General features: G+C 40.4%; 3 protein-coding genes across 4 annotated transcripts; 2 read left to right on the top strand and 1 right to left on the bottom strand.

The window, feature by feature from the left end:
• Nucleotides 1-19,836: 19,836 nt before the first annotated feature.
• LOC132868474 (tripartite motif-containing protein 16-like protein) lies at nucleotides 19,837-34,467 on the top strand. The gene is made up of 6 exons (XM_060901381.1): nucleotides 19,837-20,409; nucleotides 24,217-24,312; nucleotides 29,320-29,553; nucleotides 31,839-32,010; nucleotides 33,403-33,498; nucleotides 33,764-34,467. Exons 1-6 carry the CDS (start codon nucleotides 19,957-19,959, stop codon nucleotides 34,315-34,317), a joined length of 1,605 nt encoding a protein of 534 aa, XP_060757364.1. The 5' UTR covers nucleotides 19,837-19,956; the 3' UTR covers nucleotides 34,318-34,467.
• A 141-nt stretch (nucleotides 34,468-34,608) lies between these two features.
• Nucleotides 34,609-36,045, bottom strand: amn (amnion associated transmembrane protein). Its single transcript, XM_060901382.1, has one exon. It carries the CDS (start codon nucleotides 36,043-36,045, stop codon nucleotides 34,609-34,611), a length of 1,437 nt encoding a protein of 478 aa, XP_060757365.1.
• Nucleotides 36,046-56,068: 20,023 nt separating this feature from the next.
• zgc:112148 (uncharacterized protein LOC550424 homolog) lies at nucleotides 56,069-68,817 on the top strand. 2 transcript variants are annotated; one of them, XM_060901379.1, is made up of 7 exons: nucleotides 56,069-56,176; nucleotides 56,600-56,670; nucleotides 56,907-57,051; nucleotides 62,557-62,646; nucleotides 62,814-62,939; nucleotides 68,132-68,260; nucleotides 68,362-68,817. In XM_060901379.1, exons 1-7 carry the CDS (start codon nucleotides 56,084-56,086, stop codon nucleotides 68,386-68,388), a joined length of 681 nt encoding a protein of 226 aa, XP_060757362.1. In that variant the 5' UTR covers nucleotides 56,069-56,083; the 3' UTR covers nucleotides 68,389-68,817. The 2 variants fall into 2 exon arrangements, with proteins under 2 accessions (XP_060757362.1, XP_060757363.1); XM_060901380.1 differs by lacking the exon at nucleotides 56,069-56,176 and adding an exon at nucleotides 56,188-56,352.
• Nucleotides 68,818-72,089: the final 3,272 nt, after the last annotated feature.

Below are 72,089 nucleotides of genomic sequence, written 5' to 3'. Positions count from 1 at the left end.
TCTTTGTAGACATGTCCCAGTGCCTAGCAGAGGGGTCAGAGCAGAGAAGTTGTGCTGCGCCACCTGGACCTGATGGTATGTATGCCCAGCATCCTGTTGAAGTTGTTTGGAAGAAAGCACTCTGCAGAAGTGGTGGTTTTAAAGATCACTGTAAATCTGACCATCACAGAAGTGCCATGTTTGCATGGACACAGCAGAAACTAGCCGTTGAAAAGAAAACGTCCATGATCACATCAATGAACAAAGAAAGGGAAAAAATAGCTGAGAACCAGATTTATATCAAAACCATTGCTGAGGTACTGCTCCTAACTGCTGTTCAAAATATGTCTCAGCGTGGGCACAGGGAGTCTGAAGGCTCAGACAATCCAGGCAACTTCCTAGCCATCCTCAATACTATTGCACAACATGACCCACTGATTGAAAAGCGCATGAAGGCACGTGGCAATGCGAAATACACCAGCAAAAACATACAAAACGAAATTCTGGAGACTCTTGCAGAGATGGTTCAACAGGAAATAATTAATGAAGTAAAGCAAAGTGAGGTATTGTGGATGAAACAAAAGACCTCCAGAAGAACGAACAAATGTCTTTTGTCGTAAGGGATTTCTACAATGGTGCCATTCATGAGAGTTTTCTTGATTTTGTGAAGGCTGATCAGCTTGATGCCACAGGTCTAAGTAGTTTGATCATAAAATGCTTTGAAAAGCATGGGCTGGAGTATCGTAGCAACCTCGTTGGTCAGGGCTATGACGGAGCCGCTGTTATGAGTGGAAAGCACTCTGGCGTTTGCACACGAATTCAGGAGGTGGCAAAATATGCATTTTACATACATTGTAAGGCTCACTGCTTAAATCTTGTGACTGTGGATACTGGATAGTGTGAAATCGGTGACTGAGGCAGGTTGTTTTTTTTTCACTCATGCAAAAATTACACAATTTCTTATCAGGATCTTATGTGCACACAAAATGGCAGGATGTTCAAAGAGAGATGTATGGTGGTCAGCCCCATGAGATGCCTTCATTAAGTGACACCAGGTGGGCTTGCAGGTACTCAGCTTGTCGTAATATGCTGGATAGACTTCCTGCTGTGTACCGTGTTCTTCAACAGATTGGGCAGGAAAAGGATGGTGATCGGGCAACCGATGCTCGTGGTATATTGGCACAACTTGGTGTGGGATTCATTGGTGTTTTGGTAACATTCTATAAAGTGTTAGGACAGTCCAAATTTCTGTCAGACATGTTGCAGTCTCCCTCACTGGATCTAGCAGCAGCGGTCACTCTTGTGGAATCACTGCTTTGCACTTTACAGCAATACAGGAGTGAGGCTTGTTTTGAGGATCTGTGGAAAGAAGTTGAGGAAACTGCTGTAAAATGTGACCTTCGTTTGGAAACAACTGAGAAGAGGCAGCCAAAGATGAATACCAGATTGTGTGATTACATTTTAATGGCACCATCAGGTGAGCGTAGAGTACATAAAGATGACAAGGAAAGCTTTAAGAGACATGTGTACTACCCAGTGCTTGATTCAATGATTGGTGAGTTGCAGAGACGGTTTTCTGAACCCAACTGCCAAATTATGAAGGGAATCCAAGCACTCAGCCCACAAAGTGCTTCCTTTTTAGAGAAAGAGACACTTTTTGCTTTTGCTAAGATTTTTGATTCGAATCTTGAGGACTTGGCCAATGAGGTCTATCAGATTAAGAGAGTGCTGGATAGAAAGAAAAAGAATGGAATGGAAAAATTGACCACCCTCACAGACTTTGTTGGTTTTCTAGAGCCTTTCAAAGAGGTGTTCCATGAACTTTTCAGGCTGGGGAAGATTGCTGTAGTAACACCCGTAAGTAGTGCTTCTTGTGAAAGAAGCTTTTCAGTGCTAGCACTTATTAAGAACCACTTAAGGACAACCATGCGTGATGCCCGTCTGAGTCATTTGGGTGTGCTAAGCGTCGAATCTCGATGGGCCAAGTCATTGGATTTGGATGAATTTGTCAGGCATTTTAGCTCAAAGCATGGCAATTGGAGAATTCTTCTTTTCTGAAGTGTGTGTGTGAGAGAGAAAGAATGAGTGTGTGTGTGTGTGTGAGAGAGAGAGAGAGAGAGAGAGAGAGAGAGAGAGAGAGAGAGAATGAGATGTTGTTGCATCTACAGTTAAAAGCTGTTGCTCCTCTGTTATCCTATGTGCTCCTATCCTATATGTTGTTGATTATGTTTTATGTGCCCTTTATGCACACAGAATGAATAAAAAAAGAATTATTACAAACGTTACTGACTCATAATGTTTTATTTAAGTTTGAAAAAGGGTACTGAATTATTCATTTGTGTGCTTGGATAGTAGCGTAGAAGATCTCATCTCCTCATCTCATTATCTCTAGCCGCTTTATCCTTCTACAGGGTCGCAGGCAAGCTGGAGCCTATCCCAGCTGACTACAGGCGAAAGGCGGGGTACACCCTGGACAAGTCACCAGGTCATCACAGGGCTGACACATAGACACAGACAACCATTCACACTCACATTCACACCTACGGTCAATTTAGAGTCACCAGTTAACCTAACCTGCATGTCTTTGGACTGTGGGGGAAACCGGAGCACCCAGAGGAAACCCACGCGGACACGGGGAGAACATGCAAACTCCACACTGAAAGGCCCTCGCCGGCCACGGGGCTCGAACCCAGGACCTTCTTGCTGTGAGGCGACAGCGCTAACCACTACACCACCGTGCCGCCCTAGCGTAGAAGATGATGTTCTTTATTGTCAGTATACAAGTACAGTGAGATGCCGTTTGGAAGAGCCCACAGATGCCAAGAAGCAGTATACTGTAGAAGAGTAAGCTTTAAAAATAAGCAATATAGGTATGATGTATAACAGTATGCAATCCACTAAACAAAATGTACAAATCAGGTTGGTAGCCTATTTACAATAAGGCTATGATGGGTAAATAAATTTAGTAAGACTATGATGGGTAATAAATGGGTGCAAGAATGAGTCACATGACACAGCCTTGTGGCACAGAGTCCACAGTAATTTCACACTCCAATTCCACAGACCAGAGTCCTGTTGCATAGTCCAGAAGATGCTCAATGGCAGGGAACCAAGTATTCAGGGACGTGACCTAGTGTATAAGTTGATAGACACTCCAGCCATAGATATAGAACACTGGATGTCACGTTCAGCCTTTTGGCATGGCAAGTCTCAGGCTCTGCCATCTTGGTACATATTTCCTGTTTTTCACACTGTCAGCAAAGATGTTTTACCGCCACCTGCTGGATAATGTGCATATTGCCTTGTCGCCAATTGATGTTCATTCAAGCAGCGTTATCACTGGATAAAGATGGTGGCGATACTGTTGGCCCCTGAAGGTTACGTATGGCCCCATAGTGGCCTCTGTTTCAGAAAAATCCTAGAACCGCCACTGAGAATCTTCAAGCAAGTCCAGTTGCTCTCTTCTACCAACCACAGATTACTATGTACCTGGATGACTGAGAATCTTCACAGACATGTTTCTACGCACTTTGGGATGAGATCCCTTCGACTGGTGTGGAAGTATGAGAGGACTTCCAGAAAACTGGCAGACATTTTAGCCAGAGAGGATCGTTCATTTTTGTCAACCTGGAACGGCCATCTCTGAACAGAGGTGGGTGTCTAAGGCATCTTTTATCAGCCACCTACAATGCAGCCATCAGAATTCTGATTCTATGATGATCCATGAGAGGATAAATACCTGATACTCCCTATTAGTCAGACAGAACTGAGGAACCCTTTCGGATGAGAGGTGAAACGTTTTCAAGAATCTTCAAGCAAGTCCAGTTGCTCTCTTCTACCAACCACAGACAACTCCAAAAAGAATTTAATGACTAATGACCAGCTAATGACTTTTACAAATTCTTACAACTAAGAGATTATTTACAAAAACACCAGGAATGGGAGAACATTTGTAAGACACCATCTAAATTAGAGGAAGTGTTGTGGTCATTTTCAGAGGACAAGTCAAAAAAAGGGGTTATATCAAAAATCTATAAAGCACTACAACACGAATCTAATGATAACTTTGGCATCAAAGAAAAATAGGAGCTGGAACCCAACGTCATAATATCAGATGAAGAATGGGAGGAAACATTTAAAGAGGGACACAAACTAACTAACAGCCCAACATGGAGGGAATTTGATTGGAAAGTAAAAATGCGCTACTTCAACACCCTGTTTATTACATCAAAATATAGCAATACAACTTATTTATGCTGGAGGGCGTGCGGAGCGGTGGGTGACACCACCCATATATTCTGGGATTGCCCAAAAATAAAAGATTTCTGGGAGAATATTCAGAAGGAAATTAAACAGATTATGGGTATTAATTTTCCTATGGAACCAGCACTGTACATTTTGGGTATAATTCCTGACAGTATGACAAACAAGAGCTCTAAATATTTACTAAGAATCCTGCTGCTGATCGCAAAAAAGACAATAACAGCTTCCTGGTTGAAACCACAGCCTCCAAGTATAACACAATGGAGAGACAGGGTAAAAAATGTGTTTATCATGGAGAAAATTACAGCAAGACTACAGTTGAAAACAGACTTATTTGATAAAAGATTGTCATTATTAAAACAAGCAATGCCAGAACTCTAATCTCCTCCACTTTTTTTTCTCTCTTCTTCTCTTTGGAGCGTGTCTTTTTTCTCAGTTGTAAAAGATTCGTACTTTGTACTGTTGTTTTTCTCGCTTGTAAAGTACATGTACTCTGTACTGTTGATTTTCTCACTTGTAAAGTACACGTACTCTGCGGTCTTTTTTTTCTCTCCTCTTTGGAGTGTGCCTTTCTCCTCACTTGTAAAAGATTTGTACTTTGTACTGTTGATTTTCTCGCTTGTATAGTGCATGTACACTACCGTTCAAAAGTTTGGGGTCACCCAGACAATTTTGTGTTTTCCATGAAAAGTCACACTTTTATTTACCACCATAAGTTGTAAAATGAATAGAAAATATAGTCAAGACATTTTTCTGGCCATTTTGAGCATTTACTCGACCCCACAAATGTGATGCTCCAGAAACTCAATCTGCTGAAAGGAAGGTCAGTTTTATAGCTTCTCTAAAGAGCTCAACTGTTTTCAGCTGTGCTAACATGATTGTACAAGGGTTTTCTAATCATCCATTAGCCTTCTGAGGCAATGAGCAAACACATTGTACCATTAGAACACTGGAGTGAGAGTTGCTGGAAATGGGCCTCTATACGCCTATGGAGATATTGCACCAAAAACCAGACATTTGCAGCTAGAATAGTCATTTACCACATTAGCAATGTATAGAGTGGATTTCTGCTTAGTTTAAAGTGATCTTCATTGAAAAGAACAGTGCTTTTCTTTCAAAAATAAGGAAATTTCAAAGTGACTCCAAACTTTTGAACGGTAGTGTACTTTGTACTGGTTTTTTTTTCTTCCCACGTGTAGAGTGCGTGTACTCTGTACTGTTGAGTTTCTCACTTGTAAAGTGCACATACTCTGTGCGGGGTTTTTTATTTATTTTTTGTATTTTTTAAATTTTTTTCCACTGGTTTTTATTTTTATTTTTTTATTTTTATTTATTTTTTTTATTTTCTTACTTGAAAAGTACTCGTACTAAAGAGAATGTTGATCAAGGCTAACGGAATGGAGGTGAGATTTGGTCGAGGGGAAATATGACGTACAAGTACAAGAATATGGACTGATATTTACAAAGATATATTCAACATCAAGGGAAGGGGAAAAAGGAAAAAAAGAGAAATTTTTAATTTCTAGAATTACAAGCAAGTGTAACTGTATATAATATACATCTCCCCTGTGGTTGTTAAGTTTATGGTCGTATGTATGTAGTTGTCAAAAAATAAGTTAAAAAAAAAGTAACTAAGTAAATTACACAGGGAAAATAATAATAATGATATTCGGCTTGAATACACTAGCATTGGCCTGCGCTAACACTACACCAGCTGAAAGATAACTGGACTGCTACGCTAACAGCACTGGGTCGCAGGTAAGCTAGCATTGGCCTTCGCTAATGCTACTGCTACACCAGCTGGAAGGTAACTGGACTGCCGCACTAACAGCACCTAGTCATGGGTAAGCTAGCGTTGACCTTTGAGAATGCTGATATGAAGAGACTGTGTATGCATAATAATAAAATTGGCTGGCTTTTTTTTGTGGTCTATCAGATATATTCCATTCAGTTAGCATGATACTGAACTCGTCTTTGACTCGTTTAATATCATGTTAACTGAATGGAATATATCTGATAGACCGCTCAAAGGCCAGGTAATATTATTTAATTATGTCATGGTTTGGTTGTCAATGTCCCAGATGTAGCACATATGAAAAATATGAGTAGTATTTCCCAGGAGAACACGTGTGTGTGTGTGTGTGTATATATATATATATATATATATATATATATATATATATATATATATATATATATATATATATACAGTGGTGCTGGAAAGTTTGTGAACCCTTTAGATTCTTCTATATTTCTACATAAATATGACCTAAAACATCATCACATTTTCACACAAGTCTTAAAAGTAGATAAAAAGAACCCAATTAAACAAATGAGACAAAATTATTATACTTGGTCATTTATTTATTGAGGAAAATGATCCAATGTTACATATCTGTGAGTAGCAAAAGTAGGTGAACCTTTTCTTTCAGTATCTGGTGTGACCCCCTTGTGCAGCAATGACTGAAACTAAACGTTTCCGGTAACTGTTGATCAGTCCTGCACACCGGCTTGGAGGAGTTTTAGTGCATTCTTCCATATAGAACAGCTTCAACTCTGGGATGTTGGTGGGTTTCCTCACATGAACTGCTTGCTTCAGGTCTTTCCACAACATTTCGATTGGATTAGGCTCAAGCCTTTGACTTGGCCATTCCAAAACATTAACTTTATTCTTCTTTAACCATTCTTTGGTAGAAGGACTTGTGTGCTTAGGGTCGTTGTCTTGCTGCATGACCCACCTTCTCTTGAGATTCAGTTCATGGACAGATCTCCTGATGTTTTCCTTTAAAATTGGCTGGTATAATTCAGGATTCATTGTTCCATCAATGATGGCAAGCTGACCTGGCCCAGATGCAGCAAAACAGGCCCAAACCATGATACTACCACCACCATGTTTCACAGATGGGATAAGGTTCTTATGCTGGAATGCAGTGTTTTCCTTTCTCCAAACAAAACGCTTCTCATTTAAACCAAAAAGTTCTATTTTGGTCTCATCCATCCACAAAACATTTTTCTAATAGCCTTCTGGCTTGTCCACATGATCTTTAGCATGCTGCAGATGAGCAGCAATGTTCTTTTTGAAGAGCAGTGGCTTTCTCCTTGCAACCCTGCCATGCACACCATTGTTCTTCAGTGTTCTCCTGATGGTGGACTCATGAACATTAGGCAATGTGAGAGAGGCCTTCAGTTGCTTAGAAGTTACCCTAGGGTCCTTTGTGACCTCGCTGACTATTACACGCCTTGCTCTTGGAGTGATCTTTGTTGGTCGACCACTACTGGGGAGGGTAACAATGGTCTTGAATTTCCTCCATTTGTACACAGTCTCTCTGACTGTGGATTGGTGGAGTCCAAACTCTTTAGAGATGGTTTTGTAACCTTTTCCAGCCTGATGAGCATCAACAACGCTTTTTCTGAGGTCCTCAGAAATCTCCTTTGTTCATGCCATGATACACTTCCACAAACGTGTTGTGAAGATCAGACTTTGATAGATCCCTGCTCTTTAAATAAAACAGGGTGCCCACTCACACCTGATTGTCATCCCATTGATTGAAAACACCTGACTCTAATTTCACCTTCAAATTAACTGCTAATCCTAGAGGTTCACATATTTTTGCCACTCACAGATGTGTAATATTGGATCATTTTCCTCAATAAATAAATGACCAAGGATAATATTTTTGTCTCATTTGTTTAACTGGGTTCTCTTTATTTACTTTCAGGACTTGTGTGAAAATCTGATGATGTTTTAAGTCATATTTATGCAGAAATATAGAAAATTCTAAAGGGTTCACAAACTTTCAAGCACCACTGTGTGTGTGTGTGTGTGTGTGTGTGTGTGTGTGTGTGTATATATATATATATATATATATATATATATATATATATATATATATATATATATATACACACACACACAGAGTATATATATGGAAGAAGGGAAAAATTGGAGTGTAAATAGTGTAAATCTACGAGTTATTTTTGGGAAGTCAGTTTTTTCACCCTGGAACAACAGTTAGTAAACAGGAACCTCAAAATTCTTTACTGTTAAAGGCGCACACAAGGAAATGTCAGTACTTGCTTTGGCACAGTTGTAGCACCAGAGGCCAGAAATGTGCTACAGCAGAGATGTTCACAGCCAGTGAATAAACCATTGACTATAGAAAACATGGACAGCTTGTTATCTCTAAAATGTGAAGGCGCTGTACATCTAGTGCCCCTGCTGGCTGGTGCAGTACAAGATTTAGCACCACCCATCCCCACATGTTTCAGTGACAAAACAGCCTGTTTTCCATGTCACTTTTCTCATATAAACTGTCTTTCCATCTATTCAGAGTTATTTTTCCCTATGCTGATATCTGTACATCACATTATTTCCCCCCAGAAATGAGTTTTAAAACGCTGTTCTACTATGCTATAAGAAGGTGTTGACACACTTGGTATCACTGAAGATGGTGGCATGCACAGACGCTGCGGCTCTCGGCTCTCTGTCAAGGTGTATTACACTAGTATTGTTTATATGTGTAGTGTGCTTTAGAACATGGTGTCATGCCACACACATCTACAGTCACATAGAACTCCTGAACATCGGACTATGATGCCAGGTTGCAGTCACGAGCGACTTCAAGTGGACCCACAATATCCCGCTGGACATAATGAGAGCTCCGGCGTCTCCGTGGATTGTTGTCGGCCCCAACAAGTGGTGCAGGGAGCGCAAGCAGAAGTGGGGTTGCTGAGTGGGCCTGCTAGCCAGGCTAAGGAAGCAGCCACTCAAACCCCCATTACCCAGCATCTTCTTGACCAACGCAAGATCCGTCGTTCACAAGATCGACAAGCTGGAATTACATCCTGCAATAAACCCCTCCGTTCATGATTGCTGTGTGCTGATCATCACGGAGACCTGGCTACATCAACTGATCCCGGATGCTACATTACAGCTAGCGGGCCGCACCACTCATTGCTACGACAGAAACGGAGACTCTGGTAAGAGCAGAGGAGGGGGACTGTGTGTATATGTTCACAATGACTGGTGTACAAACAGTAAGACCATACACACCCATCGCTCTCCTGACATAGAAGCAATGACAGTCGTTTGCAGACCCTTCTATCTGCCCAGAGAGCTGACAGTGGTGCTCATTACTGCTGTTTATATTCCATCAGATGCTAACGTTAGCATAGCTCTTGCCTACCTACATGACATTGTTAACAGACAGCAGCAAGCTCATCCTGAGGGAGTACAAATCATTGCTGGGGATTTTAACCGAGCATGCTTAAAGACTGTCCTTCCCAAATGTGTACAATATGTACAGTGCTCCACCAGAGGGATTAACACACCAGACTGTGTTTATTCTGATCTGAAGCATACTGACAGAGCAGTACCCCTCCCACATCTGGGTCTGTATTCCTGCATACTACACTCCCCTCAGGAAGAAAACTAAGCCGGTCACAAAGACTGTAAAAACCTGGCTGGAGGGTGCACTCTCCAAGCTGCAGGACTGCTTCGCTGTCACAGAATGGAACATCCTTGAACAACAGGACTTACAGGGCTTTACTCACACTGTTCTGTTTTACATCAGGTTTTGTATGGATAATGTCACGGTTGACAAACACATTCGTGTTCATCCAAACAGAAAGCCCTGGATGATAAGCGAAGTTCAGTCACTCCTGAGGGCCCGTAACTCTGCCTTCAGGACAGGTGACAAGGCCCTGTACAGCACAGTGAGAGCAAAGTTAAGGAGGGGCATTAAAGGTGCAAAGGAGGCCTACAAGAGGAAGGTGGAGGACCATTTGTCAAACAACAACCCGTGTCAAGTGTGGCAGGGACTAAAACATCTCACAAGCTATAAAGACAACACCTGTGTGACCATCAGTGCCAACGCCTCACTGGCAGAGGAATTAAACCATTTCTTTGCCCACTTTGAGGTAACAAGCCCTTACACAGTCACCCCCCCCCCCCCCCCCCCCACACACACACACAGAGACCGCAAGCTCACACACACTCACTCTCCAGGAACATCAAGTGAGTCATGTGTTCAAGTCTGTGAACACAAGGAAAGCTGCTGGACCAGATGGAGTACCTGGTGAAGTACTCAAGTCCTGTGTTTACCAGCTTTCAGCAGTCTTCACTAAGATCTTTAATCTCTCCCTGACACATGCCACTGTCCCACCTTGTCTCAAGTCGGCTACTATAATCCCCATCCCCAAAAACTCAACCACCAGCAATCTTAGTGACTATAGACGCCTTAACACTAGTGGTCACTAAATACTTTGAGAGACTAATGTCACATCACATTAAAGACTGCCTCCATCCTGCCTTTGACCCATATCAATTCGCATGCAGAACAAACCGATCTACTGATGATGCCATCTCCACAGCCCTCCACACTGCTCTGAGCCACCTGGAACAGCTGGGGACCACCGTAAGGATGCTCTTCATCAATTATAGCTCAGCTTTTAATACCATCATCCCTGACATCCTTGTGGACAAGCTGGCTGCCGTGGACTTTCCCCCAGCCACTTGTGCCTGGATCAAAGACTTTCTTACAAACCACCCACAGACTGTCAAGATCATCACTCACAGTTCCTCCAACCTCACACTAGAGCCCTGCACTCCCGCGGGAGTCCCGCGGGACTCGCCGCAAAGCAGTGCGGCGCGGGACAAGTTTTGAAAGCTCATTGCGGGCGCGGGCGGGACCGGAAGTGCACATATGCGGCGCGGGTGGGAGCAGTGATAAGCTGTAATCCCGCTAACTAAAAACGTGCTTAAAATAAAATATAGAAATTATTAATTTACGTCTATCATATATAATTTGTATTGGATATTTTATTAAACATTAACAAAGCCATTTTAAGATACCTAAATTTGCAGAGAAAGTCAAATTGAAGGATTGAGTGAGAAACAGCATCTTGAACTTGCCATTGATCACTCCAACGACACACAGTTCACACCCAGTTAGCAAAAGAACCATGAATGAATTGATTTACTTGTTGCGTTAGTCTACAACTTTAACCAGAGGGACAGGTTACACAGTGACGGTAGGCTTGACTCAATGCTATCCCAGAAATCCTTCCTGTAATATGCAAATTTGGCTGTCCAATCAGAGGCGGCCAAATTTGCATATTACAGGAAGGATTTCTGGGATAGCATTGAGTCAAGCCTACCGGCACTGTGTAACCTGTCTCTCTGATTAAAGTTGTAGACTAACTCAAGCAGTAAATCAATTCACTTCTTTTATTAGCTTTGCTTTGCAATAAAAAAAATAAAAAAAAAAAACCTTGGTGCAAAGCAAGCCCATTCACTTTTTTATGTTGATCAGAGAGTTACGATGGCTTGTCATATAATAAAAATGTGTGATTTGTGATTAAATATTTTAATCGTTTGACAGCACTAATTATTATTATTATTAGAGATGCTACATGTTGAATTCAGAAATAAGGTAAATGATAAACGTGAGCTGTAGATATTTATGCTCAAATCCATTCAAAGTAGGGGGCGGGGCACCATCACGCTGTGTCAAAGACAAGAACTTTCCTGAGAAATAACGCGAACGTCTGCATCATGCGGGACTTGCGAACGTCTGCATCATGCGGGACTTGCGGGCGGGAGCGGGACAAAATATGGCAGGCGCGGGCGGGAGTGGGACTGAAAATCATAATTTTTTTGTGGGCGCGGGCGGGAGCGGGACTGAAAATCATAATTCTTTGCGGGCGGGAGCGGGACTGAAAATCATAATTCTTTGCGGGCGGGAGTGGGATTGCACAATGCGGGCGGGAGCGGGACTGAAAAATCCGACCCGCGCAGACCTCTAGTCTCAAGCATGCGCACAACGTGCTCCAAAGGATCTCCAAATGTAAATACACTTTTTAAGTCTCAGTGAAGGTGAAGCAATGCCGAGCCTGTGTTGAGGCTCATGTTCACTTCACTGTATAAGAATGAGCACCACGCTGCAGTTGTGAAATTATTTTTTTTTATTCTTACCTTTGTGGAAATGAAGTGAGCATACCAGAGGGTTTTTAACCTCTCCATTCAACACCAAGTCCTGCTGAATATTTTTTCCCCATTCTACATTTAGAAATTTCTTTATTTTCCCCCTGATGATAGATTACTTTTGGTAAATTAAAAAATCTGATGTATTTGTTTCGTTCAAAACAATTTGCACATTAAAAAAACGCAGCAAAACCTTCCCATACTGATCAATAACAACTAACTCAGCTGAATGAAGCACTATAAGCGTGCCCCCTGTCATGGCGGCATAGTTACCGTTGCTATGGGGTCACGTGACGGTGCCAAGCCTCTATTGCAAGGATCCATTCTTCCTCTGGAGTCAGAGGAGCCACAGTGGGCATGCCACCACTGGTCACCCTTTCCCTCTCTCTCCTCACTTCTGATCTCCTCCTCTTTGCTGGAGAAGTCCTGCCACTTTTTCCTTACTTCTTCTGCACTATCGATTAAGCTCTTGATTGTGTAACAGTGAAATGAGTGGGCACAGGGAAAACATTTTACTTCATTATTTGGCTTATTTTTTGCTCATTCTTTCACGTGAACATTTGTTCATTTAATTAAAAAACCCTATTTTTAAATTAATGGTTCTTAATATTTTAAATTAATGTTACTGTCCAAAAAAAGTAAAATAGTTTCAATTATTAATTACCCCATTATACATGTCATGTTTAAAAATGATACAGTATATTCATATAACTTATTTAAAGCGCTTTATAGTTCATTGGTTTTTGGTTAAAACAAACACCATGTGACCTCATCAACTGGATTTAGCAACTACTAATGCTTTCGTGAGGACGCACATTGCAAAGAAGCTCAAAGTTGCTCTTAAGAGTCCTTCTTACAAGTGAGTTCAGGAAAGGCACGTACAGAGACAGTGTTCATTGCTTAAGAGCGTCTTTAAACTCATTCTTTAGTCCTAAAATGCAACGTTATCGGGAAACCTACCCCTGATTGATCATCCACCTCAGTTCTACTGTGATTATCTGTTTATGTTTGTAAATGGTCAGTGTTTGTTTCATCAGTTTTAACTCGGAGTTGTATCAAAAGGAGAACAGTCAATAGGAAACTATTTCAGGCCTTTCCCTGTCTCTCTGACCAATTGGCTTCAAAGTGCCTTCATGTCAAGCTGTAGTTATTTGTCTTGTTAACCTCAAGAAAGAGAAAAATGTGAAGCTGGTGAGGGATTGATTGTGAACAGCTGTTATATGGTAAGTGATTATAGATGTACTACAACATTAAAGCTATATGGCCTTTCGATTTCATAAAATCAGTGAAATTTAGTTCCCTTAAATTTGGTCATTGTGATATATGTTTATTTCTGCAATATCTAAAAACACCCCAGGCCATTCTGTGGCTGGGAAGTTATTTAATTTGAGGGGTTTCCTGAGCAAATAATGTGCATGAAATTGCTTGCTTTGTGCAGTCAAGCAGACAGAGGAAGTCCGTGTGCGCATGCACAGGTTTACCTTCTTCTTCTTCTTTTGGGTTTTACGACAGCTGGTATCCACAGTGTTGCATTACTGCCATCTACAGGTTTACCTTTGACCGTGCACTGACAGTTCCATCATTCTGTCGCTAAACGAACAGCTGATCACACCAATGCCGCTTTTCCACTACAAACGCGGCTGAGTTGGGCTGAGCCGTGCCGTGCTGAGTTGGGCTGAGTCGAGCTGAGTGGGGCTGTTGGAGTTGCATTTCGACTACAACCGCGCTGAACCGTGCTGGCTGGAAGTGGGTGGACACATTGGGTGGAGTTAGTGAAAGTGGGTGGACGTCACGTGATGTCGTTAGGTGGCGCAAACAGTGACATCAGTGATCTTTTAAGCGGTAGTCTCACGACCCGGATAGTAAACAATAAACATGGAGGACATGGAGTCGTTAGTGTTGCTGGTCTTGGTGCTGTGGCTTGTTGTCACCGACAATGCCAACAGATACTGGCAAGAGCGTATAGATGAGGCGAGGCGCATAAGGCTTCAGAAATTCTCGTAATTCGTAATTCTTCTTCTTCCGGGTTTACGGTGTTTACAGATCCCAGCGTGCTCGCGGGGCGTGTGTGGGCATGTGAGGACACTCCTCCTCACCAATCAGTGCACAGGGGAGTGTCTCCTCATGCCCCTAGCCCCACTCGGCTCGGTTTGGCTCACTTCAGCCCTACTCCAAAACGGTGCAAGTTTTGGGTGCTAAGCAGGGCTGAAGCGAGCTGAGTCGTGCTGCTCTGAGATAGTCGAAACGCGAGCCGTGTCGGGCTGAAGTGAGCTGAAGTGAGCTGAAGCGAGCTGAAAAAGGGTAGTGGAAAAGGGCCACAAGGTGCTCGCTGACCGCCGATATTTATCAGTTTGGTCCTGCGTTTCCTTTCCTTCGCAACATAACATCTTTTCTTCTCGCTTTCCGTTACTGTAGTCAGTCTTTCATGTTTCATTCACGTCCTCCATTTTCCTCTCCTGTTTCAAATTTGTATCTCACAATGCCTTGTGTGAACGGGGAAAACCCACCATGTGGTGATGCATGATATAGTATCTTGAGTTGGGTCATGGTGAAGCAGGAAAAAATAGTGGAGAATTTAGGGCCATGTGGACCTAAATCCATTAATTGTTCTCTTAAAAAATAAATAAAATTGGAAGTCTGTGATTCGAATTCAGTAGCTTTCGGTCCACTAAACAAAAATAATTAGGTGTCAGGGAAAATTCTTTTTATGACCTAAACTTGAAAAATCTGAAAGGCAGTCTGTCTTTAAATATAACTATAAATGGATGCAAATTATGATGTGTCATTCTCTATTAATGAATAAAAAGTTGTTTGTGTTGTGAAATTGTTCTAGTATAAGACTAATAAAACATTTCAGGATGTGCTGTTATTGGACAATTGTCTAGTCACTATTGTTGAATATTTTCCATTTACAACACATCCTGTTGTGTTTTATTCGATACATAGCACCCTAATGTTATAAAACTTGTTTAATTATGACATTATAATTAGCCTAGTGTAAGTTAGCTACTACAATCAAATGTTCCCGTTTTGGGTTTATTACTGTTTAAGGGTGATAATAACTGTACTATGAGGCCAGTACCCTGATTAGGACCATGGTGGATCCAGAGCCTATACTTGGAACACTGGGTGTGAGCCAGGAATACACAAAGGTCAATAGCATTTTAATTTGGGAAAGAAAAAAAAAGCCTGTAAGCAAATTTACTCGTAAATGTATATTTAAAATGTCTATTAAAAACTAACATCGGGGCCTTCATCTTCATCTTATCTGTTGTACAGTGCCTTGAAAAAGTATTCATACCCCTTGAACTTTTTCACATTTTTCCACCTTACAACCACAAACTTAAAAGTTTTTATTGAGATTTTATGTGATAGACCACCACAGAGTAGCACATAATTGTGAAGTGAAAAGAAAATGATAAATGGTCTTTAAATTTTTAAACAAATAAAAATCTGAAAAATGTGGTGTGCATTAGTATTCAGCCCCCTGTACTCTGATACCTCTAAATACAATCCAGTGCAATCAATTGCCTTCAGAAGTCATCTAATTAGTTAATAGAGTCCTACTGTGTGTAATTTACTCTCAGCATAAATACACGTGTTCTGTGAAGGCCTCAGTGGTTTGTTAGAGAACACTGAAGAACAAACAGCATCATGAAGACCAAAGAACTCACCAGACAGGTCAGGGATAAAGTTCTGGAGAAGTTTAAAGCAGGGTTAGGTTATAAAAAAATATCCCAAGCTCTGAACGTCTCAAGAAGCACTGTTCAATCCATCATTCAAAAATAGAAAAAGTATGGCACAACTGCAAACCTACCAAGACATGGCCGTCCACCTAAACTGACAGAGCGAGCAAGGAGAGCACTGGTCAGAGAAGCAGCCGAGAGGCCCATGATCACTCTGGAGGAGCTGCGGAAATCCACAGCTCAGGTGGGAGAATCTGTGCACAGGACAACTGTAAGTCGCACACTCCACAAATCTGGCCTTTTTGGAAGAGTGGCAAGAAGAAAGCCATTGTTGAAAGACAGGCATAAGAAGTCCCGTTTGCACTTTGCCAGAAGCCATGTAGGGGGCACAGCAAACATGTGGAAGAAGGTGCTTTGGTCAGATGAGACCAAAGTTGAACTTTTTGGCCTAAATGCAAAGCGCTATGTGTGGCGGAAAACTAACACTGCTCATCACCCTGCACACGCCATCCCCACTGTGGAACATGGTGGTGGCAGCATCATGCTATGGGGATGCTTTTCTTCAGCAGGGACAGGGAAGCTGGTCAGAGTTGATGGGAAGATGGATGGAGCTAAATACAGGGCAATCCTGGAAGAAAACCTGTTGGAGGCTGCAAAAGACTTGAGACTGGGAAGGAGATTCACCTTCCAGCAAGACAAAAACATACAGCCAGAGCTACAATGGAATGGTTAGACCAAAGAATATTCATGTGTTAGAATGGCCCAGTCAAAGTCCAGACCTAAATCCCATTGAGCATCTGTGGCAAGACTTGAAAATTGCTGTTCACAGACGCTCTCCATCCAATCTGGCTGAGCTTGAGCTATTTTGCAAAGAAGAATGGGCAAAAATTTCAGTGTCTAGATGTGCAAAGCTGGTAGAGACATACCACAAAAGACTTGCAGCTGTAATTGCAGCAAAAGGTGGCTCTACAAAGTATTGACGCAGGGGGGCTGAATACTAATGCACATCACATTTTTCAGATTTTTATTTGTTTAAAATTTTGAAGACCATTTATCATTTTCGTTTCACTTCACAATTATGTGCTACTCTGTGTTGGTCTATCACATAAAATCTCAATAAAAAACTTTTAAGTTCGTGGTTGTAAGGTGGAAAAATGTGAAAAAGTTCAAGGGGTATGAATACTTTTTCAAGGCACTGTATGTGAGTGAACAGCACTGGTAATATCACCTTGATTTATTCTCTGGCCACAAAAAAAGCCTGAAGATTTAGTTGTTCCTCGACACTGAACACTCGTTCACTTCAATTAAACATTCAGAAACCTCTCAGCACTGTTATCAGAGGTGATAGATAACCTTTGTTCCTTACTGTTACATATATTACATTATTATTATTATTATTGGGCGGCACGGTGGTGTAGTGGTTAGTGCTGTCGCCTCACAGCAAGAAGGTCCTGCGTTCAAGCCCCGGGGCCGGCGAGGGCCTTTCTGTGTGGAGTTTGCATGTTCTCCCCGTGTCCGCGTGGGTTTCCTCCGGGTGCTCCGGTTTCCCCCACAGTCCAAAGACATGCAGGTTAGGTTAACTGGTGACTCTAAATTGACCGTAGGTGTGAATGTGAGTGTGAATGGTTGTGTGTCTATGTGACAGCCCTGTGATGACCTGGCGACTTGTCCAGGGTGTACCCCGCCTTTCGCCCGTAGTCAGCTGGGATAGGCTCCAGCTTGCCTGCGACCCTGTAGAAGGATGGAGCGGCTAGAGATAATGAGATGAGATTATTATTATTATTATTATTATTATTATCAGAGGTGGACAGTAACGAAGTACATTTACTCAAGTACTGTACTTAAGTACACGTTTTGAGTATCTGTACTTTACTCGAGTATTATTTATTTATTTATTTATTTATTTATTTTGGAAACTTATGACTTTAACTTCTCTACATTTGAACGGCAAATATCGTACTTTTCACTCCACTACATTTCTATCAAGGTCCTTGTTACTCGTTACTATGAAGCAGCTTTGAAAGTGGATGCTTTTTTCTTTTCTTTTCTAAAACGTGATTGATTTTTTAGCAGGTGACACTGAGACAGCCGATCAGTAATCACTAGGGTAATTTCACCTCCATAGACTGTATAAAATCAAGATCATTGATTTCTCAGCAGCATTATTTGAACTCAATCAGCTGATGGCAGAATGGAAGGAGGCGGTTCTTCTGGGGAACGCACACACACACGTGGCCCAGAAACCCATGTTTCAGTTTTCTGAAAGGATTAAAGATTCGTTTCATTTTAAATGTTTGCTTTGTTTGCCAAAAACGAACCACATCACAGCCTACAAAAACTTGCCGTCCAACCTCATATTGAGGTATATAAATATTTTATTCCAAGAGAAAGCTTGCAGTGAAGCTGTATGTGCTTTTAGAGCTAGCGATAACGTTGCAATAGCTATGCAGTCTGATTAGTCAAATGACTTTCTATGGATTTGGCCGCCAAGTTGCCGTAGCCTTGTCCACGACTAACGTTAACACATAGCTAGTTAACTTGGACACTGTTAGTTAGCGTGTAAAAACGGAGTTACGCTAACATGAATAACGTTAGCTTATCTGAAGTCTTTTCAGAAATATATGTTTTAGCATAGGGCGGCACGGTGGTGTAGTGGTTAGTGCTGTCGCCTCACAGCAAGAAGGTCCAGGTTCGAGCCCCGTGGCCGGCGAGGGCCTTTCTGTGCGGAGTTTGCATGTTCTCCCCGTGTCCGCATGGGTTTCCTCCGGGTGCTCCGGTTTCCCCCACAGTCCAAAGACATGCAGGTTAGGTTAACTGGTGACTCTAAATTGACCGTAGGTGTGAATGTGAGTGTGAATGGTTGTGTGTCTATGTGTCAGCCCTGTGATGACCTGGCGACTTGTCCAGGGTGTACCCCGCCTTTCGCCCGTAGTCAGCTGGGATAGGCTCCAGCTTGCCTGCGACCCTGTAGAAGGATAAAGCAGCTAGAGATAATGAGATGAGATGAGATGAGATGAGATGTTTTAGCATAATCTTGCCAAATAAACAATGTAGAAATATTTCTTTCCTAGTAAAGCTAGATACCCAATATGATTTTGAGTTTGAGAAGAGTTTGCTAGCATGTCAGATGGAGTTTCACTAACTTAACGTTATACCACCATGATGGCACAGCATGCATTAATTTTGTGAATTCACAAAATAATACAGTAGGTTGCTTCAGAGGCATGAAGTATTATAAGCATTGTGTCAATAATAAAAGAATGTATTGACAGAAAATGTACTTTTAATACTTAAGTATTTTTAAAAACAAGTATTTCAGTACTTTAACTTAAGTAAAAATTTGACTGTACAACTTTCACTTGTATCGGAGTAACATTTGACCAGCGGGATCTGTACTTTGACTTAAGTAATGAAGGTGGGTACTTTGTCCACCTCTGATTATTATTATTACTTTCTTTCACTTTTTAAATGGTATGTTTCATAGCTAGCTATGTTTAGCTGTGCCCTTCTCTGTTTCCTACAGTTTGCACTTTTCTCATCAGTTAATGAAAACTCGTAGCACTGTCATCACCTTTAACAGCTCCACAGTTCAACTGGGCACAGTTCTGTCTTACTGGTCTGTAATTTTGGATAAAAGTGGCTAGCAATTGAACAAATGTAAATCATAAACATTCACCTGCCTTTCATTCAAAGCCAGGACACCAAGAAACAGACTTCCTCGAAGAGGAAAGAGCAGCGGAAATGCCGTTCAAGAAGTATGATCCTTTTCCATGACCTTCTTCTATTATGTAACTGCCTTGCCTCCTCCCTTCCTCCAGGCTTCCACACATGAAGATATGTAATCTCTAGTGCTGAGGTTGAGCCTTACATTAGGTGTGGCCTCAAACTCTAGGTGTGGCTTGTAACAATACAAATAGTTGTACATACCGGTTTGTCAGCAACAAAGGGGAGGGTGTATGATAGGTTCAGCTCCGTATTTTACCTCTCTCAACAGACAAGAAGCTTCAACACTGTTCTGTTTCTGCTCTGGAGAAAAGTCTGAACATGGAGGAAACCATTTCACCTGAACAAATCCCAGCCAGGACTCAGCCTGACATAGAGAGTGACCAAAGAGACGGCAAAGAAGTCTCAAATGTTCAAAATAACAGCAAAGAACCTGTAGAGAATGCATCTCAACCTTCTGGTGAGCCACAGTTGGAGGAGGTAATGTGTGATTCGTGCATTGAGACACCTCTCAAGGCGTCCAAATCCTGTCTGACGTGCATGGTGTCCTACTGTGAGGAGCACCTGAGGCCGCATCTAGAGAACAGCAAATTCCAGAGCCATAAGTTAGTGGAGCCTCAACTGGACATGGAGCAACGTACATGTGAGCACCACCAGCTGGAACTGCAGATGTACTGTGTGAAGGACAGCTGCTGTATTTGTCCACAGTGTGAGACAGAAGGACATCAAGGGCACAATGTCACTCCAATAGATGAGGCACGCAAACATATCGAGGTATGAAGCTATTGACCATCTTATTCTATTTACTACTTAGCAATCAATAATGAATAATGAATGTACTATCTGCATAGTCTTATTGTCCAGGCCATCACTTTTAATTTTACAGCAACACTTTTTTAGCGATATGTTTGTTTTTATACTTGTATTTAATCTGATAACTAGTATTTCACATATTTAATAAAATACACACAGAAACCCCTTTGGCGTGCTTGGTTGCATTCCTGATGCTAGGTACAAGCATGTGACATGGACGGGGAGGGGGGGGAACTATGTTAGAGGGTATTAGAAATGAAACATTTTTTATATCATATACAGTACTGCGCAAAAGTCTTAGGTACATGTAAAGAAATTATGTCGAGCAAAGATACCTTCAGAAATCTCATCTCATCTCATTATCTCTAGCCGCTTTATCCTTCTACAGGGTCGCAGGCAAGCTGGAGCCTATCCCAGCTGACTACGGGCGAAAGGCGGGGTACACCCTGGACAAGTTGCCAGGTCATCACAGGGCTGACGCATAGACACAGACAACCATTCACACTCACATTCACACCTACGGTCAAGTTAGAGTCACCGGTTAACCTAACCTGCATGTCTTTGGACTGTGGGGGAAACCGGAGCACCCGGAGGAAACCCACGCGGACACGGGGAGAACATGCAAACTCCACACAGAAAGGCCCTCGCCGGCCACGGGGCTCGAACCCAGGACCTTCTTGCTGTGAGGCGACAGCGCTAACCACTACACCACCGTGCCGCCCACCTTCAGAAATAATGAAATAAAATGTTTCAACATTAAACACAAAAAAATCAATGTCACAAAGCAGGCTTGTAGTACTCGAGTCTGACTTGTGCCCTAATTTTAAGGACCTGTGACTCGACTTGGACTTGAGCACTGATGACTTGGACTTGGACTCGTGCATTAACTGCATTCGGACTTGTAAATTGGAGAAGAGGCCTCTGATTTTTTTCTTTATTTTTTGTAACATGCCATAATAATTTGCCATAAGATATTTATATCTACATTAATTTTGTACTAATTCTGTGCAAGAGTGTCACACCTGCAGGCTTTAGCGTGTGCATCAGATAGACTCTCGGGCGCGCTCTGGACAGCGTGCACGCCAAGCAGACTCTCTCAAGCGCATCATAAATGACTTGCATCTGCACAGGATTTAGGCACAATCAGCGCACCTACACTACCGTTCAAAAGTTTGGGGTCACCCAGACAATTTTGTGTTTTCCATAAAAAGTCACACTTTTATTTACCACCATAAATTGTAAAATGAATAGAAAATATAGTCAAGACATTTTTCTGGCCATTTTGAGCATTTAATCGACCCCACAAATGTGATGCTCCAGAATCTCAATCTGCTCAAAGGAAGGTCAGTTTTATAGCTTCTCTAAAGAGCTCAACTGTTTTCAGCTGTGCTAACATGATTGTACAAGGGTTTTCTAATCATCCATTAGCATTCTGAGGCAATGAGCAAACACATTGTACCATTAGAACACTGGAGTGAGAGTTGCTGGAAATGGGCCTCTATACACCTATGGAGATATTGCACCAAAAACCAGACATTTGCAGCTAGAATAGTCATTTACCACATTAGCAATGTATAGAGTGGATTTCTGATTAGTTTAAAGTGATCTTCACTGAAAAGAACAGTGCTTTTCTTTCAAAAATAAGGACATTTCAAAGTGACCCCAAACTTTTGAACGGTAGTGTATTTCAAAACTGTGAAAACACACTTACTTTGCAAAGTATTGAGTTGCGTTGCTGACACATTACTGAGCCTTATTTCCTTGTTTAGTTTCCTGATTTCTGACTTCCTGTTTCTCATCTTTGATTCTACCGAGTCTACAATAGCCTGTTTGTGCCTCGCTTGACTTGTTGCCCGTTTCACTGTTTTACAGTTTTGCCTGCCATTCTGGATTGTTTATGTGTTTTCACTTGTATTGATAAACACACCTTCTGCACTCACATCCATCTCCCAACCATCTCTGACAGAATACTTCACACTCCCTGACAAAGAGAACGCACATTCACCTGTTCATACGTCATGTTCAGGAACAAACTAATGTTAATGGTGCTAAAACAGCCACCGTCAAATGGTGCGGTTGGAGTCTTGGACTTGACTCGGACTTGACTCGAGTTTTTTTTTTTAATGACTCGGACGTGAACACTGGGGACTCGAGACTAGACTCAGCCCATGTTTACATTAGACCGTATCAGCCGATCATCAGATTAAGGTTTTTAAAACGATTAGTGTGCACACAGCAACACCAATACACGGATACGCTCGGCTCCGCAGGCATCCTGCGCTCCAAATCACTCCGCCCTGAACAGCAAGTGCCCTCTGGAGGGTGCGCACTCCGGCCCTGCGCAGCTCACAGAGCACGCGAGTGAAGCGCACGAGCCACGATTCGGGACTGAGCCGCTGTGTGTGTGATCCCAGTGCACATCACTTACCACTTGCAAGTGGAAGGATGGCAAGCCTAAAGACAATCATAACTACACAATGGGCAGTATTTGCATCAGTATTTGCAGTATTTTCATACTTTTATACTCTTTAATGAAAGGTGATACAAGGCGGAAGTCCGCGCCGTTTTTCAGCAGTCGCGTCACATGACCAACGCCAGCGAATCAGGAAGGTGGATGTCACAGTGACGTTGTCCAATGACGACGCCAGCTAGAGCTCAGCACAGCGTATCCGCATATCTCAATGTTTACACAGCACCGGAGCTGACACGATCTAGATTGAATACGTGGACCCTGGCGGATTCCCGTTTCCCGGCTTTTCCAGGCGGTTTAATGTAAACGGACAGTGCATCCGCGAAGAAAACGAGACAGATACGGTCTAATGTAAACTTGGCCTCAGACTCAAGGTTTAGTGACTCAACTACAACACTGTCGCAAAGTCAATATTTAGTGTGAGACGACCCTTTGCTTTAAAAAAAATAGTAGTTTTAGATACAATGAGTGCAGTTTGATAAGGAAATGAGCTGTTGGTTTTACTGAGCATCTTGCAGAACCAGCCACAGTTCTTCTGGACATGTTGACTGTCACACTCGCGTCTTAATTTTGCACCAAAACCCAGTAGCCTTCATTATGTTTTCTTTTTTTCATCCGAAAAGTGGTCTCTTATGTAATATGCTGCTCAGATACAAAAAAAAATTTCTGTAGTGTTTAATTTTGTGCTGGAAAATGAACGTTTGGAACGCTAAAATGTTTTTGTACTGACTCGATAATGTAGAAGTCATAAAACAGAAATCTATAATAAAGTTTGTATGGAAAAATAAGATGCCTAAGACTTTTGCACAGTACTGTAAATGTACAGTACATACAACTGGTATAAATATGATTTTTATTAATGACTCATCTAAATAGGAGATATTGGGCACATAATAGCACACAGTATTACACATTATTTAATTACCAACTGTACCTATGGGGCACTTTGGCTAGTTAAATACTGACCCAGCTTAAGATTTTCAAAGTAGAGACTCCACAGATGAAGGTTTTCCTTTCACCACAACTTGAGTCAACAACAATGATCTTGGTTGGCTGTTAAATTCATTGACATTGTCGTCTCTTGTGTAAGCTTGTGTATTTGTAAAAAAAAAAAACTGTCACTTCCTGTAATGCAGAGATTTCTTTATTTGTAACATGGAAAAAGTGAATGTTTTGGTATCGTGCCTTACAAGTTAACCATGCTATTAATAGTTTGGCTTTCCATCCTGCGTATCGTGTTTTCTTAGATATGAGAACACAATAGTGAATGCTGAATGTGTTTGTTTGTTCATCTGAAGAGTGAGCTACAACAGAAACAGAAGCAAATGCTGAAGACTTTAACAGCTGCAGAACAGGCTATTAACAAGCTACAGAGCAACTCTACGTCCATCGAAGTGAGTAACATTTTCCTAATTCACAGTTCGCTCTTTCTCTATTCACACACATGCTGATGATGTTCCTTGCATGTAATTTAGGATACAGCTACAGTATATGTGAAGCAGTCTGTGAAAACTTTATATATTGCTGTTGTGAACTGCCAAAAAAGACAAATAATCAGGTTTTGGTGCAAATATGTTTTTTTTGTTTGTTTTTTTTGCGTATAACATACCATAACCATATAAACACTGGATAGAAGTCTTAGGCATATGCAAAGAAATTACATGTAAACAGTAAACAATAAACAGTAATATGTCTGTGAAGGTTCTCAGTCATCCAGGTCATCGTAAACCGTAGGTGTTAAAGAAGGCAACTGGACTAGCTTGAAATCCGTTTCACCTCTCATCCAAAAGGCTTCTTCAGTTCTGTCTGACTAGTGCGGAGTTCCAGGTATTTATCCTCTTAGTGCCGCTTTTCCACTACAAACGCGGCTGAGTTGGGCTGAGCCGTGCCGTGCTGAGTTGGGCTGAGCGGGGCTATTGGAGTTGCATTTCAACTACAACCGCGCTGAACCGTGTTGGCTGGAAGTGGGTGGACACATTGGGTGGAGTTAGCGAAAGTGGGTGGACATCACGTGATGTCGTTAAGCGGCGCAAACAGTGACATCAGTGAGCTTTTAAGTGGTAGTCTCACGACCCGGATAGTAAACAATAAACATGGAGGACATGGTGTCGTTAGTGTTGCTGGTCTTGGTGCTGTGGCTTGTTGTCACCGACAACGCGGACAGATACTGGCAAGAGCGTATAGATGAGGCGAGGCGCATAAGGCTTCAGAAATTCTCGTAATTCGTAATTCTTCTTCTTCCGGGTTTGCGGTGTTTACAGATCCCAGCGTGCTCGCAGGGCGTGTGTGGGCATGTGAGGACACTCCTCCTCACCAATCAGTGCACAGGGGAGTGTCTCCTCACGCCCCCAGCCTCACTCAGCTCAGTTTGGCTCGCTTCGGCCCCACTCCAAAACCGTGCGAGTTTTGGGGGCTAAGCAGGGCTGAAGCGAGCTGAGTCGTGCTGTTCTGAGGTAGTCGAAACGCGAGTCGTGTCGGGCTGAAGTGAGCTGAAGCGAGCTGAAGTGAGCTGAAAAAGGGTAGTGGAAAAGGGCCATAGTGGACCAAAAGCAACCCTAAGGAGAGTTGTTGAGGTCATATGGATCGTTGACCCTCTCAGTCATCCTGTAGGTTGTTAGGGTCACTGGGGCTGGGTGTGAACGGTGTTAGCAGCCTAGAGGGTCGTTAGTGTGATCTGTGGGTCGTTGGCTCTCTCTGCCATCATGGGAGTCATTGAATTCAGCTGAGTCTTGGTGTGGATGTGTATTCAGTTTTCTGGGAAGTGTGCCAAGGTGGCCGATAAGTGGTGTCTCAGGCTACATCCACACAACAACGGCAACGAGATGTTATTTAAAAAAATATCGCGTCCACATGGGCAACGATCAGTAAAATATCAGGTCCATATGGCAACGCAACGCTTGCTGAAAACGATGCAATACACATGCCACACCTCTAGGGGCACTGTAAGATGGTCCCTTCGGAGACACCAGAACAATAGAAGAAGTAAGGACGCATGCGCATAAACTATTATGCGCGAGACTTCATATTAGCCACAAAGTCAGAAAAATCTGTTCGTAAAATTACATTATAATGACCAAATACAATGAAAAGTATTTTTCCAGTCTCACCTGTGAAAGGTAATCCCATGTGATCTCGTTTGGACGGTAAACCTGTTGGTACAGTTAAACACAGCACATGAATGAGGCATCTTTATTCTCCGCTTTGACCCATCCAATATGGCGGCGAGGATGACGTATGATTCTACGCGGAAGGCGGTGTCTTTAATGGTCCAGAATAAATTGGATGCTACACGTTGATGGATTAATTTGTTCTTCTACGCCCTTTTTGAGGAATGTATTGTAGGACTTAAACCAACATCTGAAGAGGTGAGATCGCTCCTTTTTTTCCCTATTTTTGCTGGCGGGATTGACTCTGCCCTAAGGGCAGAGTCTCTCACTCTCTCTCTCTCTCTCTCTCTCTCTCTCTCTCTCTCTCTCTCTCTCACTTTGCACCATTACACAATAAATATTCACAGTGAAAATATTTTGTAAGCGCATTTCATGAACCAAGTTATAGGATTTGTTGACAACTCGCATCGAGTTCGTTACACTTCTACCCAGCGTGAAGCACTGACAGTCATGTGGTTGTGACGTCATCGTAAACAAATCCGTTCTACTCATCCAGACGACTTCGCAACGGCGCTGTTGCCAGATCTTTCCACTCTGGAACCCGTTCTCAAAAGATTTCGTTTTGGGGCACCCAAAACGCCGGTGCTGTGTGGACTCCAGGCCGAAACGATAAACAATTTTATCAGATTCACCTGAATCCATTGCCGTGTGGACAGGGCCTGTAAGACCACCACCTCTGTTCAGTGATGGTTGTTCCAGGTTGACGAAGATGGCTTCTTTTACTCCTCTTTCAAACCACCGGTCTTCTCTGGCTAAAATGCGTACATTGCAGTCCTGAAACAAGTGTCCTTTGTTACTGAGATGAAGACAGACTGCAGAGTCCTGGCCTGAGGAACTGGCTCTCCTGTGCTGAGCTATGCGCTTGTGAATCGGTTGTTTCGTTTCCCCAATGTACAGTTCTGTGCATTCCTCATTGCATTGAACTGCATACACTATGTTGTCCTGTTTGTGTCTAGGTATTCTGTCCTTAGGGTGGACCGATTTCTGCCTCAGAGTGTTACTGGGTCTGAAGTGTACAGGAATGTTGTGTTTGAAGAGTTTGGTTCCAAAACGCCAATTCCATTGTTTCGAGAAAAATTACTTTTGCTGATTACGGGAAGTGATAAAAGGAAAAACACTGTTTTAAAATTTATTGACTAACTCCTTAATGATAATAAACTTCACAAATAAAATCCAGAACTAATTAACAGCTTTTAACTGAACCAAGTAATTGTTTGGTTGTCAAGTCGCTACATATCCGCACCATGGCATTTTTCCCCAAAATGCTACATATCCCTTTCTATTTAAAATGCGTTTAACCATGTTCTGTAATCATGACAGATTATTCTATTTTATAGATTATTTTATTTTTTTTAGATTATTTTATCAAAATTATTCATAATTTAGCATGAAATTGTCCAATAAATGCGAGAAGTGACAAAGCAATTTCCTACTTTGTGGACGTAGCCATCTTAGAAGGCTTCACACCAATGGTGGCCTCTGATTGGCCAAATGGATATGTCTGGTTTTGAGAAAAATCAGTGATGGCGCTTGTTGCGTTTTGGAATGAAAGGGTGTAATGCAGTGTGTAAATCAGTGGCAGATATCGTGTTTTGGCAAAAACTGAATATGGTACGAGTAAGATATGATAATTGCTGATGGTTTGGTGGCGGGAGTTTCAATTTTTCAAATTTGGTGTTTATCGCATTTTGGAACCAAACTCTTCATTTGTAGAAGATCCTCCTGAGTTTCTCAGATAGTCCAGAAATGTAAGGAATGACAATGCTCTTGTGTTTGTTGCTGTTTTAAACAGTAATAAAAGAAACAGAGTCGATATTTGGTTTGATGAGACTTTGCATTAAAAAAAAATAGTCGTCTCAGGTACAGTGAGTGTAGTTTTATAAGGAAATGAGCTGTAGGTTTTACTGAGCATCTTGCAGAACCAGCCATAGTTCTTCTGGACACTTTGACTGTCACACTCGCTTCTTCATTTTACAGCAAAGCCCAGTAGCCTTCATTATGTTTCTTGTCTAAAAAGTGGTCTCTGAAGTAATATGCTGCTTTCTTTACTGATGTACAAACATTTTTCTGTAACGTCCTGGAAAACTAATATTCGAAAACTAAACTGGTTTTGTATTGATTCCAGAATGTAGAAGTCATAAAATAAAATAATAGGGTGCTTAAAATTTTTTGCATAATACTGTATCTTTCCAAAAAAAAAGTTTCATTTGCTTTTTAATCTTCCTGCAAAGATACTATTGTGTAAAAGCCAGTTTAATAAACTCATTGGCAAAAACAGGAATCTGTGTAAATATGTCTGACATCTTGCTAGGTAAGTGTGCTTTCCTCACACAGTGAATGTCAAGATTTGATTACGTTGAACTGCTAGGTATGAGGCCACTTCAAAAGGTTCTTGGCCTCACCCGGAAACAAGGGGCGTAGCTCCCATTTTGGGGGTATAACTGTGTATTATAAAGCCTTATATCACGGTCCACAGAAACTCAAATAAAAGAAGAAATCAAAGAAAAAAGGAGAGGAAATTTTCGAGCTGGCATGCTGTTGCCTCAGGACAATGCCCCTGTCCATACAGCACAGGTGGCAGTGGCAGTGGCAGAAGCAGCCAAATGTGGCCATGCACCCTACTCTACTCACCCGTTCTGGCACCATCTAACTTCCGTCTGTTTCCAAAACTGAAATCATACTTGCATGGTCGCCATTTTCAGAGTGATGATGAAGTCATCCATGCTGCTGAGGAGGATCTAGAGGTTCAAGATGTGACCTTCTAACTCGAAGGGATGGCAAAACTTGAACGTCAGTGGACCAAGTTCATTGACGTTAAAGGAGAATATGTCTAAAAGTAATGCAAGAACAATCTTTCTCCTGTGACGTTTTCTGGGTGAGGCCGAGAACTTTTTGAAGTACCTTTGTATGTTCCATAAGCCCGATCAATTTCATTTGTAATCAGATACCAGAATACAGGAATATTTAAATGGAATTTTCTCCCTTTTCGCTTTTTGAGGTAATCCAGAATTTAAAATGATGCAACTTTTACATCAGTTTGAGATACTAATAAGAGAAATATCTTTCAGTTCAGGAAAACCTGACAATTTCAGAACTAGGTAGAATAGTTTTTTTTTAAGTGTCACAATGTGAAGAGTTTTCCCAGACCACCACACATATGATTTGATCCATTCTATAAATGGTCGTACATCAGCTTTATCTTTCTTTTTAAAGTAACCCTTTGAATCTTCACAGAGCTCAGTAGTTGGAGTTCACGCTGAAATTGAGGAGCAGTTCTCAATCCTGCAAAGCGCGATTGAAGACGCCCAGAAGAAAGCTTTTGAACTTCTGGAAGGGGAACACAAACAGGCAGTGCGTCAGGCAGAGAGCATCCACAGCCATCTGACGCAGAAGATGCTTGAGCTGAAGAAGACCATGGGTCAAGTGGAGCGATTTTCAAAGAATAGGAATGATCTCGACTTTTTACATGTAAGACTAGTCATAGCTTGGCTCACCAAATCATTTATGGTCATTCCGAAGAGTGCTTAATTTAAAAGTCAGTTTCAAATAATGAATAAAAATTCATGAGGTCAGTTAGCACTAATGGAAATCATTAAATAGTCCACCAGGAAGGGAAAATATGCTCAAATGTCTATATTGGCTTTCATCAATTCTTTTCATATATTTCATTCATTCATTAATAGTTTAATGTTTCATGGGTTACAAAGCCAACCTGGGCAATTACTAAATACTGCATGCTGTTATACTACATCTGTATCTGCTATCAACATTCTTCCAATGGCGAACCGTTACTATTAGAGCTGGGATTTGAGCTCAGCCAAAACTTAGCCAGACACACCAAAAAAGCAACAGGGCAAAGGATTTTGCAAGGGATTAGCGGCAGGGTGCCAGCTCGCTCTGTTGTGTGTAGTTGTCGATGTTGATTTTAAAAGTAACTAAGTAAATTACACAGGGAAATGAATACTTAAGTCTGAGTAAAAAATACTGGGGTGAGTGTGTAACCGACTATAACCATTCAGTTACTCTAATAATAACTAAAAGTCTCTGTGTGGCTAATAGATGATGCAGAGGAGGTGAAGAGTTGATCGGTCAACATTTATTCTGGAAAACAATGAATGACAGGGCGATCAACACACGGAGACGGGGAAAGAAACCTTTCTTTCCCCTTTCCTACAACATAATACACCAATTAGCACCCAGCCAAATGGCTACTTGGATAAACATTCGACTTTTCACATATAATTTTACGATGCTAATTTACATATTTGATCCGATACAAACAGTGGTATAATGTCAAAACATTCTTACATCAAAAAATAAACATCATATATTGGGGAAAAATAAAAAATGTACTGTATTAATCAATACTGTCCATGCAAGATTCACAAAGCCAGCTTACCCCTTTCCAGACATCCCAAGCACGATAATGTCCACAGGTGTGTTACACTAATTAATGCCCCATCAGAAACAATAGTGGAACCAGTAACGGAACCCAACAAATTAACATATTTTACAATACAGGGATTTGGGGAAGCTCATTAAAAAAAAACCTTTATTAATATGAAATTATGACATTGCTACATATGCGTGGGAGAAGAGTCTGGAGACAAAAATCTTAGTTTCTCGGTCGTTAACCTGTGCTACTTGCTTTCATTAGCACTGGCTTGACTGCTTTATTAGCATTCGCTAACACTATTGATGAACGCTACACAGGCTGGAAGGTGACTTCATTGCCGCACTGACAGCGCCGATTCACGGTTAAGCTTGTGTTGGCCTTTGAGCAGGCCGAGGGCAATACATTTTTGGTCCCTCCCACTATCAATCAAAATCTGATTGGTTAATTCATCTGTCACTTCCTACATAAACATACACTGCCGTGGCCTTCTGTCCCAGCAAATTTAGTCCTAACCAATGAGTGAGCCGTCTCGAAACTCTTCTCGGCCTTGAGACAACAAACAAAAATATTTCATTGGATAACTCGATTTTAATGTTTTCAGGACCTTTCATTTCTGAAGCAAATTTGATAGAAAATGAGGCCAAATTAGAATCAGAAGAGAATAATTAGAATGAAATTATGAAAGAAATTAAAGAATGAAAGAAATGAAATAGGCGGCACGGTAGTGTAGTGGTTAGCGCTGTCACCTCACAGCAAGAAGGTCCTGGGTTCGAGCCCTGGGGCCGGTGAGGGCCTTTCTGTGCGGAGTTTGCATGGTGTCCGCGTGGGTTTCCTCCGGGTGCTCCGGTTTCCCCCACAGTCCAAAGACATGCAGGTTAGGTTAACTGGTGACTCTAAATTGACCGTAGGTGTGAATGGTTGTCTGTGTCTATGTGTCAGCCCTGTGATGACCTGGCGACTTGTCCAGGGTGTACCCCGCCTTTCGCCCGTAGTCAGCTGGGATAGGCTCCAGCTTGCCTGCGACCCTGTAGAAGGATAAAGCGGCTAGAGATAATGAGATGAGAAATGAAATATAACATTTGAAATGCTGATATGTTTGGGCCTTCTCTGGAGGCCTAGAAGGCCCTGATGAGTCCCCTCTGCATTCTTCATATGATTTTTTTAATAGTGACTAGTATCATTTGATGACAAACAGGACAGCTCCATGGTCAAATACTGGAATACATCCAAAACTTCACTAAACGTTATACATTGATCAGCAAACAGACATAGTAAAAATGATTGAGACTATAGAAAGTGAAGTAGATACAGAAAAATGTATCAGATAAGTGTCTTAATTGCGCAACCTATTCTGCAGGAATACACAGAGTGGAAGAAGGGCTCAGTGGACGTGTGCTTACCTGGCATTTACATTAACCTCATAGACCGACTGACCCCTTTTAGACGCATTATTAAAGAATCAACTCAGGTATTGTGTGATCTGCTGCAGTCCACCTACGATGTTCAGCTCAAGGAATTTAGTAAAAAGGGTAAGTGCAAAAGAAATACAGTGTCTTGCAAAAGTATTCATCCCCCTTGGTGTTTGTCCTGTTTTGTCGCATTACAAGCCAGAATTAAAATGGAATTTTGGGGGGTTAGTACCATTTGATTTACACAACATGCCTACCACTTTAAAGTGCATATCCTGGACCAATTTCGGGTTTTTTTATATGAAAGTATGTCCCTTTACACACTCATTCAAAAGGGTAATTTTGCACAAGGCCATCTGTCTACAGCAGAAAAAAAAAAAAAACGCGTCTGGAAAAATCCCAAGGGAGTCTGGAGCCAGATTCGTGACGTTACCTGCGGAAGCGCCAGCAGGCTGTGCGAGCTTTGCACGGTTTCAGTGCACAGCCTGTGTAGACCAAGCGCTCCCATTTCTCTCTCATTGTCCGGTCTTTTGGAAAACAATGAGTACTAATCCCATCATGATTGGTGTTGCAACACCCTCCTACGCTACATCTGTTAACCATTTTAATAATTACGTGATAACGTTGAAGAAATTTGCAGAAAACCACCAGGTCGTTTTCTCATAAACAAACCAGCGCTGACGTAGAATTCAGAGGGAGGCGTCCCGCACGCAACGTCACGAAAATCAATGTTTGCCGGGAAATCCAAATGCCAAGTTTTTTCAGAGGCGGACCAATTCGCCTCTAATGGCTTGATTTCAACTGAATTTTTCTGGTATTGCGCAAAGTAAAAAAATTGCACAAAATGCAAAACGTGACAGATATTTGACCAAAGTTTAATATAAAATTGGATAATTACATTGACCTTGCTCTTGAATTTACCCGTGATATGCACTTTAAAGGTGCAAATTGTTTTTTTTTTTATTGTGACACAAACAATAATTAAGATGAAAAAACAGAAATCTGGAGTGTGCATAAGTATTCACCCCCTTTTGTATGAAACCCCTAGATAAGAGCTGGTCCAACCAATTCACTTCATAAGCCACATAATTAGTTGATTAAAATCCACCTGTGTGCAATCAAAGTGTCACATGACCTGTCACATGATGTCTGTATGAATCAACCTGTTCTGGAAGGACCCTGACTCTGCACAAACCCAACACTTTCCATCACCCTGAGAGCATCATTCCTACTCCCCAAACACATGGAAGAAGATTCTCTGGTCAGCTCTTCATTTTTTTCCTTCATCTTGTTTGTGTCACAATAAATAAATAAGAAATCACCTTTAAAGTGGTAGGCATGTTGTGTAAATCAAATGGTGCTAACTCCCCAAAAATGCATTTTAACTCCAGCTTGTAATGCAACAAAACAGGACAAACACCAAGGGGGATGAATACTTTTGCAAGACACTGTAGATTTTCATACAGTCATGAATGCATTTTCATCTGAATGACGCCTGAATTTCCAACACAGAGACACTAGGCAGTAAGATGTTGGTACAACCAAGTTCTCCAATCAAGCGGCAAGCGTTTTCCCCTGATCCTGTGACTAGAGATGACTTTCTTAAATGTAAGTTCATTTCTTGGTACTTTTCAATTTGAACAAATGATTAATCAAATATAGCAAAAACTGTGAATCAACTTAATAGCTTGGAACTAGACAAGAGAAAGATTTTATGTATTCACCATACTGGAGATAATTCCATTTAAAGAATTCTAGATCATGTCCTAAGGTTTCTTGTTTTTTTTTTCTTGTTTTTTTTAAGAAATGTGAAGCATGTTGGTTGTTGTTGTTGTTGTTGTGTTCCTAAAATTTGTTCTTACATGATGTCCAGATGCTACCAACCTGACTTTCAATCCTGACTCCGTACATAAGTTCCTGAGACTCACTGAAGACAACAGAAAAGCCAGCAACACCACGCCCTGGCAGCACAATTACCCTGACATGCCTGAACGCTTTGAGCACTGGCGACAGGTGATGACCTCAGAGAGCCTTTACATGGGACGTCATTATTTTGAGGTGGACCTGAGTGGAGAGGGTACTTACATAGGAGTCACATACAAAAGCATTGATCCTAAAAGTCAAGAAAGCAGCAACTGTATCACAGGAAATGACTTTTCGTGGTGCATTGGACGAGAACTCCATGGTTTCTCATTATGGCACTCTGATGTAGAAACCTCTCTCGAAGTGGAGAATTTCCACAGGATCGGATGCTACATAGACTATGAAAAGGGTCTGCTGGTTTTCTATGGTATAGCTGAGAGGATGAAACTTCTTCATAAATGTACTGCTAACTTCCAGGAGCCATTATACCCTGTCTTCTGGCTCTCCAAGAAGGACAGTACAGTTGTTCTAGTTAAACCAGGCCCAAGTCCAGACTTGCAATAATAAAATAAACAATTCATGTTTCAAATTATTTCTAATTAGGGCTACAATGTTGTGAATGTATCAATGATCCAGGGATGTACATATTTTAAACTTTATTTCATGTGATTCATTTTAAAATCATAATAAATCTTGTATTTCTTTTTGCCATAACATGACTGAGACTGAGACATGTTCTAATCACACTGTTATTAATGAAAACATTTTCTGAAAGTCGTTACATTTTTTTTATTTCAACAACTGACGCGAAGCATAAATCAGTTAATTCTTTGAGAAGTTAACATTTAATCAGCATCATGCATTGAAGTCAGTTTCATCATACATAGGATTCACAAAGTGCACACCTGATTGTGTTACAGTGATACCACTTAGAGACTCTATTCCATACAGCCCAGAGATCTCAGGCAAAGTGCTTTGCTTCTCAAACATAGGGTTGTCAAAACCATGATCTAAAGGCCCACCCAGATCCCAATTCTCACCATCCTTCCTCCAGCTACTCCATAAGTTTAAATCTGGCACTCTGAGTGTGCCCTGGCGATGGAGAACTACAAACAGAGCCAGGAAAGCCATCAAGGCCAGAATACCCAAAATAATCCCAGCCACTGCTCCTCCACTTATCCCCTTCACTCCAGATCCACCACTACCACCACTTGCTCCTGAAGATGCATGAAACTCTGCACTGTCTATGCCCAAATGAGAACCATGGGCATTAATGTCTCTCAGTATATCCTTAGCAAGGGACTCAGCCAGCTTTCCAGAATGTGGACCAGTATTTTCATCCTGGAGAACCACCTGGATCTCTTGGGTGATTCCATAAGGGATGACTCGCATCAGTCTCTGAGTTTTTGAGACTTTTGACAAAGCAAGCCAAATGGATTTATACTTCGATAAGCTGAGGAAGAGGTGTTGCAGTCGCTGACGAAAGGATTCAATGTTGAAGTTGTCAGAGAAATGAATAGCCACGATGGCACCGCAGACATCACAACAGTGTCCCACTGGGTACAAAGGTTGCTTGCAGTCCAGCTGTGGACACTTGACACTTGAGCAGATCTGGTCATGGTTGCCTGAATTTCCACATTCACATCCAGTGATATCATCGCAGCCTGATCCACTGACTCTGACTGATGAAGAGCCATGAAACTGCAGCTTCCCCAGATGGGAACTGGCATACTGTGAGAAGTCAAAGTTGTCACTGAACTTCTTCCCCAGCACCGACACACTCTTCACAGGAATGCTGTTCTCATGTGCTGAAATGTCCACACGGAAAGATGAGCCATCCCGGAACACCACATCATCATGCTGGCAAGGTATAGTCTCTTCATGGACGAAGAAGAGATATGGCCCATTCTGCAGGTGATCTGATGAAGAAGCGGCCTTCCACAGAGCTGGATCTAACCACCTCAGAGAGTCAGGGTCTCTGAAATGGGTAGTGACACCTGCCCCACAGCTAGGATCCTGACCTTCTCTAGTAGAAAAACCAGCTCCTGAGGCCAGAATAAACTCTCCATCCACAGGCAGACTCATTCCAGAAAACATATGAGCTGCCTCCACATACACAGCTACTTTACCAGAGGCTGGAAATACCACTTGATCACTTCCACAGGGCACAGAACCTTTGTCCCAATTTGTCGCATTTTCAAAGTTGGTATCTGGAACCCATTGCTTGTACAGTGCACACGCAGAACCAAGCGTAGAGAGCAAAATAAAAAGGACTTGTCTGGTTGCCATCATGAGAGAATATGAAAACAGATGTAAGAATGAGGAAAAGATGAACCTTTGGTCTCTCAGTAAACTATGTGACTATCACATGAAACACTAAAACTTCTGTTAATGAGAATTCATTACAGCAGCTCAGTCAGTCAATAATTTACCAAGTTAAAATCATACCAGGTCAATGTGAAGACCAACTTGTTTTGTTTATTCTATAGTGACATTTTGTCCTAGAAAATGTACTTAACACTTGAAAAAGCTGGTTAGACTTACCTCAGCTCATTATTAGGAAACTTTTAGTATAGTTGAACGCCGTCAGTAAGCTTAAACAATTTTGAAACTATTTTGTATGTATATTTAGTTCAAGCAAGTCTCATACATTAGAATGGATCCATGGTCAGAGTATAGATGGGCAAAGGAAAAAATAAAAGCATATTATTTTGACGTCTAAATACTGAGCTTAATATTTAATAGGTGTATTATATTCATGAAATCGATTTGTACCAAGAAGGTCTGTGGAATTTATTTTACAGGTAAAAGGATCCCTGGTTGAAATATTTTGAGAATACCTGAGCTAAAGCAAAGAGAAGACTGTATGCAGAATGTCCCAGCTCTGTACAAGAAGGGTTTTGTTTCCTTTGCAAAGTATTATTTTTTACCATATGATTTTTTTGTCAGTCGCACCCATTCTTTGAGCTCCGCCTTCTTGGTGTTGGACTGGCTTAGAAATTTGAAACACGTTCCCACCTGACACTCCACCCACCCTTAAGCCAAACTTCAAAAATCAATGAACATTTATTACAGATGTATTTATATAATCCATCCACCATCTGTAACCGCTTATCCTGTGCAGGGTCACGGGCAAGCTGGAGCCTATCCCAGCTGACTATGAGTGAGAGGCGGGGTACACCCTGGACAAGTCATCACAGGGCTGACACATAGAGACAAACAACCATTCACACTCACATTCACACCTACTGGATGGATGGAGTTTCAGTTACAACAGTTATTATTGGTTAATTAAATCAACCAGAAGACCCGCCTCGCCCTTTGATCTTGTCGTTTGATGACGCAGCTTGTTACCTGAGATGGAATTTTTTTAGCACAGTCAGCAATTTGAGGAAAACCTGGACATTATCATCACAGGTAAGCATGATGGAAAGATCACAGACATGCTTTTACTTATCAAATTCACAGATGATATTTCATGATCTCCTTGTCGAAACCTACTTTGTTTCTTACTCTTTCATTTGACTGTCGCCATTTTGTATCTAAACGCAAGTTTGAGAAGTCACGTGAGGTGTCAATAATAGTGATCACTTTCACCAGTGTTCACCATTATCGACACCCTGCGGAATTAAGTGACATTTACAACTGTTATGGATCGATCTTTGTGTAACATTGTTGAAGTAGATGAAGTACTTTAAAAAATAAAAGTGCTGTGATTTATAATAATTTTTTTCTGATTCATAACAAAATGGAATGCTTATAGAGTATTTGGAATCCGATTGCAATAAATAAATTTAGACCAGAATTAAATTCCTAGCATATAAAAAATTACATGTTTGAAATATTAAAATTTTTTCTATTCCATTCAGAAAATATTTTTTTTGCAGTTTATTGTAAATATCTACCACATATTACAATATCAGTAGACATTTTATATTTTTAAATGTAAATGTAAAATCTCAATTTAAAAAAATCACTTCTTTGAAAATACTGAAGCTTCACCAATCTGAATCTAATTGCAACAAATTAGAGCATTGTTTGAATTATTGGTAAACTACAAAATTAGAAATGAATACAAACAACAACAAATGATTAACAAAATTTGATCTACGAAAATAGAAAGTAGGTAGAAAGTGGAACAAAAAGATTTTCTGATACAGGTTCAACATTATCAGTTCATTTGTTTACAATGTACAGGATAAGCAGCTACAGATAATGGATGGATGGATGGATGGAACTCCTTTAGAGAGTTCCATTTCTTGAAGAAGATAAGGATGAGTGTTTACACTGAGCTGAACTCCTCCTGCCTGCTACATATCTGAGGAGAAACGCTGTAACGTAATTCATGGAAAGACTGACTTTTATTACTTTACTTCCTGAGTAAAGATGGAGGAGTGAGAGGCAGGGAGAAAAGCTACAAAAGGTGACACTAAATAACTGTAAAAACTGAAAACTCTGTGAGGGTATATCAACTTAACTAATAAGTGACACAAACACACAAAATATAGGATGGAAAAGGGAAAGTCCAAGAAAAAGGAGGTAGTGGAAAGTACAAATGAAACATTAGAGGAACCCCACAAAATTGATAAAAGTGAGAAGTGAATCTGTAATCCATGTACCAAAGTCCTTGATGATGATGAAGAATGCCAGGCTCTCACATGCGATGGTTGTAAGAAACACTTCTGTCTAACTTGTATATCCTTTGCTCAACAAGAATTCAAAGCATTATGAAAACTTCAGCGAGATGACGTGTGTTGGTTCTGCAGTGGGTGTAAAGATGAAATCCAGCAATTTATCAAAAAAGGAAGGAAACAATCACCAAAAGAAGGCTTGAAAGAATGTGAATATTCTATGTTAGAGACAATCTTGAGAAGACTTGATACAATTGAAAATAAAATTAAAACCAATGAGGATGTCAACAACATGCTGTCAACAAAACTGGATGTGGTGCAGGAGCAAACAAATAAAATAGTGACAGATATACCTGAAACCACAACACGCCAATGTTGTAGCCTATTTGACAAGAAAATGAATGAGAATGGGAACACCAGTTCAGGCCAAGTAGCAACTATTGTGAAAAAAGTAATGGTGGAACAAAAACTGGAAGAACAAGAATGTGAAAAGAGAGCAGAACCTGATAATACCCCGACTCCCTGAGTCAACCTGTGATAAGCCAAGGCAAAGGGCAACATACGACAAAACATATGTAGAACGTTCGTTTGCTGAACCATTGGGGCTCGGCAAAGTTGAAATCAAGTTCACCACTAGATTAGGCAAGAAACGAGAAGATCTCAGCCCAAGACCACTCAAAGTTGTCCTACAAAATAAAGACGATAAGAAGAAAATAATAACTAGGCTTACCAGGCTCGAGAATGCAGACAACCCCTTCAAAGACATAAGTGTATATGACGACCTGAGCAAAGATGAATGAGAACTTGTAAGAAAAAAGGTGCAAGAAGCCAAAGAACTAGAAAAAAAACAAGGAAAGGAGGGTCTTTGGAAATACCATATAAGGGGCCCTCCCTCACTGTAAAAAAATAGAATTACGCTTTGTTCAAGTAATTCCATATTCACAATTGAATGGACAAGAAAATATGAATAATTATTAATGAACAGAAAAATCCACATCAAACTGGGGTGCACCTCAATGATGTGTAAATATACAATAGTGAATAATCTGAATTGAAAATACATAATTGCCATAGGTGTTTATTCAGCGCATGCTCTTAATGACCAAGACACGTGGTTTCCTCTCCCAAATGCAAGGGCTGGGCAATGTGGTTCTCTCTCCAGTTGAAGTTCATGTTGTCGTGGCTCAGGTGGATAAGGCACCATACCATAAATCTGGGGACCTGGGTTCGATTCCGACCCGAGGTCATTTCCCTCTCTCTCCCACTCATTTCCCGTCTCTACACTGTCCTATCCAAATAAAGGTGAAAAAAGCCCCCCAAAAAATTGTGATAACCTCAATTGCCTTTTTGTACTATTGTGAATGCCACTGTTCAGCAAAAAGAGAAATCTATGTTGGCAGAATGAGGAATTGAAAATTGATTTAATTAAGAATTCTTAATAAAGATAACAGTGTTATCATAGTTTGAATTATCATGGGCACATCGTTGGCAAAACATAAAATTCTTAATGCAGACGGTTGCCTTGAAATTTCAAGTATTCTCAACTATTCTTTTTTTACAGTGCTGGAATCTACAAATAAAGAGAATAAGGGTGAACCCCTCAACCCCCCAAACTTGAATAGAAGCAAAAATAGTAGCAAAAGCACAAGAAAGCAAAGAACTGAGGACAAAAAAGAACACCTGAGAATTGTCTACACCAATATTGACTGTATTACTAATAAGAAGCCCAAGTACCTTGCAGTCAGTGATGAAATCCAACCAGACATCACTGTAACCACAGAAACCAACCCCAAAAACTCAAGATTCAAAATGACTAGGTCAGACCTAAGTATCCCAGGATATGACCTATTTACAAATGCTGAGAATGAGGGTGTCTGAGGCATAGCAATTCACACCAAGGAAGGACTGAACTCAATGGAACCAGACAAGCTCAGAATGAACTCTGTCACCAAGTTAGTACCTGTTCAGAGTAAACTGAACCAGCATGTGAAAGCTGCTGATAATGGGGATCTACAGAAGCCCAAACTCCCCAGCAGAAAACAATGAAAAACTCAATAAACTAATTCAAGATTGCTGCACATGGGGAACATGTGAGAACATGTTAGTAGTGGGAGACTTCAATTACCCAGACATCAAGTGGAATGAAGGGGGAGGTACAACACGTACACCTAGCAGTGAGTCAGGTACATTTTTAGAAGCAACTAGAGACGCATATCCAGGGCTTGAAATTAACTTTTTTTCTTTGTGTCCCCCAGTGGTCCCGAATTCTGTGTTGCATTGTCCCGAATGGAAGCAATAGTGTCCCCATTTTTTTCCTCTCTGAAATAACCAGTGGTTAATATTATCATATGAAGTTACTATTATATTTGTAACTATGCGATTTTGAACCCTTTATATCATTTTTACAATAAGTCACAAGACACAAGCGACACATGTCCTATACATCATCTACTTCAAAATTACAGTTATTGCATTTTCAGTTTATTAAACTTTGGCGATCTCACTGTATGAATAGATACCCGTTTATTTAAAGGGGCCAACTAGCTCATTCAGAAAATGTTTCAACTCCCTACATCTGCAGTACACTTTAGCTGAAAATAAGACCCCTTTTATGTTCATTTCATCTACTTATACCTTGAATATCTGTTGGCACTTATAAGGCCAACTTATCATTTTCACCATTACCATTATCCATTTTATGAACTTTCCGTTATCCATTTTATCCATTTTTTCCGTTATCCATTTTATCCATTTTTTCCGTTATCCAGCCACATCATTCCTGTTGTATTTTATAACGTGTCTAACAGTGTTCATTAAGTTCATTCAGTTGCTAGCGTTGCCTGCAGACCAGGCAATGACACTTTGGATCCTGAAGGTCCCGGAGACGTTATGTCTGGGCTTTCAGTTTCTTCCCCGCGGTCGGTCCGCTTCAACCACTTCAGCATTTTTGTTCTGGCAAGAGTCGGCGCAGCGTGTGCGGTAGCAATTCCATTCCAAGTCCATATAATGCGGACTCCGGCCGAAGATTCTAGAACAGAATGCGCTGCTCTGTAGCCTACGGATGCAGGTGCATCGAAAGTGTAGCTACTATGTATTTTTCGCTGTTAACGTTTTAAAATTAAAATTGACAAATTAGGTGAATGTCTACGTATGTGTTACGGCTTTGTAAATAATATTAATGTAGAACTTTTTTTTCTAGATCTATTTTTTTCCATTGTCCCGGGATTGTCCCAGATATAATAATTTTGTGTCCCGATGACATTTTTTATGGTCCCCGGGACGTCGGGACACCGTTAGTTTCGAGCGCTGCTCACATCCATAGGTGAGGATAGATTCCACCAAAGCCACGAAGATATGCTTTTTTTTTTTTTTTTTTTTTAGCCCGATTGCCATATTTAAATGCCAGATGATGTTCAGCTTATGGAGTGCGCACCAGGCCTGGGCCTTTCTCACACCAATATCCTTCCCTGATGAATCAATATATGAGCCCAAGTACTTGAAATCATCCTTGACAGAAATTCCCTCGCCATCGAGAGTAGTCAGCTTGACCTCACCTGAGATGTTCAGCAGTACTACTTCAGTCATTTTTGCATTCAAGGCCAGCCCAAGCTTTCTGCATTGCATCTCCACACCACTGAGCAACATTTGAGCCTGGCTCACTGAGTCACTCAACAGTGCAATCAGGGCTCGAAATTAACTTTTTTTCTTTGTGTCCCCCAGTGGTCCCGAATTCTGTGTTGTATTGTCCCGAATGGAAGCAATAGTGTCCCCATTTTTTTCCTCTCTGAAATAACCAGTGGTTAATATTATCATATGAAGTTACTATTATATTTGTAACTATGCGATTTTGAACCCTTTATATCATTTTTACAATAAGTCACAAGACACAAGTGACACATGTCCTATACATCATCTACTTCAAAATTACAGTTATTGCATTTTCAGTTTATTAAACTTTGGCGATCTCACTGTATGAATAGATACCCGTTTATTTAAATGGGCCAACTAGCTCATTCAGAAAATGTTTCAACTCCCTACATCTGCAGTACACTTTAGTTGAAAATAAGACCCCTTTTATGTTCATTTCATCTACTTATACCTTGAATATCTGTTGGCATATATAAGGCCAACTTATCATTTTCACCATTATCGTTATCCATTTTTATGTAATATACCTGTTGCCCCATTCAGAGATGTTTTGAAAGCCATCAGCCATACCATCAATGGATGAAATGCCCTTGAGCAAAGCACCAACCCCCCAACGTTGCTACAGGGACTGTAACACTGTAAAAAACCGTAAAGTCACTTTGGATAAGTGTCATATCATAAGTGCAAACAAAGCAATGTAATGCACGGTTTTTTTTATTGTAACCTTTAGTCATAGAAATCATTTACATTATTTACAGTGCTTAATTTCATTTTCTTTGACCTAGATAAATTTCCCATTCATTTCTATGGAATTATTTGAAAAACTACACACATTTTCAAACATCCGCTGCTCTGGCTTGCTTTCACCTAGAGACATGGTTCAAACTTTAAAACGTAGAGAAACTTCTCCTCTGTGGATCTGGCATTCAACTTTTTGCTAGGTTCTATACTTTTGGCTCAGACCCGGCTCAAACACCATGTGGGTACCTGGAGAAAATCCGGCTTTATAATGGGTGTCTATTGCGTTACACACCAGTGGAGCTCGTTAAGTTAGAGTGTAGAGAGCTTGGAAAAATAGCTCAAACTTTCTCATTTAAACTGTGTTTTCAGCCCCAATTTTCACTCTACACACATCATTTTCTCAAAAGTAGTAGCCACACTTGTCCTGATTCACACAATGTGTCTCCCTGAGCGATAGGACTTGCAGTTTTTGAATGAGAAGCCTGAAAGTGAGGAGAGGGCAGGCGCGCAGCCCCATTGACTGCCATTATAAACGTGGCTGCGCTTTGACTGTTAAATCAGAAAAGTCACTCGTTTTTAACTCGCTCTAGTGACCTCAATTTTTACACTACAGACAAAAAAAGTACATCAGTGTGTTCAGGAGACCCTTGTGGCACTCAATGTGAAATAATTTTGTGAATATCTCCTTCTGTTTTCGTGTAAACCCCCGTTGTTTGGAGGGAGCGCTCTGACGGAAAGCTGCCCTTTTTGTGTGCTCCTCCCCCACCCGCGCGCTGAGCAGAGAGAGACAAAAATACAGTCCAGCTCAGCTCCGGCAACTGTGACTGCTACGCGCACTGCATCACTCTCACGATTTCCCCCGGGGGAATTATCGTCTCTAGATCTATTTTTTTCCATTGTCCCGGGATTGTCCCAGATATTATAATTTTGTGTCCCGATGACATTTTTTATGGTCCCCGGGACGTCGGGACACCGTTAGTTTCGAGCGCTGCGCATATCTATACCAACATGTCTCATTTGCCACAAGGCATCAAATCAACCAGGAAAGTAACACTCTGGACTTGGTATTCACCAACAAAAGTGGCATAATTAATGACATTGATACTAGACCACCTATTGGAAAAAGCGACCACATTGTTCTGTCCTTCACCTATAACTGCTATGCAAAATGATCACAGGACACACCAGTGATGTACCAGTATCACAAGGGAAACTATAAACAAATAGCTGAGAAACTACAGGTCAACTGGGCTGAAGTTCTGTGTAACCTACATGTTGAGGAAAGTTGGTCAATCTTTTCTAGCAAGATTAAATCTGCAGTCAACAAGAACATACCCAAGATAACACCACCATTAAAGAAGAAAGGAAGGTTATCATGGAAGGATAGAGACACTACCACCAAACTGAACAAAAAGCAAAGGGCATGGAAGAAGTATTGTGAAACTAAGCGACAGGAGGACTACACAAAATATACCCAAGATATGTAACCAAGCACGCTGGGCTTCAAGAAAGGCACTAAAGAAATTCAAGAAACAACTGGCTCGAAATATCAAGAAAAATGCTAAACTATTCTGGAAATATGTGAATACAAAGTCAAAAACAAGAGAACGTATACCAGACTTGGTGGATGAAACATCTGTGGCATGCACTGATGAGGAAAAAGCAGAACTCATTAACAAATTCTTTGTTAGTACCTTCACAAAAGAGGACACACAATCCATCCCTATACCAAGACAGCAACAGTACAGTGAAGAGCTAAGTAAGATTGAAATTAGTGTGAGTGATGTGTGTAAGATATTAAAAAACTTAAACCCAAACAAATCAATGGAACCAGACAACATCCACCCATGTGTCTTAAAAGAGCTAGCAGAGACATTCAGTACCCTTGCAAATAATATTCACCAAGTCACTTGAAGAAGACAAGCTCCCCAGTGAATGGAAAATTGGGCATATAACACCAAACTTCAAAAAAGGATACAAGAAAGCTCCTAGCAACTATCACCCAATCAGCGTAACATCTGTCACTGGAAAAGTTTTAGAAGGAGCCATTAGAGATGCACTGGTATCCCACATGAAAATGAATGGTCTATTCACATGGCATCAGCATGGGTTTCTTCCAGGGAGGTCTACAGTGACATAAATGCTTGAATGTTTGGAGGACTGGACAGAGTGGTTAGACCAGGGTTTGCCAGTCGATGTTGTATATTTGGACTTCTGCAAAGCCTTTGACTCGGTACCAATACGTCTCCTAGCAAAGATCAAAAGCTACAGAATCAAGGGCAATTTGCTACAATGGATCAATTCCTTTCTTACTGAGCATAAGCCAAGAGTCTGTGTCAATGGGACCAAGTCAGGATGGGCTGAGGTAAGCAGTGGAGTGCCACAAGGCAGTGTGTTGGGACCAGTACTATTCACTATCTTTGTTAATGACATGCCAGAGGGAGTATCAAGCCACCTAAAATGATTTGCAGATGACACAAAGATGTTCTGCCTAGTCAGTCATGAGTGGGAATGTGAACTGCTACAACAAGACCTTTTTAGTCTACAAGGATGGACAGAAAAGTGGCAGCTGTGCTTCCACCCTGACAAATCTACAGTAATCTGAATTGGTTCAGGACATCTCGACTACACATATACCATGACTGATAAAACAAGAATGGTGCCATTAGCCTTCACACAACAGGGAAAAGATCTGGGGATTCTGGTGGACAACGAGCTCAGTTTTGAGAACCATATAGCAGCTATAGTCTCAAAAGCCAACCAGATTGCAGGACTTATGTGGAGATCATTTGAATACGTGGATAAAGATGTCTTCTCTCTCCTGTACAAGTCACTGATACGCCCACATCTTGAGTACGGTGCCCCAATATGGTCACCCTACACGTGGAAATTGGCAGAAAAGATTGAGAGTGTTCAGAGACATGCCACAAAACAAGTACCTGGACTGAGGGATCTTCCATATGAAGACAGACTGAAAGCTCTTAAGCTACCTACATTAGTGTACCGCAGACTATGAGGCGATAATAAACACCTACAAATATGTACATGAAAAATATGATACAAAAGCATGCATAACAGGAATGAAGACAAACACCAAGACAAGAGGGCATAGCCTACAACTGAAAAAGAACACTGTCAAGAGCAACAAAAGACTGTATTTCTTCAGCAACCGAGTGGTCTGTTGGTGGAACAACCTGCCTGAGACAGTTGTTACAGCGCCAAATGTTAATGTATTCAAAGCATGGTTGGCCAAACATATGTAGGACCATCCCATGGTATACAACCGTAGGGCACTAGACAACCCACAGAGACCTGAAATCACAGTCAACTGAAAATAGGAGCGGCTTAACATGGAATACTACAATTCCTACCCAGCCGAAAGACTCTACTCTACTCAAACATTAGAATTACTTCCTCATTTACGTAAGCACCAACATTGATATATTTATATAAAAGATATTTGGATGAAATATAAGTCTATGTAAAACAAATTTTAAATAAAAACTATGTTTTGTTAACTTAATATCTCATACCAATTTTTTTTATTTTTATAAATAATTATCTGGATATCGATAATTGTGGAACAGTGTCGATAACTGTGGACAAAGGTGTCGATAATTGTGGAACGGTGTGACGTGATCTGATACTCTAAGTAATTGGGAATCAACTCATTTTTTTTCCAGTGGAAGTTTGAGTAATTATTCATGCACAATATTGAAAGTCTTTTCTACTTTTGCAACAGCCAAAAGATCGTTGACATGTACACTACATAGTGTACTGTGGTGTAGAAAACATTCCAATACCTATATAAAATCTGGAAAGCTCATCGGCTCGTCAGAGAGAGAGGAGGAGGTTGTATGTTGTTGAGGCCAGGTCTGCTTTGGAAATTGAGTGCATTGTGGAGCTAAGTATATACATTATTTACGAGTTTCATGAAAAGAACAAGTGATGACTCAATTGAGTCAGATTTTGAAAACAAAATGGTGAAAAAAGACAAAAATGAAAGTTTGGAGGTTGTGTTCAAAGCGGAACCCAATAACATCAAACCCAATAACGCCAAAACCAAGTCTTTTAAATTTTGGTCTTTTATTAAGACTCAAATAGGTACAAAATTCAGTGTTTCAATTCTTGGGGGAAATTTGAAAGTGACTTGTGATAGAGCAAATTTTGATAAACTTATGAAACTCAGAATATTTGAAGAAACACCGATCATCGTAGAGCGATTTGTTCCTAACAACCAAGTAGAGCCCTGCACTCCCGCGGGAGCGCGGGACAAATTTTGAAAGCTCATTGCGGGCGCGGGCGGGACAGGAAGTGCACATATGCGGCGCGGGTGGGAGCGGTGACCGCTAACTAAAAAAGGACTTGAAATAAAACTTATAAATTATTAATTTATGTCTATCATATTTAATTTGTACTGGATATTTTAATTGGCATTAATAAAAACATTTTAAGGTGCCTAAAACTGCAGAGATAGTCAGATTGAGTGAGAAATAGCATCTTAAACTTGCCATAACACGCAGTTCACACCCAGAGTGAATTGTTTCACTTATTGCGTTAGTCTACAACTTTAACCAGAGAGACAGGTTACACAGTGACGGTAGGCTTGACTCAATGCTATCCCAGAAATCCTTCCTGAAATATGCAAATTTGGCTGTATCCCAGAAATCCTTCCTGAAATATGCAAATTTGGCTGTCCAGTCAGAGGCGGCCAAATTTGCATATTACAGGAAGGATTTCTGGGATAGCATTGAGTCAAGCCTACCGTCACTGTGTAACATGTCTCTCTGGTTAAAGTTGTAGACTAAGGCAAGCAGGAAATCAATTCATTTCTTTTATTAGTTTTGCTTTCCAATTAAAAAAAAATGAAAAGCTTTAGTACAAAGCGATTCTAGTCACTTTTTTTGTACTGATCAGAGAGTTACGATGGTTTCTCATGTGATAAAAATGTGTGATTGGTGATTAAATGTTTTAATCATTTGACAACGCATTATTATTAGAGATGCTACATGCCGAATTCAGAAATAACGTAAACAATAACAAACGTGAGCTGTAGGTATTTATGCTCAAAAACAGTTAAAGTAGTGGGCGGGGCACTTTCCTGAGAAATATGCGGGTGGGAGAGGGACTCATCTCATCTCTCATTATCTCTAGCCGTTTTATCCTTCTACAGGGTCGCAGGCAAGCTGGAGCCTATCCCAGCTGACTACGGGCGAAAGGCGGGGTACACCCTGGACAAGTCGCCAGGTCATCACAGGGCTTGGGAGAGGGACTGAAAATCATAATTTTTTTGTGGGTGGGGGGGAAAAATTTATTTAGTAAATCAATTCACTCATGGTTTTCTTGCTAGCTGGGTGTGAACTGCGTGTCATTAGTGATCAATGGCAAGTTTAAGATGCTATTTCTCGCTCAATCCGACAATCTGACTTTCTCTGCAAATTTAGGCATCTTAAAATGTTTTTCTTAATGTCAAATAAAATATCCAGCACTAATTATATATGATAGACATAAATTAATAATTTATAAATTTTATTTCAAGCACGTTTTTAGTTAGCGGGATTACAGCTTATCACCGCTCCGCATATGTGCACTTCCGGTCCCGCCCGCAATGAGCTTTCAAAATTTATCCCGCGCCGCACTGCTTTGCGGCGGGTCCCGCGGGAGTGCAGGGCTCTAGTTCAAAGAAGAATCCGTATCTAAACATGATCCAGAAGCGCAGACGTCTTCTCTGGGCCAAGGCTCATTTAAAATGGACTGTGGCAAAGTGGAAAACTGTTCTGTGGTCAGACGAATCAAAATTTGAAGTTCTTTATGGAAATCAGGGACGCCGTGTCATTCGGACTAAAGAGAAGAAGGACGACCCAAGTTGTTATCAGCGCTCAGTTCAGAAGCCTGCATCTCTGATGGTATGGGGTTGCATTAGTGCGTGTGGCATGGGCAGCTTACACATCTGGAAAGACACCATCAATGCTGAAAGGTATATCCAGGTTCTAGAGCAACATATGCTCCCATCCAGACGACGTCTCTTTCAGGGAAGACCTTGCATTTTCCAACATGACAATGCCAAACCACATACTGCATCAATTACAGCATCATAGCTGCGTAGAAGAAGGGTCCGGGTACTGAACTGGCCAGCCTGCAGTCCAGATCTTTCACCCATAGTAAACATTTGGCGCATCATAAAATGGAAGCTATGACAAAAAAGACCTAAGGCAGTTGAGCAACTAGAATCCTACATTAGACAAGAATGGGTTAATATTCCTATCCCTAAACTTGAGCAACTTGTCTCCTCAGTCCCCAGACGTTTACAGACTGTTGTAAAGAGAAAAGGGGATGTCTCACAGGGGTAAACATGGCCTTGTCCCAACTTTTTTGTGATGTGTTGTTGTCATGAAATTTAAAATCACCTCATTTTTCTCTTTAAATGATACATTTTCTCAGTTTAAACATTTGATATGTCATCTATGTTCTATTCTGAATAAAATATGGAATTTTGAAACTTCCACATCATTGCATTCCATTTTTATTTACAATTTGTACTTTGAGGGCGGCACGGTGGTGTAGTGGTTAGCGCTGTCGCCTCACAGCAAGAAGGTCCTGGGTTCGAGCCCCGGGGCCGGCGAGGGCCTTTCTGTGTGGAGTTTGCATGTTCTTCCCGTGTCCGCGTGGGTTTCCTCCGGGTGCTCCGGTTTCCCCCACAGTCCAAAGACATGCAGGTTAGGTTAACTGGTGACTCTAAATTGACCATGGGTGTGAATGGTTGTCTGTGTCTATGTGTCAGCCCTGTGATGACCTGGCGACTTGTCCAGGGTGTACCCCGCCTTTCGCCCATAGTCAGCTGGGATAGGCTCCAGCTTGCCTGCGACCCTGTAGAAGGATAAAGCGGCTAGAGATAATGAGATGAGATGAGATTTGTACTTTGTCCCAACTTTTTTGGAATTGGGGTTGTATAATCCATGGAGTTGATATAGATATTTCAGATGAAGATTTGCTTGAAGGATTTAAAGAATCCCATTCATTCAACATTGTTAGCATCAAAAGGTTCTTCAAAGATAAAAAAAAAAACGCTACACACTATTCTGATTACCTTCTCTGGTAAAAATTTACCTGAAACCATAAAATTTGGTTTTAGAATTTTCAGAGTTAAGACATGTGTACCTGTTCCCATCAGGTGCTTCAGATGCCAGCGCTATGGACATATTAGTTTAAATTGCCACTCAAAAGAAAGGTGTGGCAAATGCGGAGACGCTCATGTCACTTCTGAATGTTCACTATCAAAATACAAATGTGCAAACTGCGGTGAAGGACATCAATCCAATTCAAAAGGCTGCAGAATATATAAAGAAGCTCCAGAGGTTAGCAGAATCAGGAAAAATGAAAAATAACATATCCGGATGCTGTGAAGAAAGTTAGACTGAATCAGAAAGATAACTCAAACAGCAGAAATATTCAAGATGATCCTGGAAAATCAGATCAATTCATAAAAGTGTCAGATTTCATATTTATAATGTACAAGATTCTTTTTCAATTTTCTCAAGCTCAGGGTGGTTTTCGAAGCAGAAAATATGTGGTTTCTCAGATTGTTACCTCTGTAAATGAATTTCTTGGTCTTGGGTTGAAAACTTCTGACTTTTGTTCTAATTTGGGTTTGGTTGAGCCTGGTGTCACTATAGATACTATGGATTGTTCGATCATTGACTCTTCTCAGAACATCAGCTCTCAAAACACCTGTCAAGAATCTACTCAGGTCAAAAGTAAAAAAAAACATAAATAAAGATGAATAAAAACGTATAATATGGCAATGGAATGCGAACAGTGTAATAAAAAAATTAATGAAATAAAATATTATTTAAGTATTACAAAAGATAGTCCTGATGTTATATGTTTACAAGAAACAAGAATAGCTGATAAAATAAATAATTATGAAATACTTCAAGAAAATTCTGAAAGGGGTATTGCATTCTTAGTCCATAAAGATGGGCAGCATGGTGGTGTAGTGGTTAGCGCTGTTGCCTCACAGCAAGAAGGTCCGGGTTCGAGCCCCGTGGCCGGCGAGAGCCTTTCTGTGTGGAGTTTGCATGTTCTCCCCGTGTCCGCGTGGGTTTCCTCCGGGTGCTCCGGTTTCCCCCACAGTCCAAAGACATGCAGGTTAGGTTAACTGGTGACTCTAAATTGACCATAGGTGTGAAGATGTGTGAATGGTTGTCTGTGTCTATGTGTCAGCCCTGTGATGACCTGGCGACTTGTCCAGGGTGTACCCCGCCTTTCGCCCGTAGTCAGCTGGGATAGGCTCCAGCTTGCCTGCGACCCTGTAGAACAGGATAAAGCAGCTACAGATAATGAGTTGAGATGAGATGAGTCCATAAAGACATTTCTTACTCGTGTTTCAAAAAACTAGATATACCAGCTGAAGGATTATCTGTTAAAATCAATACCTCTAACGGTTTTAATTAATTTGTATCTTTCACCTTCTAAAAAATTATATTATGAAGATTTAATTAACTTATTCCATACTGAGAATGTTTTGATCTGTGGAGATTTCAGTGCAAAAAGTAGAATATGGGGTAGTTCTTTTTCAGATACTAGAGGAAGAATTATTGAAAGTATTTTGGATAATTGTGAATTAGTGTGTCTTAATGATGGGTCCTCTACCAGAATTTATAATCAAGGCTTTTCTCATATAGACCTTACTTTTTGCTCGCCTTCTATTGCCACTCAGTGCAAGTGGGAAACAACAGATTTTGATGGAGGGGGTGATCATAAATGTATAGCTATAATTTTCAACTATAAAGTTCCCTATGAAAATGAAGCAAGTCCTAAATGGATTTTCCAAAATGCAAATTGGCAAATGTTTTCTGAACTTTGTGACAAAAATTTTAAGTTAATTGAAACAAATAATGATATTGATGAGATAACTTGTAATATCACTGCAGCAATTAATTGTGCTGCCACTATCATCATACCAAAATCAAAAGGTATAAAGAGAAATAAACCTTTTTGGAATGAAACTTGTGAAAATGCAGTTAAAGAAAGAAATCAAGCAAAACGTAAAGCATATAAGAACTTTAACACAGAACTGTTTATTAATTATAAATATCAAAGAGCAATGGCAACAAAAATAGTTAAAATGGAAAAAAAGAAAGTTTTGGCATAGTTATTGTAGTAAATTAAATGAAAGCTCAAACTTATCAAAAAATTTGGAAATTAATAAGAAACATGAATTATAATAATGGTGATAATACCTGAATTCAAAAAGGATGATAATTATACTAAAAGTAATTTTGAAAAAGCTGAAGTCCTTGCTTCCCTTTTTGCTAAAGTTAGTAGTGATTCTAATTATACAAAAGAATTTTGAGCTCATAAAAACAAATTGGAAGAAGAAAATAATCATATATTTACAAAGTCTACTGATTCTGAGTCTACATTAAATTATAAATTCACTCTGGATGAAGTCAATAAAGCCTTAAGAAATTGTAGAAACACCTCTCCTGGACCGGATGGTCTATGTTATATCATGTTCCAACATATGTCTACTTACTCTAAGCAATTTATTTTGGATTTTTTTAATAAAACCTTGACTGAAGGAATTGTTCCCAAAGATTGGAAAGTTGCTCATGTTGTTCCTGTCTTAAAACCTGGAAAACCTAAATCAGATCCTGCTTCCTATCGTCCTATTGCTTTAACTTCAAACTTCTGTAAAAATGGTCACTAATCGCTTAAATTGGTTCTGTGAAAAACATAAAATATTTAACAAAAAAACAATCCGGATTTAGAAGAAAAAGATGTACCTTGGATCATCTCCTAAGACTTATTGATGATCTTATTAAAAGTTTTGGAAGAGGGCATAAAGTCTTAGCAGTCTTTCTTGATATAGAAAAAGCATATGACATGGCATGAAGGAAGGGTATACTATATAAGTTACATAATAATAGTATCTCTGGTTCTATCTTTAATTGGATTAATTCCTTTTTATCTGATAGATATATCAGAGTCAAAGTAGGTTCCTTATTATCTACTTTATTTGAAGTGCCAAGTGGTGTTCCACAAGGAAGTGTTATCAGTCCAATTTTGATTTTGATTGCTATAAATGACCTTGTTCTATCTAATGTATCTTTCTCTATTTTTGCTGATGATTCAGCAATTTGGAAATCTGGGAAAAACATAAATTTGCTACAGAAACATATTCAACAGGCTTTAGATTTCATTAAATCTTGGTGTGATAGATGGGGTTTTAAAATTTCTGAAAGTAAATCCTCTGTGGTTTTATTCCATAAAGGTAAAAATATGATATAAAATTGATGTATAATGGTAAAAAAAATCTTAAAAATGAAAAAACTGTAAAGTGTTTAGGCCTTTATTTTGACTCCAAACTTACATGGAAAACTCACATTGATTATCTCATAACTAAATGTCGTAAAAGAATAAATGTTTGTAAAGTTATATGTGGCAGCAAATGGGGTATTGACAAAGAAACAATGATCATTCTTTATAAATCTCTAATTCTATCATGTCTTGATTATGGTTGTGAAGTTTATGATACTGCAAGTATTTCTAGGAAAAGATAATTAGATGTTATTCAAAATCAATGCCTTAGAATCTGCACTGGTGCTCTTAAGAGTACTCCTATCTCTGTTTTGGAGATAGACTGCTCTGCTATGCCTTTGGATCTAAGAAGAGAATTCAAACAAACTCAAAGTGCAATTAAATATAGATATTTTGAAGATCATCCAACCAAAAATGTTTTCTAGAAGAACAAAACTGTGACCTTAATATTCACTTTCATCTTATCTTCTCTAAAGCTGTACATTTGGTTAACAGTCTCCCGGTTCCAGCTTGTTATCCTTTGGTTGATCCTTTTCCATTCTGGGAATCCCAAGCTCCAAAAGTTGACTTAGATTTAGTCCCTAAAATATCCAGACAAGAGGATAATAGTTGCTACATGCTACAGTCAGCATTAGAACACATTCAACTCCAGTACAATCAACACTTACATACTGATGGTTCAAAAAAAAGATCTCGATTGTGCATCTGCCATTGTAATTCCAAGTCTAAACATTCAAAAAGATTATAAAATCTCAAACGGTACTATCTTTAGAGCTGAGTTAATAGCAATTACAAAGGCTTTGGAACTTCTCATTGATAAATCTCTCCCTCAAAGTGTGATATTTTCTGACTCCTTGTCTGTCCTTCAAAACATTCAAAAGGAAAATAATGATATAGAATTCTTAGATTTCTGATATCTTATGTATCAGTTTAAACATATGGGTGGTAAGGTTGTTATTTGTTGGATTCCAGCTCATGTGGGTATTATAGGAAATGAAATGGCTGATAAATTGGCCAGAAGATCAGTAAATAAAACCTATTATGACATTCATTACCCTACCACTGCTGATATAACAAACATATCAAAGACGTTATCCTGAGGAAGCTGAGGAAATTTGGACTGTCCACCAAACTCCTCAGCAACTTCTACAGGTGCACAGTGGAGAGCGTCCTGACAAATTCCATCACTGTGTGGTACAGGAACTGCACAACTCAGGACAGAAAGGCTCTCTAGCGTGTCATTAAAATGGCACAGTTCATCTGCGGAGCTGTCCTCCCCCCACTACAGGACATTTACAACACCTGGGTCACAAAAAGGGCACAGAGCATCATCAGGGACCGAACACACCCACAACACAGACTATTCACACTCCTACCATCTGGCAGACGCTACAGGAGTGTGAAAGCAAGAACTACTAGACTGACAAACAGTTTTTACCCCTAGGCCATCAGGCTTTTGAACCATGGATTATAATCACCATCTACCTCTATATTTGCAATTTTTCACAAGACTGCACATTATATTTGTCCTATTGCATATTGTTTGATTGCTGTCCTACTGCACATTGATCGGTTATTTGTTATTCTTTATTTTAATTATGTTTATTTTCGTTTATTTTCATTCTACTTTTATATTTTGCATTGCATATGCACTTCATATTTTATATTTCGTATTTTATATATATTTCTTTTTTCTTTTTGCAGTAGTAAGCATAGTTTGGTCGGGTAGTTGCAAAATAAGAATTTCATTACCCAATAATAACCGCTGTGTCTGTTATTGTGTATATGACAAATAAACATCTTGAATCTTGAATTTTTACAATATGGCAAGACAGATGGGATAACTCTCAAACTGGTAGATTCTTCTACCAACTAGAACCAAATATTACAACACATACCACATATTCTGACAAAAACAGAAACAAAGGATAATTACAAGACTTAGATTTGGAAAATATCTACTTAATGATACACGATTTCTTTAAAAAAAAGAACTCCAATCAATGTACAACTTGTGGTGTAAAAGAAAATGTCAAACACTTGCTTCTAGATTGTATCAAATATCCAAACTTTCATGATAAAATTATTCAAAAAAATGAGAAATAAACAATTAGAAATTAATATTCAAAATTTACTGCTACATAAAGAATTTTATGATGACATTTATGGATTTATTATTGGAGAAGAAATAAAAATTTAATTTTTTAAAAAAGAAACTCGTATTTAATGTGTGTGCTTGGTCACAATATGAGAACTAGCAGTTCCAATGCTTCTACTTCAATACTTTTGGGACGCCAAATCACTTCGAGTGGGAGCGGCCCGAAAAGAAGCTCAAGTCAAGGCTCGTCAGAGTGAAGCCAGCTGGCCGCCATCTTACCACTCCCATCAAGGAGCGGAATTGTCATTTAGACGACACAAAACTGGACAAGTTATTTATGCAGTTGGTGAGAAAAATTAGAAGAAAAATGCCTGCATGTGCAGCAGTGAACTGTATGAATCATCAACATAGATAGATATGGAAGAAGGAGAAAGATACACTGTACAAGAGGAAAAACTGAAATAATCTCCGTAAAAACAATTATAGTAGTAAAATAGAGCCATTCCAAAAAAAAAGATCAGAGACTGAACTGGAAAAGGGGAAAAACAATAACAGTGAAGGCGAGCGCTATAAAGATATGGAAGGAATGTGGGTAAAGTTGAGAATGAAGGGGGGGGGGGGGGTCAGGGAATACTTTTCTTGGGGCAAATTTGATCGGTTTAACACGTAAGCCAAATACACGCGATGGGAGTGGTAATATGGCGGCCAGCCGGCTTCACTCATTCCAATGCTTTACGCAGGGGTCCTTCTGGCAGAGTCTTGACTACCTTTTCACGTCACCAGGAAGTTGAACGAACTTCGAAATGTTAAGACAGGTGAAGAATTTATAGATTTAAAAAAAAGATTTTCATTCTATTATTATTATTATTATTATTATTATTAAGCCTTCATGCTAGGAGAAGCGCAGAGGTCCTTCTGGCAGAGCCTTGGCTACCTTTTCACGTCACCAGGAAGTGGAACGAACTTCGAAATGTTAAGACAGGTGAAGAATTTATAGATTTTAAAAAATAGATTTGCATTCTATTATTATTATTATTATTATTATTATTAAGCCTTCTTGCTAGGAGAAGCACAGGGGTCCTTCTGGCACATCCTCGGCTACCTTTGTTTACATACACGTCACCAGGAAGTGGAACAAACTTCGAAATGTTAAGACAGGTGAAGAATTTATAGGGTTTTTTAAAATAGATTTTCACCCTATTTAAATTATTATTAGTAGTAGTAGCAGCAATATCGTCACCTTCGTTCATGAAGGTTTTATGGTTGATTTTCAGCGCAGTAGCGTGTGAGACTTTTGCTAGTGTGTTTGTAATGTTATAATGTGTAAATTTATTTTAAAATGCACTCATTGATCCTCACTACCTTAATGTACTGCTGCATTAACTAACAAATCTGGTGTCAACAGGATTCACAGGGTGATGTTCCACTTTTTGACGAGGATGAGAATGCAGACACCAGGAGAAAGTCAAAAATCCAGTGAGTCACTGAACTATCAAGTTTTGTTTTGTTTTTACTTCTGATGAATAATCTACCTCTCACAGCCTGGTCTGAATGTAGCCTCGTATCTTTTCAGATCTCAATTTTTCCCCCTTCCCTTGGCTGTTTTGTTTCCCCCAGATTCTGTTTCACTGCTTTGGTTGCTTAAAATTAATAATAAGTTTTTTTCTCTTTTTTTTTTCTGGACGTATCACTGATTTGTTTTTTGCTCTCAGGCATCCTTTGGCCACTTTCTTCCACCTTTTCTTCCGTGTAAGTGCGATCCTGGTCTATCTGTTGTGTGAATTACTCAGCAGCAGCTTCATTGCCTGCATGGTCACCATCATTCTCCTGCTGTCATGTGACTTTTGGACAGTAAAGGTAGGACAGTCAATGTCTTTCTCTCTGCACTGACAATTTCTAGGAGTATCTGTTTGTGTTTTGTTGAGCTGGTCATCTATTCCTGTCGCACACATGGTTTTGCACAGATCAGGCTAGACAGATGAAACTGCAGGATCACTGTTGTGATCTCAAGCAAGATATCCTCAAAATACTGAGAAGCTGAAACAATTTATAGATTATTACGGAACAGGACAAAAATACTTCCTATTCACTAGACAGCTTTGATCAGCTTTATAAAGTGTTTCGTAGATATTATTCCTATAATATGTACACTACCATTCAAAAGTTTGGGGTCACTTTGAAATGTCCTTATTTTTGAAAGAAAATCACTGTTCTTTTCAATGAAGATCACTTTAAACTAATCAGAAATACACTCTATACATTGCTAATGTGGTAAATGACTATTCTAGCTGTAAATGTCTGGTTTTTGGTGCAATATCTCCATAGGTGTATAGAGGCCCATTTCCAGCAACTCTCACTCCAGTGTTCTAATGGTACAATGTGTTTGCTCATTGCCTCAGAAGGCTAATGGATGATTAGAAAACCCTTGTACAATCATGTTAGCACAGCTGAAAACAGTTGAGCTCTTTAGAGAAGCTATAAAACTGACCTTCCTTTGAGCAGATTGAGTTTCTGGAGCATCACATTTGTGGGGTCGATTAAATGCTCAAAATGGCCAGAAAAATGTCTTGACTATATTTTCTATTCATTTTACAACTTATGGTGGTAAATAAAAGTGTGACTTTTCATGGAAAACACAAAATTGTCTGGGTGACCCCAAACTTTTGAACGGTATTGTATTTTTTTTTTTAAAGAATGGACGCATCAGTCTAAAATGTTGTTATACTATAATTATAAAGAGCAGATCTATTTTACAAGCTGAATATACATAAAGTAAGAATTATGTTTAAATTTTACGTTTGCCATTTTTTTCTTCAAACAATATAGGTATCTTTGTATCTATACAGTTTTTATGCCTCGCTGGAAAACAACCACAACTTCCAAGATATTATGTGGGTGCTGTGATTCTAATCACAGCAGTGACGCTGACATGGTGTAGCATTACAAGGAATGTGGAGTTATGAATGCATTATGTACAACAGCTTTAAAACACTTTGTCGAATATGCCCAATATATCCAATACCCATCACGTCACTTTTGTGATTGTAAAGTTATATTTTGGCTCAAGCTTTTCTATTAATATTGTGTATGTACAGTATCAGTCAAAAGTTTGGACACGCCTACTCATTCATAGTTGTTGTTTTGTTTTGCTGTATTTTGATGTATTTTGACTATTTTCTACATTGTACAGTCGTGGCCAAAAGTTTTGAGACTGACAAATTTTGGTTTTCACAAAGTTGTTGCTTCGGTGATTTTAGATCTTTTTGTCAGATGTTTCTATGGTATACTGAAGTACAATTATAAGCATTTCATAAGTTTAAAAGGCTTTTATTGACAAATGCATCAAGTTTATGCAAAGAGTCAGTATTTACAGTGTTGACCCTTCTTTTTCGAGACTCCTGCAGTTCGCCCTGGCATGCTGGATATCAGCTTCTGGGCTAAATCCTGACTGATGGCAACCCATTCTTGCATAATCAGTGCTTGGAGTTTATCACAATTTCTGGGTTTTTGTTTGTCCATCCACTTTTTGAGGATTGACCACGGGTTCTTGATGGAATCAAGATCTGGGGAGTTTCTTGGTCATGGGCCCAAAATTTCACTGTTTTGTTCCCGAGCCACTTATAGTTATCACTTTTGCCTTCTGACATGGTGCTCCATCATGCTGGAAAAAAGCATTACCATTGTTCATTACCAGATTGCTCCTGGATCGTTGGGAGAAGTTGCTCTTGGAGGGTGTTTTGATACCATTCTTTGTTCATGACAGTGTTCTTCGGCAAAATTATGAGTGAGCCCACTCCCTTGGATGAGAAGCAACCCCACACATGAATAGTCACAGGATGCTTTACGATTGGCATGACACAGGAGTCATGGTAGCGCTCACCTTTTCTTCTCCGGACAATCATTTTTCCAGATGTCCCAAACAGTCTGAAGGGGGCTTCATCAGAGAAAATAACTTTACCCCAGTCCTCTGCAGTCTCCAAAAAGTCCTGCAATTTTTTTTATATATATTAAAGTGATAACTAAGTGGCTCGGGGACCAAAACATTGAAATTTTGGGTCCATGGCCAGGAAACTCCCCAGATCTTAATCCCATGGAGAACCTGTGGTCAATCCTCAAAAAGCAGATGGACAAACAAAAACCCAAAAATTATGATAAACTCACAACGATCAGCCATATACCCATAACCGGTGATGTATGGACTCCACAAGACCTCTGAAGGTGTACTGTGGTATGTGAGCGGCACATCCTTTAAGTCCTGGAGTTTGCGAGGTGTGGCTTCCATGGATCGGACTTGTTTGTCCAGCACAAACTTGATCGGATTAAGATCTGGTGAATTTAGAGGTCAAGTCAACACCTTGAACTCCTTGTCATTTTCCTCAAACCGTTCCTGAGCAATTTTTGAAGTGCGGCAGGGAACAATGTCCTGCTGAAAGAGGCCACTGGCATTAATTAGGCCGTTACCATGAAGGGGTGTACTTGCTCTGCAGCAATGTTTCGGTAGGTGGTACGTGTCAAAGTAACATCTACATAAATGCCAGGACCCAAGGTTTCTCAGCAGAACATTACCCAGAGCATCACACTGCTGCTACAGCTTGCCCTCTTCCCATCGTGCATCCTGGTGTCATCTCTTCCCCAGGGAAGCAGCGCACTCGGCTGTCCACATGATGTAAAAGAAAATGTGATTCATCAGACCAGGCCACCTTCTTCCATTGCTCCAGGATCCAGTTCTGATGCCCACATGCCCATTGTACGCACTTTCAGTGGTGGACTGGTCTACAGCTACACAGTCCCATACGCAGCAATGCATTGTGTGTTCTGACACTTTTTTTCTATCATAGCCAGCATTAACATTTTCAGCAGTTTGTGCTAAAATAGCATTTCTGTGGGATCAGACCAGAAGGGCTATCCTTCACTCCCCACGTGCATTAAAGTGCCTTCAACATCCATGACCCTGTCACCGGTTTACCAGTTGTCCTTCCTTGGACAACCTTTGGTAGCTACTAACCACTGCATACCAAGAACACCCCACAAGATGTGCCATTTTGGAGATGCTCAGACCCAGTCATCAAGCCTTCATAATTTGGCCCTTGTCAAAGTCCTGCCTTGCGCTTGCCCATTTTTCCTGCTTCCAACACATCAACTTCAAAAACTGATTGCTCTCTTGCTGCCTAATATATCCCACCCCTCAACAGGTCCCATTGTAATGAGATAATCCATGTTATACACTTCACCTGTTAATGGTTTTAATGTTGTGGCTGATCAACGTATTTAATTTGTATTTATTTTCTTTGTTCGTATCTGACCACAGAAGTGACATTGAGTGCTGAAAAACGTAACATCGCTGCACTTGTAGGACTCATAACAGCACCATACTCGTGATCATCAATGTACCATCACATCACATCACCCATCCAAATAATAGCTGCTCACTGATGTATTGGGTAGATGAGGGCTGATATTGTGCATAACAACATATGGGTTATAACTGAGTAAATACAGTATATAGAGTGTCTTGCAAAAGTATTCATCCCCCTTGGTGTTTGTCCTGTTTTGTTGCATTACAAGCTGGAATTAAAATTGATTGTCGGAGGGTTAGCACCATTTGATTTACACAACATGCCTACCACTTTAAAGGTGCACTTTTTTTTTTTTTAGTGTGACACAAACAATAATTAAGATGAAAAAAACAGAAATCTGGAGTGTGCATAGGTATTCACCCCTGTTCGTATGAAACCCCTAAATAAGAGCTAGTCCAATCAATTCACTTCATAAGTCACATAATTAGTTGATTAAGAGCCAACTGTGCGCAACCAAAGTGTCACATGATGTCTGTATAAATCAACCTGTTCTGGAAGGACCCTGACTCTGCAACACTACTAAGCAAGCAACATGAAAACCAAGGAGCCTCCAAACAGGTCAGAGACAAAGTTGTGGAGAAGTATAGATCGGGGTTGGGTTATAAAAAATATCCCAGGGAGCACCATTAAACCCATTATAGCAAAATGGAAAGAATATGGCACCACTACAAACCTGACAAGAGAAGGCCGCCCACCAAAACTCACAGACCGGGCAAGGAGGGCATTAATCAGAGATGCAACAAAGACATCAAAGATAACACTGAAGGAGCTGCAAAGATCCACAGTGGAGATGGGAGTATCTGTCCATAGGACCACTTTAAGCCATACACTCCACAGAGCGGGGCTTTATGGAAGAGTGGCCAGAAAAAAGCCATTGCTTAAGAAAAAACGTTTGGAGTTTGGCCAACAGCATGTGGCAGACTCCCCTAATACATGGAAGAAGATTCTCTGGTCAAATGAGACTAAAATTGATCTTTTTGGCCATCATATGGAAACACCATGTGTGGCGCAAACCCAACACCCTGAGAACACCATTCCTACAGTGAAGTATGGTGGTGGCAGGATTATGCTGTGGGGATGTTTTTCATCTGCAGGGACAGGAAAGCTGGTCAGGACTGAAGGAAAGATGGATGTCACTAAATACAGTGCAATTCTGGAGGAAAATCTGTTTGAGTCGGCCAGAGGTTTGAGACTGGGACAAAGGTTCATGTTCCAGCAGGACAATGACCCTAAACATACTGCTAAAGCTACACTGGAGTGGTTTAAAGGGAACCATTTAAATGTCTTGGAATGGCCTAGTCAAAGCCCAGACCTCAATCCAATTGAGAATCTGTGGCATAACTTGAAGATTGCTGTACACCAACGCAACCCATCTAACTTGAAGGAGCTGGAACAGTTTTGCCTTGAGGAATGGGCAAAAATCCCAGTGGCTAGATGTGCTAAGCTAATAAGATACATACCCCAAGAGACTTGCAGCTGTAATTGCAGCAAAAGGTGGTTTTATAAAGTATTGACTTTTTTGGCAGGGGGCACACTCCAGATTTCTATTTGTTTTTTGGGGTTTTTTTTGTCATCTTAATTATTGTTTGTGTCACGATACAACAACAGTTTGCACCTTTTAAAGTGGTAGGCATGTTTGTGTAAATCAAGTGGTCCTAAGCCGCCAAAAATCCATTTTAATTCCAGCTTGTAATGCGACAAGACAGGAAAAACACCAAGGGGGATGAATACTTTTGCAAGACACTCTATATACTGTATTTACTCAGTTCTAACTCATAAATTATGCACAGTGTCAAATTGAAATGTCATGAATGTTATGTCCGTTTCTATTAAAGTATCCTCCGAACTGAAAGGGGAAATCTTCATTCTGATAGTATAGTAGATCTTGAGCAGACAATCAGCCAGGCTTCTCTTGGTTTGTCCAGTGTACTATTGATTGCAATTTTCCCTTTTTTAAAATATATTTCTTTATATACACGGACATTCTCTGCATTTCTGCATTCAGAATGTGACCGGGCGTCTGCTGGTAGGCCTGAGGTGGTGGAATCAGGTGGATGAGAATGGGAAGAGCCATTGGGTATTCGAGTCTCGAAAGGTCAGTGCATAACTAAACATTACTACGTTACAGGGACGGTAAATAGTGCACTATGACTTACCCTTTGCAACTTTTACTGTGCAATACCAATAAAACGGAGAAGAGATGATTCAACAGCTGCTATTTTCTTGTTCAGGAAAAGACTGACATTTGTTTTCGTCTTTTAGGAAACCAGCAGAAAAATTGTCTCAAGCTCTGAATCAAGGATTTTCTGGCTCGGTCTCATAGTGTGCCCGATCTTATGGGTTTTCTTTATTTTCTCGACTCTCTTTTCCTTCAAGATAAAGTGGCTGGTGAGTATCAAAGTCTACAATCTATAACGGTTTGACTGTTTAACTTTAGTGTAGATTGTATACCATAAGCTGAGTAAATGTCCTGATGGCGCATTCACGGCTACACGAATACAGTAGGCGTATCAGACACTCGCTCACTAGCCGTGCTGTGAAAACTGTGCATGCAGACGCTCATCTGAGTTTCCAAACCTGTCACTGCTTAACTCTTGAATATTTTCTATCATGAATACAATCATTTAAAAAGCTTGTAATCTCTGTTTTCTAAAGAAATTGATCTCGTTAAGATCTGTTCAGTACTTTGGGAGTAACGGCAGGTTGAAATCGGTACAACAGAGTTCAATCTCTGCTCGCCAGGAAACTGCCGGTGCTTTTTGAGTCATGGGAAAGCGCTCATGCTCGCGCTTTCTCTCTCTTCTGATCCGTTTCCGACTGGATTACTCGTTAATATCAATCAGATAACTTTTATAGGGATGTTCTCTCGCTCTCACTGTTTCTGATGAAGGATTCAGCAAAATTTTCCATCTGCTAGTTTTGATGTTATGATTCACAGGAGACTGAAGTGAGTTTTCGTAGCTTTACCTACTTATTTTTTCAAATCAAACTGATTCATGTAGATAAATAACTATTTTAGAATATAACTGTAGTTGTTTTGATGGAAAAATATTGAGATCTTAGTGGTCGGAATAATGTATTTTTAAAAAACGGAAGTCAGAAACCCGTGTGTCAATTTCAGTTCGATTAACTGGAATTGTTTATTGGATGCGGCTCATACAGTTTTTTCGAGGTTCGCCTTGAAAGCTGTGAATATAAATTGAAATAATCATTTATTTTCTTTCATATAAACACTCGTAGGCCCTACTTTTGAGAAATACAAAGGCCTACAGAGCACAAAGAGGGGATTAGAAATATTCGTTTATTACTTTATTTTGATAGAGAATGGTAGATGTGAATGATTTTCAGTGCTTATTTATGCATACTTTATAATTAACATTGGTTTCTCCTTCTTTGTGATGTATAAATGAGAGTTAAGATCAGCTTTATATTGCACAAATAAAGCCATTTGGTGAAACTCTGAAGAAGAGAGTGTACCGATTTAACGTTTTTACCTAATTGGCATAATTAATACTAATTAAATATGAATTTCCATAATTAGTTTTTACTTTGTATTCAGTATACAACCATCTATGTGCCTGCCAATTTCCATGTAAATATCTTGAAAAATAGAAAAGTTATTCAGAAAAAAAACATTTGATCTCATTGGTTAATGAGGCCCATTTTGGACCATGTGATCCTCAGACAGAATATTACGTCAGTTTTCTAAAAATTAAGCTGTTTTTTCAATCTTTGATTTGTAATGTCTCAAGAACGGATAAACGTATTGTAATTCTGTAAAAAGTATGTTGTTCTGCATTCAATTCTGAATTCAACGAGAGCAGTTACAAGCAGTTTGGATTGAATTTGAATTTTCACCCGATTATGCCTAAATACAGTTAAGTGGTCGATGTTGGGAAAACAAGTGATTACGCAGAGTATGATTGGTGTAGGCCAGAGGTTTTCAACCTGTTTGGGGCTAAGGCACATCAGAGGTACAGTAAAAAAGGAAAGTCAAGGCATGCCAACTTAAAGTTGGTTATCGATTCTGAAGAATGTCACGTACGTTATGATAGGCTCTAATGTCATTCGCAAGATTTGACCCATATTGCACTATAGCAGATAGTTAAATCAGACAGACAATCGTTTTTTTGTTTGTTTGGCGGTGATTTTTTGCTTCTTTTTTTAAATTAAAGATGGATTGAAGTGCATTGGCGCAAGAACTTGTCTGCCATAGTGCAGCATCATGAACAGCAATGTAAAGTAAATACAACAAAACGTTAACTCCTCTATTAATGATCTATTTTCTTTTACGACGTGATGCATCCAATCATGAATACTGGCTAGAGGTCATTAATTACTGCAGGAGGCTCAGCCAGGGTGGCCCAATGCTATTTAGCCCTTAATGCTCTCTAAGTTTAAACATTAACATCCCCGTGAGCCTTTGCATTTGCAGTGTAGAACTCACAACAATTAGAGCGACTGCCTTTTCCAGTTGCTCCTTCCAAGGCCTTATATATATATATATATATATATATATATATATATATATATATATATATATATATATATATATATATTAGATGGCCTTTCAATTTCATAAAAGGTCCATCTGAAATTTCGTCATTGTCATTTATTTATTTATTTATTTATTTAATTTCGAAAAAAAAAAAAAAAAAAAAACAGGCCATTCTGTGGCTGGTAAGTTATTTAATTTGAGGGGATTCCCGAGCAAATAATTTGCATGAAATAGCTTGCTTCGTGCAGTCAAGCAGACCGAGGAAGTCCGTGTGTGCATGCGTTACCTTTCGTCGTCATCTTCTTTTGGGTTTTACAGCAGCTGTTGCATTACTGTCATCTACAGGTTTACCTTGACTATGCACTGACAGTTCCATCATTCTGTCACTAAACGAACAGCTGATCACACCGAGGTGCTCGCTGACCGCCGATATTTATTACTTTGGTCCTGCGTTTCTTCTCGCTTTCCGTTACTGTAGTTCTGTACTGTAGTACTGTACTGTTTTTCCTGTCTTGTAGATTACTGTAGTCAATCTTTCATGTTTCATTCGCGTCCTCCATTTTTCTCTCCTGTTTCAAATTTGTATCCCACAATGCCTTGCGCAAATGAGGAAAGCCCACCACGTGATGCATGATGATGTATCTTGTATTGCGTCATGGTGAAGCAGGAAAAAATAGCAGATAATTTAGGGCCATATGGCCTTTAATTCATTAATTGTTCTATTTTTAAAAAACGAATAAAATTGGAAGTCTGTGATTTGAATTCAGAAGCATTTGGTCCACTAAACAAAAATAATTGGGTGTCAGGGAAAATTCTTTGTATGACCTACACTTGAAAAATCTGAAAGGCAGTCTAGCTTTAAAAAAGTTATTGTAAAAGTTGTAAGTAAGTGACTACCCACAAGCATTTTTATTTAAGAAGCCGTGCCATTGGTGTATTTTAAAAATACTATTTTTTAACACAGAGCCTGCATAAAAACACATTCCTCACAATTCTTCAGCAAACTTCGCTTTGCTTTACGGCACATCGGTTGAGAACCGCTGGTGTAGGCAACAGGTTCCCAACCATGCTCCTGGAGTTCCCCCTGTCCTGCACTTTAACACACCCAATTCATCTCAGAAAGGGCTGTTAATAACTGAATCAAAAGTGTTAGAGCAGAAAAAAAACAGTTAATTGTCTTGGACATTGGGTACTCCAGGACCAAGGTTGGGAAGTAGATAAAGTTTGGGCTAAGAGAAATTATGCTATTCAGCACGGTGGATATAATCCTACTCACTTAACTGATTATTGCATTTGTTTACTTCATTTCTTTCTCCAGCTTAGGTTCGAGTTTATCAAATTCATCAATTCAGTTTAGAAATTGGTCCAATCAGTCAATCATTGTTGGCTGTCCATCGCTAGCGATGACAGTGGTACGCAGAAACGTAGATGGGCGGCGAGGCCTGTACTAGAGCGACAGAGTTGCCCGCACCAGCGGCACGAACGGCCCGGCCGAGCTGCCATGGAATGCCTGGCCTGTGAGCTCTCGTATACTATTCTCCTAATGAAGCACCTTGCACAGTAAGGTAAGACAAACGATGTCGTGCCCCCATCGTGTTGTCTCTCTGGACCTCCAGACCTGATGCCAAGTGGTGCACAAAAGTGCCACAGACCTGACGGGTATGGAGGTTTCCCCACAGTGACAACTGACTTGCTGAGTGATGCCATCCATTGGCCATTTGAGTGGCTCTGCCGCATGCCATCTGGTGGTGCACCATTGACCCTGTTGGGTTCATCTGCCACACTGCACCGCAAAGCACCCTGCTGCCAGATCCTTATTGGTGATGTACTGTTTAACCCATAGCTGGAATCCAGGCAGGTGCTACCACTCTGGGTCAGAGCGGACCTGGGAGCAATGGTGATTAAGGGGTAACTCCACTTTCCCCAGTACTCAAGTCCTCCTGGACTTGAGACTCACCACCGGTTGCAGTTTAAAGTCATACTCAGGACTAACAGAGACACAATAAGGTAAATCTCTCAATAAAAATTCTTAATAATATCTCAGGAAAATAGTTTTGCAAAATTTTTCTTTATCTGGCGACATCACACTTCCACAAATTTAATACGTGCTCTTCTGATGTATAGTCGCTGTTCCTGAATGGAGTTTCAGGTTTTGTAAGTAAACTATGAATCTGTTTGCATTGACTCCGCCCCAAAATTGTCTATTCATTAAGGCTAAAGATATAGTTCTGGAAATTTTAACACTAAGTTATTTCATAAAGAATTATAAAACTATAAGTAAATATATTTCAGTGTATTCATAGTCCATCCTCACGTAAAGCGATGAACACGTCCCTAACTGAACACATTACACTTGCAGTGTTGTGTGTGAATATATGCACCCAACACTTGTTTTGGAAAGTTGATCTGAGATTCTAGTACTGGCTCCACAGACAACATAAGCTGTGTTCACATATATACCGGTACGATAGTGGTATAACTGTATCGATACAAAGTATACCGGTACAGTTTAGTGCATCTGTCCACACTAGCGAGAAATGTTTGCGGTTTTCTTTCACGGTAGTTGAAATGCGCGTGCGCGAAATGTTTCCGTGGTTACCGAGTAACTTCCTTCCGAGAATATGGCGGATGAAACAACGTGTGTGTGCTTTTTCTTGTCAACATACAGTCTGTATTTCTGGTGGTCATTTATTCAGTCGAATTGTATAAAACGCGCGAGGCAGTTGAGAAAGAAACAAAGAAAACGAATCTCCGTTCTTCATTTTATTCAGCGAAGACATCGATTGAGGTGTGTGACTTTGCTCATGTGCATTATATTTGTATCGATACAGAACCGCTTCATCTGTCCACACTACAGCGAAGCACTACAGTACCGATACTGTACCGGTACGAAACCCATACATTTGTGGGTTTTGTACAGATACAGTTATACCGCTACAGTACCGGTATAGTTGCTAGTGTGGACAGGTGTTGCGGTACGAAAGTAGTATCGTATCGGTACAAAATCCTTAGTGTGGACAGGGTAATATTCACCTGTCAGCTTTGTTACTTTGCTTTGTCTTTACTTGTTGTGTTCATACAGGCGGTGGTGATTATGGGAGTCGTGTTACAGTGGGCTAACCTCTATGGATACGTCAAATGCAAAGTCGGGGGTGGGACGAATCTGAAAAACATGGCAACCAACTATCTTGGCGTTCAGCTTTTTAAGCAGGTATACTGGTTGCTTCCTGAGATTTGAACTTCTCTTTTATTCATAAGTTATGTGAACCGATACAGTTAATGGAGCTCTTTTTCTCTCCCCCTCCCCCACAGGCAGTGAACAAATCACAAGGACCCTAAAGTACCTTCAAGGATTTGACAACATTGGCACCGCTAATGTTCTAATTTATTTTCTTGTACTGACATTCAGTGGGAAACTCCTGCAGCTCTTGCAAATTCTTTTCTCTGACCAAGTACGTAAGGGCTTTTTAGTTTTTTTTAAGCACTACATAATGTTTCAGTTTGTTCTCCCCGAGAATGCAGCACATATTGGAAATAGCAGTATGCTGTCAATAGATGCCAAGGTTTGAATAGAATATATTGTTGGATATTATGAGTGAGATGATTTTCTACTGTATTTCTGTTACTGCTGATACTTTTTGACTATTTAGGAGGTTTCTTAGTTTAACACAATTTCCATGAAAATTGCATATACATTGCTATTTTTCATCCAAATTTCAGTATATGAGGTTGTTTGTCTGGTCTGTAATAAAGCATGATTAAATAGTTGTGTGATTTCATTATTGTTTTATAAGTAACAATGATGATCTGGAAAAAGCCCAATGATGAGGGTAAAATCCATCCTGGACATATCGGTATCTCAGTCAGAATCTGACATCTGGTGTTGCTGCTGTAAAATAAATGTTGATCAGGTAAGGCTGAGGGCCCGTTTACACGAGGACGCTGTCGGGTAAAAACGACTAAATATTTTATCAGAGGTGCCTTTCGTTTACACGAGGACGGCGTTTCCGAGGCTGAAAAACGGATAAAATTCAAAACGCCTTTCAAAGTGGATAAGTTAAAAACGGCCCCCGTTGCATATCCGTCTAAACTACCCAATACGCGAAACTCCGCTCGGATCTGCTCACGTCGGGTACGCGTTTACGTCATACATATGTCATATACTGCACATGCCAGCCCGGGAAGTAAGAAAGTAAGTAAAAAAGTAAGAGCATGTCTGATTACATCGATCCAACGGACCTTCAAGCTGCTCTGTGTTTTAATGCAGTAGATGTGTTTTCCTGCTCACCCGCCCAGCTGGAGCTCCTCAGTTTGGTGTCGCCAAGTTACACACACACGCACGCGCGCGCCGCCTATTCAAGCCGCTCGTGAAACCATAAACCCGAGACTGAAACAAAACCAGCAGCCGAACGGGCTTATTTTGCTGAGATGGACACTGCCTTTTCTCTTCTTCACCGAAACAAGAGTGAGTGTTACTTAATAAAGGCAGATTAAAAGAGTTTCGGTTTGCTCCTGCTCCTCCCTCGAGCACTACAGTACCTCAGCCGGTGTTCTGAAATTTCTTCCTACCTATAATTTCTTCCTACCCGGTGTTCTGTAAAGTTATCCTAGCAAGTTCTCATACAGACCGTTTTATTATTCAAAACAAGTCATTACAAATTATTTGACTCGGCCAAAGACTCGACCAATACGCACAAAACATAAAAATCGGCAAATGCGTGAAATTCTCACCGATTTTCTATCAGCCCAGCTGATCGGTGGGACAAAACTACTGTTGAATTTTCCTACCCTCCTGGATTTCGCGCATGCGTAGTAGGCTTGGTAGGATAACTTGACAGAACAGCGGTGCAGATCAGACAAGACGGAAGACGTTGCGCATGCGTGCAGACATAGCGGAGACATTTATGCGTCACCGTATAGACGCAGATTTCCTCCTTGAAAACGGTCGTGTAGACGCGGAAAAAAGTGAGAACAAAAACGGACTTTTGCGTTTTTGTTTTATACCGTCCCCGTGTAAAGTGGGCCTGAATCTTAACTTCATAAGTGACATAATTAGTTGATTAAGATCCACCTCTGTGCAATCAAAGTGTCACATGATCTGTCACATGACGTCTGTATAAATCAACCTGTTCTGGAAGGACCCTGACTCTGCAACACTACTAAGCAAGCAACATGAAAACCAAGGAGCCTCCAAACAGGTCAGAGACAAAGTTGTGGAGAAGTATAGATCAGGGTTGGGTTATAAAAAAAAAAATCCCAAAATTTGAATATCCTAGGGAGCACCATTAAATCCATTATAGCAAAATGAAAAGAATATGGCACCACTACAAACCTGACAAGAGAGAGAAAGCCGCCCACCAAAACTCACAGACCGGGCAAGGAGGGCATTAATCAGAGATGCAACAAAGACACCAAAAATAACACTGAAGGAGCTGCAAAGATCCACAGCAGAGATGGGAGTATCTGTCCATAGGACCACTTTAAGCTGTACACTCCACAGAGCTGGGCTTTATGGAAGAGTGGCCAGAAAAAAAGTCACTGCTTAAGAAAACACATTTGGAGTTTGCCCAACAGCATGTGGCAGACTCCCCAAACACATGGAAGAAGAGTCTCTGGTCAAATTAAACTAAAATTTATCTTTTTGGCCATCATGGGAAATGCCATGTGTGGCGCAAACCCAACACCCTGAGAACACCATTCTTACAGTGAAGCGTGGTGGTGGCAGCATCGTGCTGTGGGGATGTTTTTCATCTGCAGGGACAGGAAAGCTGGTCAGGACTGAAGGAAAGATGGATGTCACTAAATACAGGGCAGTTCTGTTTGAGTCGGCCAGAGGTTTGAGACTGGGACAAAGGTTCATGTTCCAGCAAGACAATGATCCGAAACATACTGCTGAAACTACACTGGAGTGGTTTAAAGGGAAACATTTAAATGTCTTGGAATGGCCTAATCAAAGTCCAGGCTTCAATCCAATTGAGAATCTGCGGCATAACTTGAAGATTGCTGTACACCAACGCAACCCATCTAACTTGAAGGAGTTGGAGCAGTTTTGCCTTGAGGAATGGGCAGAAATCCCAGTGGCTAGATGTGCTAAGCAAATATAGACATATCCCAAGAGACTTGCAGCTGTAATTGCAGCAAAAGGTGGTTCTACAAAGTATTGACTTTGGGGGGGGGGGGTTTAATACCTATATTTAATTGTATAAAAAACATGTACGTGTGTGTGTGGGTGGTGTAGTGGTTAGCACTGTCATCTCAGAGCAAGAAGGTTCTGGGTTCGAGCCCAGCGGCCAATGTGGGCCTTTGTTTGGAGTTTACATATTCTCGCTGTGTCCGCGTGGGTTTGCTCCGGTTTCCCCCACAGGCCAAAGACACGCAGGTTAGGCTTATTGGTGGCTCTAAACTGACCATAAATGTGAATGGTTGTTTGTTTCTGTGTGTCAAACAGTCTGAAGGGGGCTTCATCAGAGAAAATAACTTTTTGCAGACTGCAGAGGACTTGGGTAAAGTTATTTTCTCTGACGAAGCCCCCTTCAGACAGTTTGGGACATCTGGAAAAATGATTGTCCGGAGAAGAAAAGGTAAGCGCTACCATGAGTCCTGTGTCATGCCAATAGTAAAGCATCCTGAGCCTATTCATGTGTGGGGTTGCTTCGCGTCCAAGGGTGTGGGCTCACTCATAATTTTGCTGAAGAACACTGCCATGAACAAAGAATGGTATCAAAACATCCTCCAAGAGCAACTTCTCCCAACGATCCAGGAGCAATTTGGTAATGAACAATGCTTTTTCCAGCATGATGGAGCACCATGTCACAAGGCAAAAGTGATAACTAAGTCGCTCGGGGAACAAAACAGTGAAATTTTGGGTCCACGGCCAGGAAACTCCCCAGATCTTAATCCCATCGAGAACCCGTGGTCAATTCTCAAAAAGTGGATGGACAAACAAAAACCCAGAAATTGTGATAAACTCAAAGCACTGATTATGCAAGAATGGGTTGCCATCAGTCAGGATTTAGCCCAGAAGCTGATATCCAGCATGC

This window comes from Neoarius graeffei, chromosome 20 (genome assembly GCF_027579695.1).
Source record: "Neoarius graeffei isolate fNeoGra1 chromosome 20, fNeoGra1.pri, whole genome shotgun sequence".
Taxonomy (NCBI): domain Eukaryota; kingdom Metazoa; phylum Chordata; class Actinopteri; order Siluriformes; family Ariidae; genus Neoarius; species Neoarius graeffei.
This window is presented reverse-complemented; position numbering and strand designations above follow the sequence as displayed.

Coding starts and splice junctions, on each gene's coding strand:
- LOC132868474 (XM_060901381.1), top strand. CDS start 19,957: ATGGAGGAAACCATTTCACCTGAACAAATCCCAGCCAGGACTCAGCCT. Junction 20,410..24,216: donor AGGCACGCAAACATATCGAG/GTATGAAGCTAT, acceptor GTTCATCTGAAG/AGTGAGCTACAACAGAAACA. Junction 29,554..31,838: donor ATGATCTCGACTTTTTACAT/GTAAGACTAGTC, acceptor CCTATTCTGCAG/GAATACACAGAGTGGAAGAA.
- amn (XM_060901382.1), bottom strand. CDS start 36,045: ATGATGGCAACCAGACAAGTCCTTTTTATTTTGCTCTCTACGCTTGGT.
- zgc:112148 (XM_060901379.1), top strand. CDS start 56,084: ATGCTAGGAGAAGCGCAGAGGTCCTTCTGGCAGAGCCTTGGCTACCTT. Junction 56,177..56,599: donor ACTTCGAAATGTTAAGACAG/GTGAAGAATTTA, acceptor TGGTGTCAACAG/GATTCACAGGGTGATGTTCC. Junction 62,940..68,131: donor CCTTCAAGATAAAGTGGCTG/GTGAGTATCAAA, acceptor GTGTTCATACAG/GCGGTGGTGATTATGGGAGT.